The 63,703-nt window shown below is 47.3% G+C and overlaps 1 protein-coding gene across 1 annotated transcript; it reads right to left on the bottom strand.

The window, feature by feature from the left end:
• Positions 1-6,209: 6,209 nt before the first annotated feature.
• CASQ2 (calsequestrin 2) lies at positions 6,210-41,610 on the bottom strand. The gene is made up of 11 exons (XM_082076000.1): positions 41,169-41,610; positions 27,338-27,422; positions 25,889-25,989; positions 23,611-23,722; positions 21,540-21,613; positions 20,942-21,072; positions 15,747-15,792; positions 13,232-13,286; positions 12,439-12,539; positions 12,043-12,117; positions 6,210-8,264 (listed from the first exon to the last, which is right to left on the bottom strand). Exons 1-11 carry the CDS (start codon positions 41,400-41,402, stop codon positions 8,055-8,057), a joined length of 1,224 nt encoding a protein of 407 aa, XP_081932126.1. The 5' UTR covers positions 41,403-41,610; the 3' UTR covers positions 6,210-8,054.
• Between the last annotated feature and the right edge of the window lie 22,093 nt (positions 41,611-63,703).

The raw sequence follows: 63,703 nt of genomic DNA, 5'->3' as shown, positions 1-63,703 counted from the left end.
TGTAGAGTTGGGCAGGGCTTTAAACACCGAAACAGCTTCTCCTGGTACTAAGTGCTGGTATTCTACTGGCCCAGCCCCAGATCTGAACTCCTGGGAGGTACAGGGAGGGATTCATCTTGAAGGCCAGGGGTCCAGGAGCTTGGGGGCAGGTGGGGTGGGTGAGAGAGGAAGGGGATCTCTCAGCAGGACATGGTGTCTCACAACAGCATGCAGGAAAGGAAGGTGCGCTGGGAGTTGGCCGAGCAGAGCGCTTTGATTTGTCTTTCAACACCACTCCTGAGTTTATGTTGGACTGGGAAGGTGATGGGTTTAGGTTACAGTCCTTTCCGGTACTGACAGATAATCCACTGGGGCAGGGGTGTCCGTTCCCTTTTCATCTATGCATTCATGCGCTGCTGGGTCAGGAGGTCCTGAGAGAAGAGAGAGCACTGGGCAGGACATGTCGGCAGATGTAAGTAGGGATGTTGTAGTGGGGTGATTGCATGTGCATAAATCACTGCATATGAACAAGGTTACCCAAAGTTGCTTTGAAATGCTGTGGCAAGTTTTACAGCCCTGCTGTGAGCATGTGTGTTGGTTTATGCTGACAGGTTGCTGGTAAAATAGAGAGTACCTCAAGCGGGAAGCAAGCTCTTTTCCTGTTGCTCCTCATCTCCCTGTCCCTCTCCATGATGAACCTGGAAAATGTTTGTTTTGTTTTGTTTTTTGTTTTCTTTCCTGGCTACTGCTTATACAGTAGTCTGTGTTCAGATTTGGGCCCGCTGCAAGGCTGCCAGCCTACTCCAAACCCTGAGCTGATCTTCCTTTCCCCATAACTTGGGGAGCAGAGTGGGGCGAAGACAGCCGCTTCTGTGCATGACTTGGGGCTTGCTCTGGTTCCACCTCAACTAATGCAAACAACTTGGGGACACCAAGAGCCCTCACGCAGTGGCACTGCTGCCTGCCAGCCTCCCAAAGGCCGTGGGGCCTGCCTGCAGGAGGTGGTTTGCTAGTGAGGCCGTGGCCAAGATTAAAGGAACAAGTAGCATTTGGGGTCTGTGTGGGCAGCACTAAATACAATTTAGAAGAGGAAGAAGGAAGGTATCTTCTGCCTTGTGCATGTGCATTTGGGATAGCTCAGTGCGTCCACCTTGCTTACATATCAAAATACGGAGGAAGCAACAGAACCTCGAGAGATGCAGTAAGATGAGGAGGAGTCAATGCGAAGTCAGTGGGAAAAACCTTGGAGAACAGGGTGTGGTTTTGCCTCTGGCATCCTTAGAAACATGAAGGTACAAAGATTTTAAAAACAGAGACACTACAGATTGCTCGAGGCACGAAGCTACTCTGTAAATTGAAACGTTTAAAGTCTTTTCCAAAGACAAAAATCAGGCTTCCAAATGGTTGTCTTTTTTTCTTTCTTTTTCTTCTTTTTTTTTTCCTTTTTTGTTCTTTTTTTTTTTTTTTTTTTTTTTAATATTTCTTATTACTACTTGAGAAGATAGCATGAATGAGAAGTGGATGCATGGAGAGAAGGGAGTTATTGATAACATGCATTGATTCGGCTTCTCAGAGACACTCAGAACTTTTTAGCTCTTTGGACCTCTGTTCAGCACAAGTCAGATGCTATGGGCATGCTTTAAAAGCATGAACGAGAAGGAGCTGATTAAATCTGGGCCACAGATGTGAAACAGATCTCCAAACCTTTTAGCTTCTATTTTGTAAAAGCTCCTTCTCGAGTACTCATAATACCAGATCCTACAGTTGATTATAATTTTGCCTTGTAAGTGGCTGGGAGAAACTGGTTTAGTAATTCAGTAACTAGACTGTGGGAAGCTGTGCAAATTCCTGCAGTGATTTCATTTTGCAGGGACTAAAACGTTCTTCAAACATTTGGTTGCTTTTGTCATTCAATAGCCTCTCTCTTTGTCCCTAGCAGGAGCAGGGCTTTGACATGTTGGATTGAATTTTAAAGCAAAAAATCTAACACCAGGTGAATTTCAGGGCTGATTTCTTGTTGAATATCATTTTATTTTTACCTGCGTTACTGAGGGACCGGATTCAAGCCAGGCTTTCTCCAATCCACAAGCGGAGGATGAGGTCACCCAGGGCTATTAAAGTCATTTTCCACCCACAACCAAGGGATGGCTCAGTCAGGACAGCTGCTGATCGTCTTGGGCAGGTAGCTGGCTTTCTGGCTGCTCTTGATGTGTGGGATAAACCCTCCAGCAAACTTTGTTCATTTAACCCTCAAGGCTTATTTCTTATGCAAGAAGTCACATCATTTGTCTTCTGCTCAGGCAGTGTACTGGTGTGATTACTGGTGGCACTGGGGGTTACTGATCTCTTCCTGCAGCAGCAGCAGCAGTCAGGGCTTGGTCAAATGGTGATGGTCCCTGGATTTTGGGACAATGGGAAAAGATGCCCACCCCAAAAACATCCTGGTATTTCCTCAGTGCCCAGGCTGGTGAAACAGCTTCACCTTGAACGTGTCCCACATGTGCCCTCACAAAAGGAAAGCCAGCGTCAGCCTTATCAGGTCAGCTTTATCCTTGGGGAGAAAACATTGCCCCTCCCCAGGTTCACAGCCACAGTTTATGGCATGGGGTGCCACCACGGCTAGTTCCTGGCAGTGGTATGAGGGAGGCTGCTGTCTGCCTGGGCTGGGGATGAGCTCAAGCAGCAGGGGATGGCCTTGTCCTTAAGCAACCCAGAACACCATATGCTGTGGGTGTGGGCTGTGGAGAAGAGGAAGACAGGCAAGATAGAAACAGCAAAAAAATTAGGGGATCCAGTGAAGACCAGAAGAGTAGTAAGTCAAGAGGAAGGAAAAGAAGGTTAAAAAGCTGTATTTTCTTCTCATCCATATAATTAGGGACAATACCAGAAGTCGTTTGAGTGCTTTGCTGGTGTCCTTCATCTCAGGGGTTTGGCAAGAGAAGGCACAAGGGGAAGCAGAGGTGGGGAGTGAGGCACTGGAAGGATCTCTGCTTCCATCCCGAAAGCTGATTGTAATACGGCTCCAGAAATGGGTCTTCAAGCTGTGAGGGAGCTCTGTAACTCTTTTTCGGTCCCTTTAATTAGTTTAGCACCTTTTAAAGCTGGCAGAGAAACTTCTGGGAGTGGGGCTGAGAGAGCTGACTTTGCCCTGGACCCTGCCCTGTGGTCCATGTTGTCATTAGATGTCTTCTTCTGCCAAGCAGGTGTGAGAGCCACCACTGGCCCCAAGAGCTACTGACTGCTGGGGGGCGGCTAGGCCCAGATGTTAGTGATGCAAGGGAACAGGCAAAGCCAGGGGATGCTGTCTGGTTTTCACACAGACTCTTAGGTCTCGGGCAGGACACTGTCCTGCTAGCACAGCCTCGTTACTGAGGTGAATCACCCTTCCTGCTGTGTTCTGCTGCTTCCAGTTTCTAGTGGATGGAATCACATTGCAGGCATACCTGGGGTGTACCATTAGCCAGCTGCTGTGCTGGGCAGTGGTTTGCTTTGCCCTGGCGGGCCTTGTCACCTGTTGAGCTGTTCTCCCTCTTCAGCCCCCCAAGTACAGGCATTGATGTACAACTGGCCGTATGTGAGGCTTCCCCAAAATACAAAGCTTTTCTGGGACAGAGAAGAATACAGGTGAAGTCCTGGCCTGTTTCCACAGCACTGCAAGTCAGTGACAGCTGGGAAGTGACATGTTCCTGTCTAATTATTCCTCTGAGAATAAAAGCCAATGATTTTGTTTGGTCTTGGTAATGAATCAATCATTTTTTGGGTATGATGTTTGGACAGACACAGAGAAGCAGCCGGTGTGCTTGGCTGTACGTGCATGTTGGCATCTGGCTGAGCAGCCCTGCAGTGGGATGGGAAGCAGCCGAGGTCTCTGGTGTCACTATGGGGCTGCTCTTCTCCCAAGAGCAGATCAGGATTCTCTCAGCACTCCTCAGAAACATCACAAAAACTGCTGACCCTGAAAATATGGAGTAAACTGTGACTTCCAATGTGCCTCCCTTGTCCTCTCCTTCTGTTTCCCAAAGGGTTGATATTAGAGCAGTTTCTGGATCACAAAGCCTCTCCATCAGTCTCCTTGGGTGCGCTGTAAATGCAGAAGCTTTCTCCTCTGTGTATGACAGCTGTAGTATATGGCTCTCGATGGGTTTCCCTCTCCCTTGATCAAGGGATAGGTTGACCTGCTATACAGCACACCAAACTCTTCTTCTGTGGCCCCTACCCCCATGTCTGGGGCCTGGGAGGAGCTGGTGCATGAACTTGTGTTCTTGCCACATATTGCTTACAATAATATTGGGGGCTAGTAAGGCTAGGTTTTTGGGGTACTTTGAAGTGACTGATCAGCTTGAAGCACTTGCAGTTGGATGAGGGCAAACTATAACTCCTTGTCTCTCTTTAGGTATATTAAGACATGTTTCATATGAATGTTTAATCAACACTTCGGAGAAAAAGACCTGTTTTCTAAGAGAGGGACAGCCTTAATAGACTTGCCTGCAGAAACAGTGCTGCCCATATGCATGCTTTTTTTTTTTTAATAAGTGAATAAGGTTTTTTTGCTGATTCCTTGTCCAAATGTACTGACCTTTTCCTTTTGAGTGCGTAGTGGCAGGTTTAGGCTGACTTTGCTCCTTAGGGTCACCAGTGCCTTTCACCTGCTGGTTGTGCCGGCTTCTGACAGAGGAGCCCAGGAGCACCTGTGCCTGGGGTGCTGTGTGTGATACCTCCCCACAGTGGAATCTTACCTGTCCCTGCAAGGAAGACAGTCAAATTCAAGCTGCCATCTTCTTCACAAGGGGCATTACCCTGTTCAATGGTTCAGTCGCTACAAACTCAGGGCAGACAAGGCATCACAGGTGAATGTGAGAGGCTTTGCTGCCTGCTCATCTTCATTGCTGCAATCCTTCCTTTGCCGCAATGTTTTCTTAACTTTTTATGTCTTTATCCCATAAGCTGAAGATAAAAAGTTCGCATTTGTGGGCAAAGAGAACCATGAAAACCATAATGGGGGCATGAGGGTAGAGGGAAAGGGCAGCTCCATCGAGGACTACACTGGCACCCTGAACGAGTAGCAGCTGTAGGATTGGACCTAACTCTTGTAACTCAAGAGAAACTTTCCATAAACCACTGGCACCAGCCCCAGCGTGAACTCAGCCTCACTGGCCTTAAGTATATTAGCCTAAGCACCACTATGTTGGTTTTTCCCCGGCACTCTGTCTTTTGATGTGTTGAAATGTGTACGTGCCTGTGAAACACCTCTGCATTTGAACATGTCTGTAGTGCCATCTGCAGCATCTGTCTGCTTTGCCTGTGTAAGCTTAACCTCTTGGAGCACCTAGAGAGGGGCAAACCAGAACAGAGGGGCATCCACAGCAGGAGGGGAGGTAATCAGGATATGGTGTTTGGGAAAGGCAGTGGAGCAACTTTTTGTTCATTCTCCACGTTTGTAGAAATCCATAGCACTTTGTGGTGACTGATCTGGAGCCGCAGGGCCTGTGCAGGCTGTTACCTTGTGCAGGGCAAAACTGTGCATGTTTTACTCCTGGGAATAGCCCCAAGGTAAAGATAAACATGTGCTTTGCTCAAGTGAGTAACATAAGTAGCATTTGTCCCTTAATCACAGATTAGGAGACTACTGAACTGCTACTTTTACCTCCTGTTCTTGCTCTTTATCAGTGTACCTAAATGAGACCTTGAGTTCCATCTGCTCCCTCTCTCTCTGAGCCAGGGGTCCTTCAGCAAACCTCTTGATGAAAGGGCTGAAAGGGGAGAGCAGCAGAAGTGTGCTGGGCACCCCACCAGCCAGGAGAGAGGTGTGTGTGTGAGTGAAAGAGAGGAGGGGACCTCCAGGCTGACAGCACCGAGCATTTAAAGGCTTTTGAAGGTCTCCACCAGGTCCTCTGGGATGGGGCTGTTGTTCATAACCCCAGTGGGACCAGGTGGATGGTCTCTCCAAACACGCTTGGTTCAAGTCTTCTAGGCAATGCTTATGCATCATAAAGAAGCAAGAAACGGCAAACAGGTGACCTGGGGGCTTTGCTGTCCTGTCTACTTTTCTAATAACCTGTGCTTTAAAAGCACGGCTTGAGTGATGTTGAATGAAAAGCTAGTATGGCCTACAGTCATACACCATATAACCACAGTATCTATACGTATACATAGAAATATATGGATACCCAGCTGCATGTTGTTTATGCTGGCACTTTCCACCAAGGGAACATGGCACACGAAGAAGTATATCAGTACTTCAGCCTCTTTATACCAGTAGTTTCAAATTTCTATTTCAGCTAATGTAGAGAGAGAGAGAGTCAAAGAGACTGATCAACAGGCAGGAAAAAAGAATAATCTATAAAATCTTGCTTTGCAGTTCAACTGATTAAGGAAATATATAGTGCGTAAACCTTGTTTCTCATCAAGCCGATTCGCATTCATATAACAAACTTCGATTCTCCTGCCCCTCACACTGTTATTTCCAGTAACATCACTTACCTCTGACGTAAACCACTATAAGAAAGGTCAGAACAATATTTTTTTTGTCTGTAGCAAGAGAGGACATGTGTACTCTACCTATGCTAACGAGTCTGAACAACTGGAGAACATATTTATACATGTATTTATGAAGATAGAACTATCTCCAAACTCTCCATTCATTGCACTATTATCAAACCTAATAAGCTAAGACAATTGAAACCTGCCGGCATGGGAAAGCAGGGAGACCTAACACTGTCACAGTGACCTGCACATGGATGGTGCTGTACTCGCCAGGACTGAGTTGCTGACCCTTTGCTTTGTGAGTGACCCCTTTTACTGCAAACTGGAGCTCCTTCTCAGTCTGCAGTCAAAAGAGGCTTCTCACGGGCTATCATGGGACATCTGAGTCTCTAAGCAGGGAGTAACTGTGCAACTGAATACTTAAAAAGCCAAACAACTTGAATCATTTCACTGTTCATTGCCCAATGCAGGTTATCCAGCATCTAATACAGTTGGATGGATGTGTTCCCTCCCAGCATCTTGGTCATGGGAAAACATGCTCTGTAGGCTTCGGGTTAGAAGTCAGCTAAAGCTGGAAGGTCATGGGGAATAGGAAAGCTTCAGGGTAGGCCCCTATGAATACTGGCAGGAGTATGCTAGCTCGTGTGCACGGTTTTCAATCCAGATGAGGTTCACCTGAAAAGGATGGTAGGCCCAGCCCAGACCTGGCTGCAGATGTTTGGAACTGGCCTGGATTCTGCTCTGGTGTTTCTTTGGAGTTAAGACCAGCAATTTGGATCTGTGCCATGATCTTCAGCCTCAGGAATTTGGGCTCAGACCTGGATAAGCCCTTCCAGCAGTTCAGGATGTCCCCTATCAGACCACCTGCACTTCCCCTGTTTTTTGCCTGAGTTTCCAAGAAGAAAGAGGTTCAGACAGGGACCACAGTGTTTGATTTTGCATTGCTTTGCTAGACAAGAATATCCTGTCATTATACAGAATCACTGTAAATTTGAATAGCATCTCTAAAACCTTCCTCCCCTCCCAAGCTTTTTGCTGATCGTAGCATGTTAATGAGTAGCTACAGACTCCTGCAGCAGAACTTGCAGCGTTGAGTGGTCTTGGCAGGGTAGCTGCAGACGGTATTGTGTTTAATAAAGGGACCAAACTTTACAGTGGCCTTCCCTATGTCTTGGAGTGAGATTTGGTCTTTGGATGCAAGTGCTGGGCCGATGACCATGGAAAATCCGAACTGGCTCCCTATGTCCCTCTGGCAGGGTGCAGGGGCCACTTTCCTCCTGCCCTGGGGCACTTGGGGCAGATTCCCTGCAGATTCCTATTGTCCTTACTAAGGAGGCATGATTCGCAGCGGTGCTGGGCGCCTGTGCTGGGCGCCTGCAGGCACTGGCCGCTGCAGGGGCAGTCCCAGTGGCTCAGCACTGCTGAGAATCAGGCCAGGGGGTCCAGGCAAGGGCAGGGGCAGGGGGAATGGGGCAGGGGGGTAAAAGGAGCAGCGGTGCTTGCTGACGCTCAAACACAGGTTTTCCGATGGAGGGACCTGCCACGGGGGGAGGCCTCTCGGCCCCCACAAGTCAGACTGCACAGAATCACAGTTAGTCGTCATCATCATCATCATCGTCATCATCATCATCGTCGTCGTCGTCGTCATCATCGTCGTCATCATCGTCATCATCATCATCGTCGTCGTCATCATCATCTTCAGTATTTATCTTTCCAGAAAGCACATCCTCTATCCAGTCCTCCAGCTCCTCGGCAGTGGGCAGGTCATCGTCATCTCTGATGTCCATCCACACACTGTCAGCCTGTGGGGACAGGTGATGGGGGATTAGCCACCCTCAGAGACACAGGGAAGAGATCAGGTTTGCTGCTGTTGTGGGGGTAAGGGCTGGACCACAGGTGGGATGTGGGCGTGGTGGTGGCATTAGCTCCCTCCCTACCACAGTATCTCTTTGCTCACACATTGGGATTACCACTTCCCCCCGAATTTCTGGTGTTTCTGTCTAGGGGCAGTGGGACTGGTTGGCAGGTTTGTATATATGTGTTGCACTGTTTGCCCTGGCTTAGATGTGTGCTTGCTGCCTGCTCCTCTCCTGCACTGTTTATACCTGTGAGCAAGAGCATTGTCCACCTGATGCATTCATTGTCCTGACCCCATGTGGCCAGTTCTGTAAACTCCAAGGCTGCATAAAGAGACTTATATCAGCTCACCCTGCATTGTCACAATTCACAGGACATCACAGTGTTTCCTTCCTTCCTCCCAGAGCTCCTCTGGGAACTATTCCTTTGAGCCACCACACCCTCCTGTCAGCAACCCTTCTCCCCAGCCTCTTTTACTATCATCTTTGCCCCAGGACATTGCCCCGGACTCTCCACATGTGATAGTGGTTCTTTCTCTGGAAAGAGCCTCTCCATAGATTATCTCAACTGTGCTCCAGCTGAAAAGTGGTGAAAACCGCCGATGCCCTGAACTACAGGTGCCTCTTTCCCTCCAGCTGTCTGCATTAATTCCATAAACTGGAGGGGATGGGGGGATTTAGTAAGAAGATGCTGTCTAAAATTAGGTAAGAAGATCATATCTAAATTGTGGCTGTTACCCAGTGGCAGGGAGAAGAGCTGAGGTGGTCTCTGAGACCTGGAAATGAAAGGTTTTCTCCCTGCTTTGCCATAGGTTCCTTGGGTAAATGGCTGAGTAAGCCCCTTTCCCTTCACTGCCTCCCCTCCATAAAATAGGATGAGCCTCCTATTTCTCAGAGGTTCTATGAGGTTATCTCATTCAGCTTTTGTTGTTGCAGGAGCAAGCGCTTTTCATTTGTCAGAAGATAACTAATGACTTTTGCAAATGCACCGCATTTCTTTCCCTTTTGGTGGTGCCTAATTCTCTTTGCTAAACGGCTTGCTAAAAAGCCAGATCAATTTCTGGTCAAGGAAAGCTGTTTCTCCCTTACAATATTTTCCTTCTAAAACACCAAAACTGTACTAAAAAAAAGAGCCACAGAGTGGCACGCAGCTCTTGTTTCATGGAAACAATCTTGTTCCCTACCGCAGGACTTTTGGTGCAGTAAAAATGACACCTTTAAATAAGGGGAACAGGAGTGGGCTCACTGCGCCTAAGGAAGGTGCTGTGCAAATAAAATATTATAGCAATATTTTGCAGTGCATCGCAGCCCTGGTCCTGAGCCACCACAATGTGACAGGCCAGTGGGAGCTCTGGTGTTTGTATTGGCAGGTTTTTAGAGAAGCAATGGGGTCACAGGGGTTATGTCCACCAAAGCCAACAGCAGTGTTTATTTTTACTCCATTGTGTAAGCCCTACTTTGTACCTGTGTAACTTGGCTGAATGCAGTGATGTAACACTGAAATAACGAAGTGAGCTCAGTGTTTGTTTTAGATATCACTCGCCAACCTAGAACTTTCTTAAATCTCTCTCTTGAGGAATAGAAAACAGACTTAAGAGAAATTAAATAAAAACTACAACTACTACAGTCAACAACCTGAAACATTTACTACATCAAAGCTAGACAGTGCATGAGTTTTTACAGGTCTCTGAGTGTTTGCCGGATACTAAAGCATATGTTCCTGTCTAATACTGCTTTCTATATGATTCCCTTGCCACTGACCATCCTACTTCCATGAATTTCCATTGATAGGTGTTTAATGTAACTTTGATATGACTTAAACATGGCCAGTTGTGGTAAAGATAATGAAGAGAGATAGTGTAGGTAAGTAAGAAGGGCAAAAGACTGGAAAACTTGGGCTCTATCTTGTCGATTTCTCTCACGATTTTAGGTGACAGATGCTGTCTTGGTCCTTTTCCTGTTTGACTCTCTTAACAACTCTGCTAATAAGCTTTAACCCACTAGGTCCCCACTGTCCAGGTGTCTGTCCCATAGTCTGATGGATGCTGCTCTGTTACAGGTAAATCACTGCTTACATCCAGCCAGCGCTTCATCTACTCTGCAACTCCCAAGCCAGCCTCTGTGTTTCTCTCTCATTCCCCTCAATGGGATGGAGAAGGTCCAGGGTTTCCACTTTATTCATAGCATTATCTCCTTGCCTTCCTTATCAGATTTCCCATCTTATGGTCTTGCAAGCATTTGTCGTAACAGAAGGCATAGTCATCTAGCACACCCTTGCTGTCCTCCTTTTTCTGGGGAGGTAAAGGAGAGACGACATGGGGGCCAGGAGCAAGGTTGGTGCTGGGGCCAGAACCGGTATCCAGTCCTGGCCAATTGTCCCAACTTCCAATTCTCTCTCTGCTCTCTTCTAATGAAACACCATGTTCCCGTGGGGCTGAAATTTCGAACATGAAGTCAAGCATCAAATATAAACACCTCTGCAGTGGAGAGATTTCTGCTTCCAGATGCACTTACATACCCACGCAGGTTCATTTCAAAGAGATTAAAACATCCAGGATTTAACCATCAAAAATAAACCAAGGCAACAAGCAAGCCAGGCTGGAGTGCAGTGTTACCTGCTCTTTGATCATCTTGGCTGTTATTGCCAGAAAGAGGAAAAATGGTTTCTCCCTCAAGATGTGTCAGGGCCGTGATGCATGTTACATTGCACTCAGCAGCTCTCCCCAGATCTCTGCTGGTGGGGGTCAGACGAGGTCCCTCTCTTGACTGCCTTCACAGCTCACAGTGTGTGGGCAACCTGAATGAGTCCCATGGCTTGCTGGCTTGAAGGTAACCATGGTGAAAACAGTAGGTGCTAGAAAGCTGTCCCTGTAGCACAGCTGTGGATGCTGTGGGTACCAGCATCGCCGCAGCCGTGCCAAAGCATCACCTGCCTGTGCAGCTCTCCCTCTGCAGTGCTGCCGGCTGTGGGACGGTGAGGAAACCCTCAATACTGCCAGCTGCAGGGCAGACACATCTCCTCTTCCCACCCAAATCCCTCCAGCATCACCTGTGTGGTAGTGGCTGAGGAGGATGGGAGCCTGGATGAACCCTACTATAACCTCTTTGCCTCAGCAGGATCCCTCTGCTATCAGTTTATGTCACATACTTATCAAGACTGTATATTTACTGTTTTTTTTTTTCAAGCTGTGCAGTTGCTCCCTATCATCTGTTGGGGACCATCTTCCCCTCCTACTCTCCAGCTGGGCTGTTGTGATCCTGCTGCCAAAACACACTGCTTTTTCTCCCCCTCTCCTAAGCACGGCTGGCTTTCCCCCCTACACACACACTTTTTCCCCACAAGCCCACCCAGGTTCAGTCAGAGCAGGACACAATGATGCATGCTGTAGGTTGGGATGGAAATGTGAGACCTTGAAAACAAAACTGGGCAAAGCCCTGAAGCTCAGACTGCAAGGGCTGGTCCTGTCCCCAGCAGACTTGGTTTGCATGTGACTCAGCAGCAGAAACATGCTCAGACCAAAGCCCCAAAGCTCAGCATCAGAGGTGTTATGCACCCAGCTGCATGTGTGAATGGTGAGGTCTCTACAATTTTTCTCAAGGGAAAAGGCCTGATCTACCTGCATTTAACATCAGAAATCCCACAGATTCCAGCAGACCTCAGATCCCATCCTTTCTCACACCCTACTCTTGGGACCACGGGAATTTCTGGGTATGTGCTACTCACATCTGTGACGTTCACTATCCCAATCTGTGGTCTGAACAGGTCAATCTTGAAGGTCTTCTCCCAGTAAGTGATCAGCTGCAGGAGCAAGAAACAAAGCTCAGACAAGGATGTTTGTAATGCCTTGTTATGTTAATTGAGCTGGCTTGGCTATGATGTGGGAGCATGCACCTATGAGCACACAGGAGAGAAGAGATGCTGAACGCAAGGCTGTTCTCAAGATACCACCTTCATGAGAAACAAACCAGAGCAAAGAGCTCTTAGGAATTGCCCCTTCTCTTGTTCCCAGTCCTTTATATCGTGTGTACAGGCTGGGGCAATTCCTGTGCTCACACACAACCCCTCCCACACCACATCCATTAATTAAACCAAGAAAGGGAAGGAGCCCCTGCCACTCACCAGAGGAAAGTCATCAGGGTCAATCCACACAATGCTCAGGTCAGGATTATCGGTGTTGTCCCTGGCAACCTGCTTCAGGATTTCCAGGAACTCAAAACCATCTGAAACGATACATGAATCACTGCAGCCCTCTCCGGCAAACATACAGGCACTTTTCGCTTGTGGGGTTTTCAACTTCCCTCCCCTCCACTACACACACAGAAGTTGTTTATAGTTCTCATTAAAATGCTGTCTCCCAGCTCTTTCTTCTGATAATAAGGCTTTTAATTTCAAGCATCCTCCCCGGGTACTGAAATTAGTTACACATGAATTAAATCTCATAATCCTTCCATGGAGTGAAACAATGTCACTATTTTCTTGTGGTGAGGGAGGAACTGAGTCCCCAAGAGGCCAAAGCTTTTCGGCACACCAATGGTGCTGAGTAGCACCAATTCCATGGCTTTTCAGGAACTGATGTCCACGGGTTTCCTGCACGCCCATCACACACCCAGCTCTCAGCACTTTCCCAAAGCCACACAACAAGATGGATGCAGAGTTAAGGAGCAAATCCTGGCACTAGGTTGGAGGTGATGAATTTTTCTTCCCAGCCGGTCATCTGTTTATATCCAGAATTTGAACCCCAGCTAGCACACACGCTAGCGTGAACACCCAGGAGCATCCCAGCTCCCCGTCCTGGCAGACTGGAGCTCCCTGTCCTGGCCAGGGCACGCAGCTCCACTGTGCAAACAAAGCACGTGAAACTACACCGTCTTGAGTGATGCAGAGTCACGCAAGGAGGAAAACAGCCTCCTACCTGGGTCGTCTTCTTCGGCAAAGGCTACGATGTGGATTCCCTCCATGTCATCCTCCTGGAAACAACAAAACTGTTACCAGTGGGCCAGGGAGGGAGGACAGAGTCTGTGTGGTTGCTGGAGATGAGGAGCAATAGGATGCCTTCAAATGAACAGGATTATTGCAAAGAGAGGCTTGACTGGAACCCCACTGAGACACCAGAAATGGGACCTGAGGTGAAGTTTAGTCGTGGAGGTAGGTAGGAAGGTAGGAAGTGGGTAGTTTGGATAGTGTTGCTGAAACCTTTCAGCTAAAAATGAGGTGGGCACCACTATGGCAAAGGTAAGTGATGGTTTGGGGTAAAACCTGCCTGCAGAGAAGGCCAAGGGTTCTCTAACATGGGAATATGGGCTCGCCTTCCACACCCAAGGCCACCTACCCTCAAAATCTGCAGTTTCCAGGGGATAGTTTCTAGGCAAACAAGTAATCGCGACCAAGCTCAGACCCCAAACATGCTCCTGTGGGCCCACCAAAGGAGGTTTTCTCAGAACATAAGAGGCAAGGTGGCTCACTTGGACAGCTTTTGAGAGGTCAAGGGTCTCTGCTCTAGATGAGGGTCTCTGTGAACAATGAGCGGAATTGAGTGGGAGGCTCATTTCGGGGCTCCAATGACAGAAATAACAGCCTGGTGGACTGCTTCTTTCCATGAGACATATGAGTAATGGGTAATGATATTGGCAAAGGCCAATGGTTCTGCGTGCCGGTTCATCATCCGCCTGCTATGAATGTCATCTCTGAATTATCTCACGGATCGGCTTCGCCTTCCTCACCCACTGCCAGTCCTGGTTTCCATTTCAATTGGTTTTAATGCGAGAAAAAATTCCCATCTAAATGCTAATTTCTTTTCCCTTCTGAGCCCAAAGGTGACAAAGCCACCATCAGAAACTGAAAGGAAAAAAGAAACCCTGAAAGATTAAGTGGAAAACATTATCTTTAAAAACAATAGCGGACAGTAGGCCTTTGCTGGTGTCTTCTGGGAATATGTTTTCACTGGGGCATTCTAGGCAGATTTACTTGGGATTCAGACCACTTACAACTGGCAAAATCTACACTATTGCTTTTTCTCCATATTTGCCAGCAGCATTATCAGACAGTAAAATAATAATAATAAATATATATATGCAAGATATTATTATATATATAGCTATATAATATAGCTTTATTCAGACCTTCAAGGCATCAAACAAAACTAGAGTAACCCTGTGAAGGCGTTGGGGATGTTCTGAACACACAGTGAGATCAGAATCAAGGCTGTCCTCTCCTGTATTTAGGCAAGGTCTGTATTCCCAGGCTGCTAGTAAGGCAAACATCCTACCTTTGACAATTCACACTTTTCCTGAGGTTATTTTTGAACATATTCAGTATGAAAACAAAACCACTGCATGTGAAATTTGAGTCACACTGAAGCCCCATGAAAAAAAAAAAACAAAACCTGGAGGTACTTCAGTGGATCTAGGAAGCTATCTTCTATAAAGAATCTATATTTCAAAACAAAATGAAAAGCTACCATGCATAAGTGACTCATAACTCCTGGCTCAGTTTTATTACCTCTCACCTTGTTGTATTAAAGACTCCCAAGGTTTTTGGTGCTTCAGAGTCCTGCAGCATTTCATGTTACACAGACAAGCAAAGAGACAACCAAATGCTGTTATAAATGTGATGAACTTTTTTTGGGGAATGACTGCATCTTCCTTAGCACCTGTGAAGCACCTGTTCAGCTTTGTTTTTCAGCATCCGGCAGGCACTTGAAGGTCCTTGATGGGCTATTAACATTGTACTCCCTCACAGTAAAGTGATAATTTGTTTTACATGATTTTTCTTTAATTTTCACCCTTCCCCTTTTCCTCAGCACCTGCAGACCAGGAGAGTCCTCTGCATGTGATTGGTGCCAAACTGCTGGTTAGTTCTTCACAATCGCTGACTTTCAGCATGCTCACACCATGAGAAATGCAAGCAATGCACAATTTGCTCTGTAATCGATATAATTAAGTGAACTGCCTGCCCTCACTCACAGTTTGATTTGTACAACTGCTCTGGTACAATTTCCATGAGTCACCTGTTCGGTAAAACCTCCATCACTCACCCAGCGAGCAGGCCACTAAAGTGACACCAGCGCTGATGCCCCTCAGATAAGATAGAGCACCCTTGGGAAGGATGCTCTCCACAGCTCTATTGCAGCCGGTACAGAGGCTCAACACCTGCCTGGCACGCTTGGTTAGCTTTCCCTGTTCTCTCTGTGGAGCAAACAGGACCCAGCTCAGCTCTCCACCACTGCTGAGTGAAGCATTTGAGCACACCATTTGAACTCAGGCACTGGTCCTCATAGCCAAGGCTTTCCCTTCTTCCTAGAGGAAGGAGAGCAGCTTTGCAAGGAAGGAAAGATTATGTTTTGCCCAGTCAGAGGCTGAAGCTCGTGAGCAGTGGTTTCTTGTTGGGACCTAGCAGGGGATGCGAGGCTTCCTGCCGTGTGTGCTTACCCACGTCTCAAACATGTCCTCAGGACGCAGCTTCCGCAAAGTGGCCCTGGAAGGAAGACAGAAACGCTCTTTGAGGACGCATCCAGCACTGTCACACATGGTGCTGCTGGTGTCATGGAAAAGGTCAACGGGGCACGTTTGGCTGGTGGCTGGAGTCAGCGCCGTTGGCCAACACGTTTTGAATGCAAAAGCACAGGGGCACAGTAGGTCAACTCATGCTTTTATTTATGGTCACAAACCCTGCCCTTGTCCCCGCTGGAGTCACTGCAGATGCTATTTGTGCTTGGGAAGATGAAACGCCTTTGTGCTGGGGTACACTGGTGAATTAGTCCCACACATGGCAGATTGTTCTGACCGTGCTGAGAGCACAAGGTGAGGCATTCACTTGTGTGTGGCAGTTGCTGGGCTGGTCATGTTCTTTTTTCCTACTGGGCTTTGTTCCCATTCCCTCCTGGTTTTATCCCAGCATAATTACACCACAAAAATCCTTCCATACTCTGCTGAAGCAAAGAAAATAGAATAACCTCTGGCAAGAGAATTTAAACCATAAGACTGGTCAAAGCAAATTTTTTGAGTAGTTCAAACAGGACAAAAAATAAAATGAATATTAAATGTTTTCAGACACATCCATAGCAGGAAGCCTGTCAGAGTGCCTGGCAGGCTAAGAGGTGACTGGGGTATTAAAGCAACACCCAAGGAACACAAGACCATAGCAGACAAGCACAAGTAATCCTTTGCACCTCTACTTACTCCAGCATCAAGTGTTGAGGGAGACTCCCCCAGCAGAACAGGTCTCCCTGGCTGACAAGCCCCAGGAGCTGTTGCAAAGAGAAGTGTTGGTTGATGAAGTCCTAAAACAGATTGGTAAAGGGAGTAGCAACACATTTCCAGGACCAGGTGTCATCAGTGAGATGCATGACCTGTTGCTTTGGTTTGCCTCACTACCAGAGTGATGGAAAAAAAGGAACATTTTTTAGAGATTCCTAAAGAACCTGAGGAGGCATATATCTGAAAGGGTGACTTCCTTGTGAGCATGGTGCTACCAGAAAGAGTTAACAGACATTTGAAGGAATATGATGCAATAGACAAGAGACACATGGCCTTTAGGAGGAAAACCATGGCCATGGATCTGCTGGAGTTCCCAGAGCAAGTCAGCAAGTGGGCAAAGTTGTGCTGTTCAATGCAGTGAACTGCCTTCAGAGGACCATTGGACAAGATGCATTACCAAAGGGTCTCAAAGAAACTAAGCCACAGTTAGATCAGAGGAGGAGTCCTCCTGTGGATTAATGACATTTGAAGATAAAGGGGAGAGATGAATGATCAGTTTTCACAACAGAAGGAATTAACCAATTAAGATTCCTAGCATATGCTTTGGCATGATCATATGCATAACATATTCTCACATAGAGAGTATGGCAGCATTTGCTTATCATATCCAGTTCTTCAGATGGCCAATACCAGACCTGACTATGAGGAGATACAGAGGGATCTCCTGAGACTGGAGTGTCTGCATGATAGATAGACATATATGAAATAACTCACTTGCAGAAAAACAGCCCTGATTATACAGGTGCGACAATGGATTCTAAATTATTTATAATTAATTATTGGCTCTCAGGAAAGGGGACCAGGTGTCACAAATTAAGAAAGCATCAGCTCCAAAGGCAAAAGGCAAAAAGTAAGTTACAAACAGTTAGGAGATAACTAAAGAGTAAAACATTGTTATGACAATGGACACCTACCTACACTAAGCACCTCCACAGTGAATGGATTTGTGGTTCGGGTCATCCCATCACAGAAATTATATGGGAGAACTGAAAAAGGGACATGGAAACACGGCGGTGGTGAATGAAAGTATGGAATGACCTCTCTTCAGTGGAGGCTAAATAGATGAGAACTCTTTATCTTGTAAAAGAGGTGAATGAAGAGGATATTGGCAGGGTCTCTAAAAAAGTGGGAGTGGTAAAAAAAAAAAAAATCGAAACAGAATGGCTAGTCATTGTTCCTCTTAACACAAGAGCTAGCAGGCACACAGGGAAATTATTAGGTAACGGGTATAAACTGAACAAATAGAAATGCTCTTTTGATGTAATGCATAATTCAGCCACAGAACTCAGTACAATTGGATACTTTCAGTATCAAAATAGAAATAAGGTAAAAAATTACTATAGAAATGGAAGAAATAGTCACTAAGCACAAGATCAGGGATACAGTTTTTCATGCAGTGAGTCTACTTGTTGGTAATTGTCAGAAACCGGAGATTATATCAGGTGAATGTGCACTATGAACTTGTACCTGGCTTTCAAGATGTTTTTCCTAGCCATTCTCTGGGGGCATTTCTTAGATAAAGAAAATTCAGTGAGAAAGATTTTATCACACCCACGTGTACTGATGGCTGCAGAGTGAATCAAGATTTACTCTGGTTACTCCCTGATGCTGGAAGGAACAGAGTAAGACGGAACAGAATTCAGCTTCATGTTGCTACACAATTACAGAGAATGGGATAGGGATTCCACCCCCACGATTTTGCATGTGAAATGGGCATAAACCCAGATACACTCTGCTGCAGGCAGAGGAACTACTGCATAATTTGTATTTGTTCAGCCGAGAGCAAAATCTGGGCTGAGAGCTTGGAGTCACGGCACCTGGCCACCATCCCCAGCTGGACACTGATTTGCTGGTTGACCTTGGAGGAGTCAGCCCACTGTGTTGAACACCAGGTTCCTGACCTGCTTGGGAGAGGCTGGACTTTTCCACCACTGCCGGCAGCTGCGCAGGGAAGCATCAGCCAGAAGGCTGCCTACGGGCTCCTCCTGGGCACCCACTGCAGCTCCCATCTCATGGCTACACTGAAAGCTCAGCAAATCCCAATTCCTGTGCAGGGCTGGAGGAAGAGGTGGTGAAACCTGCCTGGGCACAGCAGCGGGGTGCCCTTCTTGGAAGGGCTGCTTCAAGCATGCCGAAGAGCCTGGGTGTTTCTAAGCACTGGGAACTTCGTATGAGAATCATAGAATAGTTTAGGTTGGAAGGGACCTTCAAAGGTCATCTAGTCCAACTGCCCTGCAATGAGTAAGGACATCTTCAACTAGATCAGGTTAGGGTACCCATAGCTTCTCTGGGCAACCTAGTCCAGTGTTTTATCACCCTCATTGTAAAAAATTTCTTCCTCATGCCTAGCCTGAATCTCCCCTCTTTTAATTTAAAACCATTACCCCTTGTCCTATCATAACAGGCCCGGCTAAAAAGTCTGTCCCCATCTTTCTTACAGGCCCCTTTTAAGTACTGAAAGGGTGCAATGAGGTCTCCCGAGAGCCTTCTCCAGGCTGAACAACCCAACTCTCTCAGCCTGTCTTTATAGCAGAGGTGCTCCAGCCCTCTGTTCATCTTTGTGGCCTCCTCTGGACCCTTTCCAACAGTTCCACATCTTTCCTGTGCTGTACTTTCCCCAGTGATGTGACAGAGCTCCTTCTCGGCAATGGAGAGGTGCCAGTGGGGCTTTGCACCTTAGCAGAGGGACAGCCCATGCCTGCTGGCTGGGGTGAAGTGATAAAGCCTGCTGTGTGAGGAGGAGAAGATGAGTGGTCCTCTACACCTTCCTGCAGAGAAGAAGATCCTGCCAAGTTGTCTACAGGGATGGAGCACACGGCAGGTGCTGAGATCTCTTCATTTGCCGCTACAGGCCTGATCATCTCCTTGTCTGACTAATTCCACTTTCAGCCTTTGGCTCTAGGTCCTTTACTGGCAACAAGGCAGGAAGAAACATTTCTTCTCCAAGAGACTCAGAATTAACCGCTGGGAACATATCACTGTTGCTCCAAGGTTTTTTCCCTGCCATGGCAGAACCTTGACAGGTTTGGGATTTCAGGCATCTGACTTCATGAGATTCCTTTCAGTTCCCTTCTGAGCCTTGGCACTTTGGCAAAATAAATGGTCCAGCCCTTCCCTCCTACCAAGCACCATATAGCATCTTGAAATATGTAAGGTTTAGGGGGCTTCTACTGCAATTTTGTGCTGTTGGAGAGCTTGCCTTGTTAGGCTAGCATTTAGCTGACTGTTTAATCGGCCTTCTGATGCTGGTGCATTACAGAAAGAGCTTGGGGGAAAAAGATGGAAAAAACTGAGATCAGGAAGTCCAGGAGGCCAGCAAAGTGACCTGTGAGTACATGGAGATAGAGGACCCCTTCATATTTCAGAAAAAGCAGAGATCTGTTTCTAAGACTGCTGACCCTGCTGGTTCTGGAGGTGATCTCCTGCCTCTAAACCATCTTTGTGTGAACAGAAACCTCCAGCTCAGCCTGATTTGTGGTCCCCTAACAGTATCAATGGCTCTGCTTTTCTTAAACTCTTTTCTGGTCCTTTGAATGCCTGCTGGGATATGCAGCTGCAGGAGCAGTAGATAGCCTGTGTGACAATCCTGTGCTGTATTTTTAAGGGTGTAAAAATACAGCACTTCATAGGTAGGTGTGCCCTTACATTTACCCCTATGCTTTTACAGGGGATCAGCCTTTCCAGATGCTTCTAGACTGTTGGTGGCCAAGTCGCTGAACAACTGGGCAATAAACCTGATTGCAAAAAGCACAGAGCATACATAGCTCCTGCTGAGTTGATCAAACACTGCAGGTGCTCAGCACCATTGCCACATGAGGCCCAAAACAGCCATAGCAGCAGTGGATTCCCCTCTGTGCTCCTGGTCAGCAGGATCTTCTTAGCCCATCACAGTTCCTCCATGCTTGGTCTGAGCTCAGAGGCTGCGTACAGATGTATCTGACATCAGGAGAGAGACATACCCATTAAGTGAGGCTGTTTTGGGGAAGGAGGGAACTGGACAGAACTTAGATTTGGCTTTAGAGGCCTTGGAGAGGATCATCTCCTGTACAGATCTAAAATAAAAGCATGGGCAAGTAGGGTAAGGCTTCTGCTTTCCGGTGCCTGCAAGCCTCCCTGCTCTTTGAGGGAGAACTAACCAGGGAAAAGGAGAGGGGAAGCTGGTGGTTGGCTCTGATTGTTGCACAGATACTTCCACCTCTGGAAGGAGGAAAGGACCAGTCAAAATCTCAAACCTGGATCAGGAAATTGCCAAAAAAGTGGTCATCATACTGATTTTTACTGACAGGGATGCCCTAGAGGGACATTCTTGCAATGAAAGACACCTTTACCTACTTCCTATGGCCAGGACCATCCTGTACATCACGTACCTTTTGTGCTCCATCACAAATTCAACTAGCTCCTCTTCTGTGTAAGGCTTGTCAGGGATGTGAACAGGTTCATCCATAAATGGTTCATAGAAGTCCACTTCATTCATTTTCAGACCTAGCTTCTTGGCAACCTGTTGCAGTGCAGATGGTCAGAGGTGAGTGAGCCTGACGTGCTTTTTTGCCCACCCAGAGTCTCTCCCGGTGGCAGAGCTGAGATCAAGTTGCTTGCTCTCTTTCAGAGTGTGCACTCTTAGGAGTGACCAGCAAAATATGAACGCATCTTTCCTTGGTTAGAAAACCACTGATGCTCTCTAGACTACTGGTCTCAAGTGCTGGGGCAGAGCAAGGCCAGAGTCAAGGTCCCACAAGCCTAATGGGACTGGTTTCCAAACACGGATCAGAACCTGCCTCCATGCTGCATAAATGGCTTCTTATCTTGTGACAGGCCAAATCCAAATGTGAACATCAATATCACAAATTACAGGAACAATGAAAATGAGAAGCTGGAGCCAGATATTAAATCTGGAAACATCCTGAGCTTCTGGAAAATTAGTGGTGAAATATGTGAGCTCCCACAGTGAGATCTGTGCATGCTTACCCCTTTGTCAAAGGTAGCAAAGAACTTAATGTATGGCTGGAAGTGTTCAGCAGCTTCTTCAAATGCCTTGTAGTCTGGAAGGAGAAAAAGGGAATGAAAAAGAGATTTCACAGACAGCTGCTCCTGTCTGATCAGCACAGAAGGCACCAGGGAAGAACAAATATAAATTATTGCAAAATACCTCAGATGACAGCACTGTGTTTCTTCCACCCTTCCAGGGTTTAAAAACATGGACCATTTCATATTACAGAATCATAGTATAGTTTGGGTTGGAAGGGACCTTCAAAGCTCATCTAGTCCAACCGCCCCGCCATGAGCAGGGACATCTTCAACTAGATCAGGTTGCTCAGAGCCCTGTCCAGCTTCTTGAATGTCTCTAGGGATGGGGCATCTACTGCATCTCTGGGCAATGTGTTCTAGTGTTTCACCGCCCACATTGTAAAAAATTTCTTCCTCATGTTGAGCATGAATATACCCTCCTTTAGTTTAAAACCATTACCCCTTGTCCTGTCATAACATGCCCTTCTGAAAAGTCTCTCCCCATCTTTCCTACAGGCTGCTTTTATTAATAAGTATTGAAAAACTGCAATAAGGTCTCCCTGGAGCTTTCTCTTCTCCAGGCTGAACAACCCCAACTCTCTTAGCCTGTCCTCACAGCAGAGCTGTTCCAGCCCTCTGATCATTTTTGTGTCCTCCTCTTGCACCTCTCTAACAGGTCCATGTCTTTCCCATACTGAGGGCTTCAGAGCTGGATGCAGAACTCCAGGTGGGGTCTCACCGGAGTGGAGTAGAGGAGTGAGCAGGACACACGTTGTGCAGCCCCACAGCACTCAGAAAAATTACAGATCCCGGCATACCATGCTTAACTGGGGCTGAAATCAGCAGCATTGCAAAGCAGGTCTGGGGGTTACAACTCCAGCCTGTTGATAAGGCTGTTTGCAGTTGCCCTCTGGCAAAAGCAGTAATTCAGCCTGCAAAATACATAGAGTTGCTCCAATATTAATTATTGCTGCCATTCTCTAAATATTCACCAAGCATGATTAGGCACACTCCTGCTGCAGGAGGAGGGGGCAGGAGCGAGGGACATTTTTACCATTACTGCTATCAGGTCCTCAGCTGCATTCAGTAAGGATGCTCTCAGCCTGGAGGAAGCTGTTTGCAACAGGTATTTCCCACCTTTCTTCCAAACACTTGTTACTGAACAGCGTAAGAGGCACAACCCTGCCCGAGCTGCCCTGCAACCTGTTTTGAGCTGATGAGAAAACTGAAGGGATAGATGGATGGCTGTTGTGGTGCAGCAGACCTGGTGATACGTTGCTTGTTCAGGTAGGAATACCTGTCTTTTTGCTAAAGCCAAGCTTTGCAAGCATGGAGTGCACACGGCCAGCACTGCCCAGTGAGCAGGGGGAATGCTTGGGGCTGGCAGATGAGCCCGCTGGTGCTGCTGAGGAGGGACTCGCATGAGGGTTTCTCAAGGTTCATGGAAGCTGATGGTTTTGCTCGCAGTGATCCCCAAGCTGCACATCCCTCAGGGCACAGGACCAGCCTCTTTTCAGTCTCAGGGTCCAGAGAGGAGAAGTAGGTCAGTGCCTGTGCTGGGCTGCCCTAAGGCATCCTGCTTACTGCTGCTTCATGTTTGCCAAGAAAGTATTTAATGTGTTTCCCTCTCTTTCTCTTTATTCCCCTCTCCCTTTTTGTTTAACCATTTGGGCTCACTGCTCATAAGAGGTGGAGCTTTGCTCCCTTTACGTGCTTACCCAGTATAACTGTAACCTCAGCTGGTTTTGGTGAGGTAGACTTACTTCACTTCAGGAGATATTGGATTATCACCCCCTTCTGCCAGCAGGCACCTTGCAGAAGGGTCACTGCTGTTGGTGTAGGAACAGGCTCATGCATAGCAACAACAGAAACTTTCCTGCAACCCCACCTCATGCTCCAGCAACTTTGGCACTGTTACAGTTTGCCATATACCCCTACCACCCTTAATGTTCATCTAGAAGAACATGTGGAACACCTGACCCCAGCACCCCCAGCCAGGCTCCAAGCCCCATGAGGAACATATTCATCTTACGTTCAGAGTCTTCTCCTTTGAAGTAGCCGATGAGTTTGATTTCCTCGTCAATTTGATCGAAGGCCTGAAGCTCTAGCTTGTTGTTTATGATCTCCACAGGGTCTTCTAGCAGCTGCCATGACAAACGCATTTGATAATGCAACAGTTTGCAGCACCAACCTGTGCCTGGCAGTGTGTGTCACTAGCAATCTAAGTTAGGAGAAAGAGGTCACCCAGTTTCTCTGCTGCTGGAAACTCTACTTAGTGCTCTCTGCCTTAATGTGAGGCACCAAGAGACGCAGGTCACCTTCAGAAGGAGCTGTTAGTAGTATCACTGCAGAGTTTGAAGCATCAAGAGGGGAGCTGCAAGAAGCCTGGGTAACCCAGATGGATGCTGAAGAACCTGCTGTGTCAAGTGACAAGGGGTAACAATTGCAGCTGGATTTAGTGAGGCTGAGAAAAAGGGAGAGCATTTGAAAGCAACTAGTATGGGGACTGAACTTCTGTGAATGATGGATGTATTTGTTTCCAAATGTCATTTGCTGGAAGAGGTCATTGTGAAGAACTTGCTTTTGGATAACATTTAAACCGGCACACTAGAGTGTGGCCAAACAGTGTTTTGGAGCAGTGGAAAGTCTGGATGTGAATTTTCCTGGCTGATTCTCCCATGCAGAGTTCTTTGGCCCTTCCTCTTCAGTCTGTCATTAAGCCCAAACTTAATCTCTGTTTTCTTAACGAGCCACTGCTGGTGATAAGATTTGGTCTGAGTATTTTGCCCAGTAAGACTGGTGTAAATCAAGTATGGTTTCACTAGAAAAAAAATGCAGGCAGACCACTCTACAGCCTAGAGAGGAGTAGGGGATCTCTGGATTTGTTTTCCTTTGAGATGAGGCTGCTGAGGCACCACAGGTGTGTTTGTTTTTATTTCCCTGTTTTGCTGGGTATTTTCCCTCTTGAGTGGAAAACACACAAATAGAAATCCTTGCTCTTTTCCTTTGTTCACAGAACATGATATTTTCAGTGGCACACCACAAAACACAGCAAACAAAGCCTCACAAAATGCCTTTTGCTGCACCCCTTGCGAGTGACGCTCCAGCGTGTGGTTATGCCTCTGCTGCCTCCAGAGCAGCTTGTGCAGGTCCCTGCTGCCACAGTGCCCTGAGCCATGGCAACCAGGATTCCCAACACTGCAGGGCTGCAGCAAAGCCCTGCCCTGCCTGTGGCCTCCTGTGGTTGGGTAGATGCCCGTTTCTGTCCCTGAAGCCACTCACATGTGTTTTGGCCGCAAAACCTGATGCACACAGCCACAGACATTGCCATAGGAGAGATAAGATCCTACGGAGCTGTTTCTGTTCCCCGGTCGTGCCTCTCCCCACCAGCACTCCTGCACCTCAGGTGACCATTTAGGCAACCTGCCACCCTGGGGAACAAACCCTGCCGGCTCTGCTGCTTGCCTCACCTCTCTTATCTGCTTTTTTGCATGGCTGCTCATAAAGCGAGCCTCATTTCAAAGGAAAACCATGCTGCTGCAAAAAGTTTTCCCTACAAATCAAAGACCATGTTTTTGGACTGTTGCCTCTCCTAGGACTAAAATGTAAAGAAAGAGTAGTGCAAAATGTTGATGAGGGAGTCGGCATCTCTTTTGCATTTTTAGGCAGGAAGCTGAGTATATAGTTGTACCTATGCACAAAATTACCTGAGAGCACAAAGTCCTAGGGCCTTGATCTTCTCTAACTCATTGCAGTGCAATTCGGTAAGTTCACTAAAGAACCAGTAGTAGTCTAGGTTTTTTTGTGTGCTTGTGTCTAGAAATGGGCAAATCGTTTGCAGCATATGAACTGAGCTCTTTTTAGTTGCTCTATGAGAATGAGAATGCTACTTCTTGGAATCTATTTGAAAATAATCCTTCCTTTTGACAAACAAAACAAAACAAAACAAAAACAAAAAACAGTGAAATGTTTTGCAAATAGCAGTGTTAGCATGCCAGCTTGCTGAGGTGGGTGACTAGCGGTTAATTATGTGGGATTATTGCTTCCTTCCAATCAAATACTCCATAAACAGGAAAGAGAGCAAAACATCTTTAAGATAAAAGTAGTTGGGGACATATAAAGGTATGTGTGTTCCTGGGAACTCATGGTCAGACAAGTATTTGGAAAGCTGTAAAATATCATCTCTACCAATGTGCAGCAAACAGGGATGGAATTTCAAATAAAGATAAAGCCACGTTTTTTAGCAAAGTGAGTATTTACAAGGTCTTCCCTGAGAGGCTTTATCTAGCTCTCAGCTTATCTGTGCTTACATCCAACAGGAATTCCACCAAGACATCTGTGGCCAGTTCCCCGTCAAATTCAATCAACCGCTCGTCCTTAAAGACGTAAAGACTTCCCTCTTCAACCAAGCCTGAAAGAAAGAGACAGGAAACAAAATGTGTCCAACATGTCACTAAAAGCATTTTTACTAGAGAGTATCTTGCTTGTTACTCTAGCAACGCCTCCTGGGAAAACACAATTTTCAGTTCACTGTGTTGGTCCCGTTAGAAACAAACTGATCAATCTCCTGACTGATGTTTCACGGCACAAAGGACAAACCTCAGCCAGAATTTGTGTTAGCTCCTTTCCAAATGCTGAACTTTTTCATTTAGGTCACAGTTTGGCCTCAAGTGGAATAATTCTGTACCAGGAGTTTGTTTTAGCTCTGACCGATAATCCCAAATTTGAACAACCTAACACTAAAAGGAAAATGGACTTTGATGTGGGCTGTGCTCTCTGCCTGGAGAAGGCTGAACTATGTGAACATAAACAGTAAGCTGGAAGCCAAAGGGAGCTTCAAACTCTGCAGCTTAGCTAAGCTTGGCAAAAGGAGTTAGAAACCTATGGTAGAGATGCCACAGGTGACAGGCTGGCAGTTCGGAATGGTATGTCACTGGACTGACAACTGGTTGCCACAGTGTCTTGATGGAGGGTCCAATATCAGAAGCAATAAGCTGCAATGCATGATGGCAGGGTACCATGGGTGAAGGTGGTTGGTAGTTTGTCCTTCTTGGAGAGGAAGAAGCTCTCAGTTTTAGTTTAGCTTTCACCAGCACACTTAGTCTCTAATTTAGGAAAAAAAATTACAGTCCTGCATACAGTCCAGTATGCTTAAACAGTCTCTGACCTTAAGTCTACTGGTACATTCATGTGCTGTTGTATTTACATGCCATAGTATTTCCATATGTCTTTGTGGGCTAAAATATAAAAGAATCATCAGTTGCCGGAAGGCAGCTCTTTCCAGGGGTGGGCAGCAGCCTTTCAGAGTGTTTGCTCTTCTGCTCTCGGGAGCAAGTCAGGGAGGGCTGGCACCTGGCTGTCAGACCATTGCAAGGCTGTGGCTTCCTGATTAGTGACTGGGGTCACTCTGCCATGGGACCAGTGACATCTGGGGGCCTATGTGATGTCCCTGTAGGTTTTGGTTCTGTGCCGCTGAGTCAGACCTGTCTCTGTGCAGGAAGAGCATGGAGTTACTCTATGGCACCTATCTACAGTTTCTACTCAGCAAGCTGTGAGCTTCCACCCTGTCTCCCATCCTTGCCACCCAGCTTCCACTTGATCTTGCCCATGTTAGTGGGCAGGTGGTTAGTGTGCAATTGCCACCATCACCCTCCCCATCCTGGTGACAAGGATTTGGCTGTTCTCTATGAGGCTGGCTGTTGGACATCACTCTAACACCCTCTCTGAGCTATTCCAGAGGTATCAGACATGGGACTCACCTAACTTTTTAGCAAGTTTGGCATCCTTCTTGGAGTCCACCATCCCGAAGCCGATGCTTCTGGGCTCCAATACCTGAGCTGCCAGCTGTGGGACGAACCAGAGAACCCAGTGTTAGCAGTATTAACACTACAGGGTAGCTCGCATGGCACAACAGACACAAGTGACCCATTTTCTGCTTTCGGAGAGCACCAATAGGTGGGATTTGTCACATGCTGCCTCCCAGCTGACATAATGCTGCCTGGAAGTCACAAGGGTTGGGTTTCTTCCCACTGTGTCGCAGCACCAAGTTTGCTGGTGATAACATGTGCTGTTATCTGCTGTTTGACACATAGGCATTGGGAGAGGGCTCTCAACCAAATCGGGGACACCAAAACAGTGAGCATGGCTGGGAGAAAGACCCGTGCCACTGACACAAAGCAAAAACTGTCTCCTCTGTTGTGCCTCAGTGGCCTCCTGTGGGAGAGCATGACATGTGGGCACCATGGACATTTTAATTCTGGAAGTGCTTGGTGCCAGGAGGCAGTGGCTGCAAACTGAAGGGGATGCAGGGCACTACAGTATCATGTTTCCTTCATACATGCAATGGGCTGGCCAAAGCAGGCTCCCAGCAAAAAAAAAAAAAAAACAGAGGGACTCCAGGCTCTGTAAAAGCAGCCACTTCTCCTATAAAATGCTTTAATTCATGTCTCCAGTCCAGGCTTCAGTCACCTCTCCTGTTTCTTGTCCCCTATTTTCCCTAAAGAAATGGGTCTAATCCCAGCCGTGCTCACATTTGTCTCCTCGCAGCTTCACAAAATCACTGCCTCCCATTCCCACCATTTTTGACGAAGGGGCCTCTTGAAGATATCAAGTTCCTGCCTGTTTTGTGAAAATAGATATGTGAGGAAAGGAGAGACACTCTGCAAGTTCCCCATGGTGCAAGCAGCCCTGGGTGAGACCCTGTGAATTCCAGATGGGCTCCGTAGAGATGCAGTGACCCTGGAAAATGAGCCCACTTACTGACCAGATGACTGACTTAGCCCCACCACAAACACGCCAGAGACCCTACAAGGTGGTAATGATGCTCCGAGACCACCAAGCAGCTGTAAGAGCCCCCTCCTCCTCCTTCTTCCTCTCTGCTCCCCAAATGCTTCTCATGCTGATGGTCTTCTCACTGTCCCCTCTCCCAACTCTGCCAGATGAAGTGGGGGCAGCGCAATGCAGACAAGGAGTTTGGGGCCTCCAAGACAAGAATGTCCCTATTAGGGCACAGCTGCCTGTGCTTGATGGTGAGAGGCTGGAGAAGGGCAGAAGAAAAGCCGTGGCCGGAGAGATGGCGGGCTGATTTATGAGGAACGCCCTCCCCCAGGTCCTGTTTTGGCACCCTCCCCCAGCCTCAAAGCTGGTTTGAATGTCACCCAGCAGCACTGCCCCCACGGCCATGCAGCCCCTTCGCTCCCCTGCTATAAATAGCCTCCTCCTGTGCCTGGCTCCTGCAAGAGCCAGCAGCAATTAAAGGCATCAGAGAGCACAAGCCATGGGGCAGCCCCCTTACCTGCACCCTGGGGTGTCATGGGGCAGGCCAGCTTCCCGTACTGGCAGTGTCCAGCCCTTCCCCAAAATCCTGGAGGAGATAGCAATCACCCTGGTGAGGTCTCAGGGGCCTTGTTTGGGTGAAGGGAAATGATGGAGACCAAGGGTCTTCTCCCTTCCACCAAATATGTGTCCCCAGGCCTGTCTGGAAGCCCTCCAGAGGGACATATACTCCACCAGCCATTGTGGCATCACTGCAGCCTTAATCCTTCTGCAGCTACTTGGCTTATTGTCTTTGGGGAGAAATGCCATTGTGTGAGGCAAAAAGGGTGCTCTGTGTTGTGCAAGAAATACGTGGTCTCTCTGCTCTTTCCTTGCCCCCTGCCAGTGCTTTGAAATGAAGGTGAAGTCACACGTTCAGGGCTTGTGGTTACAGGGCACATTGCCTGAACAGGGCAGAGCACTTGTCTGTGATTGCACATCCATTGATAAAGCATCTGAGCTTTTGTCTGACTGGTCTGGCATCCCATCTCCTGGTCAGGCCATGGCCATCCATGTTAGAGCACCTGAGAGCAGCTGGTACCTGATAACACAAAGAGAGATGGACAACTCTTGTGAGCTCCCTAGACATCTGCAAGCAGGTGGTAGTGGGAGATGTTGTTTTCTCTTCCCAGTTATGGAGATCTGCCTTTATGGGACAAAGGGACAGAGCCTGCGGGATCATCATCTTTAGGGAACATTGTCAGCAATTCCCTGCCCTGAGGAAATTCTATAGAGCAGCAAGAGGTTTATCAGAGTCAACACTGAGACTCTGGTTCTGGTAAGATACAGAAAGCCCAAGGGAAAAAGACTGTCCAGGCTTGTCCGGTCCAGTCCATACTTGATCTAACTACTTCCTTACAGCTATGTTAGCCATGTGCCAGACAAAGTCAAGGCAGTTTAAGCCCAATAGTTCTTGACTCCTACTCACAGGAGGTGGTTAGAGTTTCTTGGGGGTGTTTGAAGAAGCTCAGAAATGTGCCTTCATCATGTGAGGTTGCAACACCTGCTGCAGACAAGTAGTTGGGCATGAGCAGAGATGTTTGCAAGAGAGGAAATGTTAATCAGGAGTAATATGTGTCAAGGTAGCTCTTTGTGGGGGCTGTGGGTGCAGCCAGGTAGCTGTGAGCACAGGAGCTTGCTGGGAAATAGCAAACATGTCTAGAAAATGTGGGTGAAGGGATGAAAGCCTATTTGTATGAAACTGTGGGAGTGTGCACTTCATTAGGGCTCAGGAGAGAGAAAAAGTCACAGTAATGCTGGAGGTGTGCCTGCTGGTGTGTCAGGGCTTGTGTGACTGTGCCTAGTGAGACTCTCTAGGAAGTGTAGTACCATGGGTACAACTGTTTGGAGATGTTCCTTTGAAGAAGCCCATCCCAAGAGAAGACATGTGACAGTACGTGACTTTCAAGCTAATGAGATAATGAGGTGAGTGGTGCAGCCTATGCCCATCTGCAGAGCACTGGAGTCCTGCACCAGGGGAATCTTAATGCAACATGAAACTTTCAGGAGTTCTTTCCACTGTGTCAGCATCCGGAGGCAGGAGACCATTCCAGGGTGTCAGTACCTATAATGGCTTTTTCTAGTGGAGCTGTGCAGGAGCTAGACATTGCTCCTGCATGTGCTTTCCCTGCTTTCCACTGTAGCAGGCCAGTCTGATCAGTGCTTAGATGAGGATGTATTCCCACACCTATATTTGAACCCTATAAGGCAGCAAAATACAGAGTATGCCAGAGGCACAGCAGCTTGGCTAGTTGCCCCCTGCTCATTACAGTATCAAGCATTTATATATCCCCTTACAGTATTTTCTGATTCCATAATACTAGTGGGATTTGAATGCAGATAATGTTTCTAATCTTGACAATCCTCTTGGCTCAGGACATTGGGACAGAGGCAGCTGTAATGTAAGAACACAGCCCCTCCTCCTCCCTCTCCTCCTCCTCCCTTCAAATTTGTGTCGCTTGAAGTCTTGGCCGGCCAGAGCCCTTGCCTTTGTGTCAGCCTCTATAGCGAGTAATTTAGCTTCAACAGCTGCATGGAGGGGTGAAACTTCCCTGGAAGAACTGGACCTAACTGGTCATGCAGTCCCTGAGGTATAGCAGGATCTTTGGGCAGGCGGAGCTGGCTGAGAGCATGAGCAAAGATCCCGGTAGCTTGTAACCTCATATCCCCTGCATGGTTTGCAGCCCTCCTCTTGTGTGCATGAAGACTTTGCAGTGCACGCTTACTAGCCACAAGATCACAAGCTGTGTCTCGTGCAGCCTTGGGAAAAGGAGGTGTGAGTCTGGGAGCACTTCTTTTTTCTTCTGCTTCCCTCAAGTAATAGCCATACTTGAATTTGGGTGAGCGTGAGGGCATGCATGGCCCTCTGGGATGTGTGAGAGGTGCCAGCCCAAAGTCAAGCTTAAGTACCACCATGTAAACAAGAACCACCTCATCTTGGCTGGTGTCAACAATTACAGGCAATCTGAATAATGGGGATGGAAAGAAACAACTCCCTGCCAGAACATCTCACATTCACACCCACCACACCTATCTGAACCTGGGTGTGATGTTGGGAAACTTTGAGACATTTGAGAAGACTCACAGGGTCATTCTGAAATCCTAGGTTATAGAGCAGCATAAGTGTCACCACTCCTATTCCAGCTGCTCAGATTCGGCTCAGGGTGCTGGGGACTTTTGATTCTCTGTAAGAGCCATAATGAGTAACCTTCTCTTGAGCATGGGGAACTTTCTGTTTTCCTAGCTGGCAGTGGTGGAAGAACAGAGCTCAAGTAATGCAAGGAGAAGAGCAACAGGAGATTATGAGGAAATGTCCCTCAAGAAATGCCACCTTCTTTACGCTTCTTCACTGTTTCTCTCCTACTCTCTTTAAAGCCGCAGTTTATGTTGCAGGTCAGAACTTGGTTGATGCAATGACAATGATTATATATCCCAAAACATTATGTTTTTATTTTCAGAAGCAATAGAAGGAGATGGTAAAAGTCTAGAGTATTTCCCCAAAAGCTTTGAATCCTTATGCAGGACTCATGCGTTCCTGCTATGGTTGACTTTGCTGTTGTTCAAGCTGGTGGGCAGTTTGTTGGAGAGCAGAGGGGTATCTGTCCTTCCTAATACTGTGCTGCCTCCTCTAGCATCCCCTTGCATACCCCACCAACAACATTTTGGGTTCTTGAATAATTCATGCTGGTGGATTAGGAGTTCTGAAGCGTTATGGTGGTCAAAGGGAAGGGGCAGAAGCCTACTGAGCAGCTACCACTAGAAAAGCCACCCTCCTGTCAGTGGGACCAGGGGAGAGTGTATCGATCCCACCTTCATGCCCTTTTCCACCACCTGAGCTGCCCAGAGAGGCTGTTTACAGCTGAACCTGCCATCTCAGGGGGTCACTGCTCCTTGGACTAAAAGGCAAGTCCCCAAATATGGAACATGTAAAGGTCACTCCCACAGAGGTGGCTTTTGCAGGTAACGCTTCCAAGAACACCGCTCCAGGGCTTTAACTGCCACACAGCCACTCAGCTCAGTCAAACAAATGCTGTGCTCTTTGGCTGCCTCCCTAAAGGTTTCACATAGTTTGTATTTTTATCCGCATCGGGCATCCCTAATTTTAGCGAGCTGTAAGCTAAAGCTCAGCCTCCCCAGCAGTGAGCTAACCGGGGCCGGTGCCTGTGCCACTGAGCACCCAGGGGTGCAGGGGCCACCTGCTGCTGTTCCTGGCCAGTCCCTGCTGGCCCTGCATCACAGATGTTTTGCCGACTCAGCTGGGCAGCTTGCATGGCAAGGACAGCCCAGGGCAGGCGTGCGTGCATGTGTGCATGTGCTGACCCAGGCTGTGGGGTCTGGGATGGTGCCTGGGGGCTACCCTGATAAGCTCCTCTTTGACAAAACAGAGACCAGAGGCACAATCTGGGGGCTGTCCTCAACAAAAGTGAGGCCACTGCAACCTTGTTGTCTTTCTGGACTCAGAGAGGCTGCTTTGAAAGCAAAGGCTGGGTGTTGCTATGAAGACCATGCAGGATGCAAGCTGGCTCCTTTCAGTTGGTGCTGGAGGAGGGAAGCATGCATGATATTCAGCTTGTTCACCTCCGCAAACCATTGCCCATGTCATTCCTACACCTCCGGCTCCCAGAAACAAGCCAGATTTCTCAAGTTTCTGACCAAGTGGGTGTGATGCAGCATCACAGGGTCCAGCGTAGGGCAACAAAGATGATTAAGGGAGTGGAGCACCTCCCTTATGAAGAAAGGCTGAGGGAGCTGGGTCTCTTTAGTTTGGAGGAGACTGAGGGGTGACCTTATTAATGTTTATAAATATATAAAGGGTGAGTGCCACGAGGATGGAGCCAGGCTCTTCTCGGTGGCAACCAATGATAGGACAAGGGGTAATGGGATCAAGCTGGAACACAAGAGGTTCCACTTAAATTTGAGAAAAAACTTCTTCTCAGTGAGGGTGACAGAGCACTGGAACAGGCTGCCCAGGGAGGTTGTGGAGTCTCCTTCGCTGGAGACATTCAAAACCCGCCTGGACATGTTCCTGTGTGACCTCACCTAGGCGTTCCTGCTCGAGCAGGGGGATTGGACTAGATGATCTTTTGAGGTCCCTTCCAATCCCTAACATTCTGTGATTCTGTGATCTCTGAAACCCTGTAGAGCCCAAAATGCTGATAGCAGGAGATGGGAGCTCCCACCCTACATCCATGGGAAGGATCAGTGAGGGGCCGACCCTGGGAGAATGGAGGAGTCTTTGAGACAAGAAAGGCCTTTTAGCCAAGGAGTGAGCAGAGAGAAATAAGAACTGAGGAAGACTTTAAAATCGTGCAGCCCTCATTACTCAGGTTTTGAGGTGTCAGAGGTCTGCTAAGCTGGCAGCAGTTTGTCTCCTGCCAGGACTAGACAGGGTTCCCAGAAAAAGGATGTATCATATGCAACAACTGGCCCTCGCCAAAGCTGTACCAGCGAGTGCAGAGGAATGAGCACCATCAGCACTGCTTAGGAGGGAGCACTCGCTGTCCCGAGGTGCCAGGGAGGGGAGGAGCAAACTCCTGCTCTGCGGTCCCCCCGGGAACTGAGTTCTTTACTGTGTGCTCTATTTCCTCCGGCAAGGTTTTGTCTCATGTATGTAGGTAAATCCCAGTGTGCAAAGGAGAGGGAAAAAAAGAAAAGGATCTCTTGGACCTTGCCAAGTCACCTCTTTCCTAGGCCATGGATGTTATTCAGGGACAGAGGCTGCAAAAGGACATCTTTAGTCATCAAACCAGGACTATGTCATTTAATCTCTATCACAACCTGGTCGGTGTCCATTTAAAACTCATTGGGCTGTTCTTCCCTTGACATCTTTCCCCTCTGATGATTAGGGACTTCCCAGTTTCCAAACTTGGTTTATTCATAGCCCATTTGTCCTTAGGCTTTGTGCTTAAATAGCTCTTCTCTCTCTTGGGTGTTTAAAATGAATTATTGTATCCCCTTTCTACTCTCTCCACAAAATGAAGCTCAGGCATGAAGGAAGGGCAGTCACAGGCTTTGATTAGTTTGGTTTTAGATTAAGGGCACTGGCACACCAAGCTCTGGGTTAAGGTCACGATGGGCGAACACCGCAAGGCCCGCCATACCTGTTCTGCCTGGCAGAGCAACAGCTGCCCCAGCCTGTAGGCAGGGTCCTGAGAAATGTCAAGGTCTAGGGCAGAGAACATGAAATGAAAACTATAAACAGCACACATATCCACTGAGTAGGAGAGCATGAGCTCAAGCTAAGCCTTTTGAAGCCTCCCACTGAGGACAGGGCAAAAGCACCTTGTCATATAGGAGTGAGACCCTGACTCCTGGGAACCAGACCAGCATGAAGGCATGGGAAACCCTTGCTGGCACTTTTTTGGGGGAACTGACTAGTGTGGCAGGGTAGCTGATACCATGCAGCTTAAGGTCTTGTGTGGCACCTACGGAGTTTCTTTGCTCTGCTGCTGGACAGTGAGAAGAGCTCCTCACTTCAGCGCTGAGAAAGCCTGCAAAGCCTAAGCAGGCTTAGCCTTGCACTGTGTCTGCAAGCAAACCCAAGCTCACAAGGACCTGCCATGTCTCCAAGTGACATTTGCACAAATTTTGATCTCTGGATAAAACCGGTTTGATTTCCACTAGATCCTGAGATCTTGTCTCTGCTCTAGTCTCTGCTCAGAGAACTGCCATCAGTACACCCCTCTCTGACCATACTTTAGCAGCTGCGAAAGGTGCCTTTCAAAGAGCAGTATGACACTGAAAGTGGGGTCTTATGCTAGATATGGCTCATGCAGCCAGTACCAATTCACTAATGGGAACTGTCAGGAAGGACTTCCATGAACCTGGGCAAAACCAGCAAAAGCAGCACTGGAAATTGTTCCTGCCATTGTTATATAGAAAGACTAAAATCACATACTTGTCCCTGGATGTCAGTGTGCCCATCTGTGAAACAGGTACCTGCCTCTCTGTAACTTGTTTTTGTGACTGGCATGTCAGTGAGTTAAATCCTCCTAAGTGCTACTGCTAAAAATCAGTGCTCTTTCTCTGCTGACTGTTTATGAATTGAGACCTACTTACATGGCCTCAAAAGACAAAGTAATCAGTGCACGCTTTTTCCTTTTCTTTCCCTTCCTTCCTTATTTTTGCGTTAACTATCTGTAGTGGAAGGCACTGCTTTAGTAGCAATGAAAACAAAAATGCCTCTTTTATTACACATATGTACAAGGCACTTGCACTGTAGACTTCTACACATACCTATCCATCCAAGTGTGCCTTGTCTCTACCCTTAGGACTTGCTCTGTAGGAACCGAGAGACCTGACAGTTTCTGTGAACATGTCTTGTATAACATGTCTACCCAGACGAGGAAATGAGGCACTGTCTCATTAACATGCCCATTTTCAAAGAAAAAGACTGAAATATGAGTCTGTGAAAAAAAACAGCAGGGTGTTTCAAGAAAAGGTTTGGGTTTATGTTTGTACTCTACCTAGAGATAGGGATAAACTAGAATCACATCTCCTGGTTCCTATGAATTTCTGGGATAAACTGCACAGACCTAAACTTGTAAACTTTTTTCTGTGTTGCATTAGAAGCAGAGAAGGCTTTCTTGCTATATATTACATGGCTCTGAACTCTCATGGGCTTCAGCTGCTCTCAACAGTTTTCAAGACCGTGTGGGTAGAACTATTCGAAAACCATCTGACCCTGTACCAGTTTTTCCATCCTGAGCTGCGAGCTTCAGTAATTTCAAGACTTGAATATACATACTTGCTCTCAGGTGAGCTGTGAGGTAGGCCTTATCCATTTTAACCCATGCCTTTTACTGGATTCAAAATCTATCATCTTTTCCTCTCACACCACAGGTAGCTACTGGCTATGGCTGGGCACTGGGAGGATCCCATGCAATGTAAGCTCATGGATTTATATTCCCAGGTTTGTAGGATAAAATTTCCTTTGTGTTACAGAACTGGCCAAGTATTTTAAGGTGCTTCACCTTGTTCCGCCATTTATTGCTAGAGGCTGGGCTGACCCTAGACCTCAACTGGAAAGGGAAAACCACGTCCCTCTTCTCTTACTTCTAATCAGACTGGTTTGTGCTTGGGCACCTTTCCATGAATTTTCAGCCCAAGGGTGCTGTTGCATTGAAGAGCCTAAAATATTTGGGCTTGACTAACCTCTTTTTTTCTTTAAGGATATTACACATGCACACAGACGACAAGGGAAGAACGACAGGGGAGCCAGGACTGAGCAAGTTTCAGCGAAGGAGCGGGTAAAGGAAGGAGTGCATTGCAGGAAGCCTGCTGTGACAGTGAGACAACCTCAACTGCTGGAGAGAGCTTCTCAAATGCAGGACAGCCCCTAATCCTACGGCTCATTATTCTTGCTACAGGATTTCTAGAAACAGGGTCTGGCCTACTGGAAGATGCAATATTTGGGAGATTCAGAGATGAGAGGGAGAAAGGGCACAGACTGAAGCACAGGAAGTTCCATCTGAATATTAGGAGAAACTTATTTACTTTGAGGGTGCCAGAGCACTGGAACAGGCTGCCCAGAGAGGTTGTGGAGTCTCCTTCTCTGGAGACATTAAAAACCTGCCTGGACACTTTCCTGTGTGACCTGCTTTGGGTGAACCTGCTTTAGCAAGTGGGTTGGACTAGATGATCTCCGGAGGTTCCTTCCAACCCTAACCATGCTTTGGTTCTGTTATTCTGTGAAGGGAGAATGTATGAGAAGTGGTGGTGTGAAACAGGATGGCAAGGGAGCTACGGAGGAGAAGAAAAGCAGAACTCATATCTCTCAGCTCCACTACTTTGGTCTTTTCCTCTTTTGCCTCTTCTTCATTAAAGCTGAGACCTTTCAGGACAAGTAGCATTTTTTCTTACTGGTCTATTAAATACTTATTGTGAAACCTTGTCTTTGGCTGTTTCATCTGCCTCAGTGTGCTCACCTCATGGCGCGCACAGGGCTCTTGTAAACATCACCACAGAGTACGAATAGCTTCTGTTAGCTCTGGAACTGCCTGGTTCAGCCTCTGGCATTGCCCTGTATAGAGGCTTTTCCCCAGTCAAGCTGCAGGTGTTTTTCAGTAGTCAGTGGTGCAGTGTGGAGTCATAAGAGAAAGGCAAGCAACTGGGAAGAGCCCTTGAACTTCAGCTGTGAACCAACCTGTGCTAATGCTATCTCTGCCCCGAGTTGTCTTATTACAATCCTTCCTCAACCCTTTTCCATCTTAGCCAGAAAGCAGCAGGCAGCTGCATCTCTAAACATTGCTTTTACTGTTTTCCTGACAGACTAGCCTGACAGCCCCCAGCTTTCCCACCCTGACCTGAGGGGCTGGCACTACCACCTTTGGGGCTGTTGTCATGTACAAAGGAAGGTCCAAAGAAGCTCTTTCTGCAACCAGAGGGGCTTGGTTGTCCCTGTGCCCTGTCCTCACCAGTTAGCATCCAGCAATATAGGTGGCAGGAGCTGTCAGAACTGCTTCATGATGGTCTTCACCTTCATTCCCTTTCTAATCTGGAAAGGGACCCTGGGCTTCCTGGGAATCCAGTAACAGTTCCCACTACACTTGGATATGCGGAACCAAAGACCCCATGTGCTGTCCCACAGAAATATCAGCCTAATGATGGCATCCCTTTTCTGGTGATAGCTGGTGTGCACCTTGAACTTTTGACAGTGTCAGTCAGTCCTGCATGCTGGAGTTTTGCCCTGGGAAGGAAATTTTTCTAGCTATTGGCCCCTTTCAGCCAAATTTTCTGGAGGAAGGGATCTCAAGCAGAATAAAGCTGCTACAAGTTTCATGAAGAGCAAGGACTTGGAAGTGAAGAGACTGAAGTGCCCTGAAAGAAAGGTTGCCACCTCAGCTCAACCTCTGTTAGACACCAAAGGACCCAACTGAGAAGCCTCACATGCTCCTCACTCATGGGAGAAGACCCAGTCAGAGCTTGTTACTACCATGAGCTGCATACTTCAAGGAAACCATGCTGGATCTCTCCTGTTCTTTTCTTGGTGTCTAAGATATTTCTTCTTCTTTGGAATTATATACATTTTTTCTAAGGTGTGTGGGCAAGAAACAGAAAGGTGGATTCTTTGTGGGTTTTCCGGACTTAACATCCACTAAGCCCATTCCCTCCCATGTGCACACACACTCATGTTCGTCAGACAATAGGACGTAACAACACTTAACTACCCAGCTCAGGTCTTTGCTTAGCTCCACATTTGTGTGTGTTTCGGATGAGGGCTCTCTATTATTCCTAATGATGGAGATCTGTGCTGTTGTATGGAAAAGGGGCTAAGGACATGATGTTTTCCAGGCTGTGGAAGCAGCACATTTCATTGTGAATCAGCAAGTAAACTGTCAGTACAGTAAGATGGACAAATGTGAGCTGCTCTAGGAAGGAACATCTTACTACAGGCAGCACCCTACTCTGGGAACCTCACAAGCTGGTCAGCAGGCAATAGTGAAGGCTGGAGCATTTGCCTCTTAGATACCTAATTTCAGGCATAAAGGACCTTCAGCACTCAGAGCCCTGAACCCTCTACTGAAATTAGATACATAAAGCCTTCCTGAGTGAACTTTTCCCAGGTTTGGTTGGAAGGAGAAGCCCTGTCACTGCTCCTGCACCTGCCCAGCAGCTTGCTACTCTGAGTACTTGCTCAAATTACCAGAGAGCTGGGCTCAGCTGCTAGCTGCTTCCAGTGAGAGTGACCCCAGGCAGTTCATCTCACAGGTGAATGTCTCCATACCTCTGTCATGGAGCCCCTTCAGCCATTTCTTTCCCTCTCTCTGTCCCAGTGAACATGTGGTGGAATCCCACAGCTGGATAAGCTCTGGCAGGGGACATCGAGAGTGACCCCCACAGCACAACATCTTATGGTTTGAGGTCAGGGAGGTGAACGTTGTTACAAGAGGGGGTAGATTACAACCTGGCTTGCCCACTCCTTTCAGAAATGTTCTCACAGTTGAGTTAGTACAGAAATTGGGAGCACTAGCACCTTGCTGGGCTGTGTCCTGGGCAGGATAGGACTCATCCTCATCTTCTCTGTTGCCCTCTGAGACCCTCTCCCTGTTTGATTCCCCTCAAGTGGCAGAGGCAAAGGAGTGCTCATTCTGCAGATTGCTCTTGTGCTTGGGCTGTCTGATTGCTGCTACTGCAGCTCCCAGTCCAGGGATGGTACTGTGAAATTTCGAGACGTGCACTGAATCAGCATTGCAAGTGCTTGGAAAATTTTGTGGTCAAAGTCAAAAGCGACAGCTGATGTGTGGCACAGTTAGCTAGTAGCTGAGTATTAGTGGTGGACTGGAGCACTATAATTGTGTAAAGTCTGCTGTGGATCTAATCCTCAATCTCTTGCCCAAGGTCACATAAGAAATCCAGGGCAGAGAGGCAGCTGAAAACCAAATCACCAGCGAACTAAGCTAATGTACTCAATGCTGAATCAAATCCTGCAAAACAAAAGCTTTAAGACAGCTTGTATTGTAGCCATCAGACTCTTTATATGGCTTATTGTTAACATGGGTATAGCTGTTGTGGGGACTAAAACCGGTAGTACAAAACAAATACCTGCTTCTGCCAGGTTTCTATAAATACATATCTAGTAACTGCTTGCCATCTACACAGCACGAAATAGCTATCCTATTAAATAACAATGCAATTATACTACCAACCATAAACATTTCAACTGGAGTTTCAATGTTGCTTTTTCTTTTCTTTGCCAAATGTTATTTGATCACTCACCTGGAGCAAGTGTTTCCTGATAGGTGAGCAAAATTTCATTAGTTTTTGAATCTGTCTTGTTGTCAGGCTTGCTGAGGAGGTCCATAGACTTCAAACTTGACACTGAATTTTTCAGGTCCCAGCCTTCAGCAAGCATATTTTCTACTTCAGTTTTTGCTGTACTCCTAGAGTTGCAATGCATTTTCTCTCTGGATCTGATAAATAAAGCTTATGTGTTTCTTCTGTAATTCTCACTTTCTTTCCAACTGTGTCTTTTAGTTAAGAGGGAATATGTGTAAGCCCCTGGTAGGAATTAAGCACCTAACAATCTAGGGTGGATGCTGTATGATTCCCTAGATTACAGCTACATTACAAGAAAGAATGCTACAGATCTACTTTGTAATTTTTACCACGATTTATTTTACTGAGGATTAATTAATCATTCTTTCACTGAAGAATTAGCAACACTCTTTTTTTTCAGCACAGAAATGAATGGTTACATTAATAAGCAGCTACAGACTGATTCCAAGCAGGCAACCAAGTGTCAGAAAAACAAAAAAGGATTTAATGCTGCATCAACACAGTGCTTTTGAGATGGGGAGCTAGGACGCCCATTTGCAGCACAGTTTGGTAAAGCTTCTTGGCTGATTGCTCCCAGTGGGACAGAAAATGGGACTGAATCCAGAATACAAGGGGGTTACTGGCTTGCACAGAATGAGAAAGGACCTAAAAATTTCAAGCTATGGGCCCAGGTCTGTGTGAAGATTAGGGAAAGCTCAACAGAGCTGAGTTCACATTGCTGAGGTTTGCAAGGTTACTCTCTATTGCCTGTGTTTCTCACACACAACCCAGAAAGACTATGTCCCAGCAAACAATCCAGAAGAGCACAGAAGAGGTTTTTTTCCTGGGTTTCACAGAACCCAGTGGTTAACTCAAATCCAAGTAAACAAAGCCAAAATTTTGAGCACTCAGTCCCCACCATGCACAAGACCCTTTGACTGTCCTGTCCCGTGACTCCTCTCCACAGCTCCAAACAATGCTGTGATGTTGACCCCAGCCAGGACATGCAACAACACTTACCTCCAGGACCATCTCTGTCATCTGGAACTGCTTCTGGGAGACCTTGTCAGAGCTCACAGGCTCATGGAAGAGCAGGCATAGCATGTCGTACTTCTTCAGGGCCTGCTTGTAGTTCTTCTCATTCAGGTCGATCACTCGGTCTTTTCCATCGTAAGTTGGGAAGTTCAGTCCCTCTTCTGCCTTGCAGCAGAAAAGCAGGTAAAAACCTGCCAGGATCCAGAAAGTTGCCTTCATAGGGGAGTCCTTGGAGTGCAGCAGAGGGCAGGTAAATGTCCCTGTCCTCCTTAATTTGGGGAGGGGGGGAGACCAAAGGCTCCGGGTAAAGTTTAAACTGAGTTTCTCTTTCTGCTGCCTTCCTAGTGACCAGTCCAAATGCTGCAAGGCTGGTGGGGAGCAGTAAACTTTGCTGTCCTGGGCTCACAACAAAGAGACAGACAGGAGAAGCTGTCAGGCCAAGCCCTGGATACCTTACATAGCTGTGTCCAGCTCCCGTGTCATTAGGAACTCCATTTTTAGGAAGCAGTTGTTTCAAGCTAAAAATAAACCCTGCAATGAATAAAAAGGACAGATATGACACCATTGAGGGACTTGCTGGCACTCTGCATCATCTGAGAGAGAGGGAGTGAGCAAGAGGGAGGGAGTGGAAGATGTCGATGCTGGGAATATGCAGGCAGGATTTGTGAAGGGACAGACTTCACTTGTACAGGGAACCAAGGCACAGCCTGTCCTACTAAGGCTTAACAAAAATAGAAGGTATTTACTGCAATTTTTAATAAGGGTATCTCTCTTTGTATCCCCTTGAGCATCACAGTGATTAGGCTTTGGATAACAGATCTCAGGTTAAACAGTTTCGGAGCCTCATCTGCACTGCTAGAGGAGAAGTCTCATTTCATCAGCAGCAAAGGAGGTGAGCACTCCTGGGACTCCCTTCTCCTCCTCCTGCCCGGGGCATTGGCCAGACATTCAGGTTCTTTTCTGAAGCACCTTCTCTGCTTGCGGGCTACCAGGATAATTTCTGGCCCTGGGACGTGTAATCCCAAAGCAGAGGGAAGCTTATGTTGCAAACTTCCACGCCCACAGCAGTTACCAAGTCCCATACATTTCTGGCGAGTGGTTAAAACCTTATCGTACTAAGAGGGATGAAGGGCACGAGGCACATACCCAGGCCAGCGTCTTGGGGCAGGAGGCAGGGCTCTCCTCAAGATGTTGAACATTGCTGCTCACCTGCCTTCCTGGGACCTGCCTGTTGGCCGAAAGGGCCACATTCCCTCATATTGCTTCCTCTTCATTTCCTGGGACTGGTGACCAGTTGCCCCTTTCCCTGGAGCTCAGCTCTGGCAGCCACTTCCTTGCATCTCCTGCGTTGGGCTGCTGGGGGGGAACAAGTTCGGTGGCACAGGCTCTCACCTCCTCCCCTCCTCTGACTGGGCTGTCACGGCTGCCCCATGACTGGCAGCGACAGGCAGGTGGAGGCAGGCCAGCTGGCTGCAGGCCAGCATCAGGGCTGACGCAGATCTGCTGGAGAAGGCACACCAAGGGGCTGGCAGAAAAGAGCTTGACAGGGGGCACAGGTCTCCTCCTACCACCAAATTGATGTGCAGACACATGGCCTCCTCCTCGCATGTTGCTCCATCACAGCCCTGCTCCATCCACACCAGGGGGGAGATGATGTCTCTTCATGGCGCATGCAACTCTTGCCCCAAGCAGCTGTTCCCATTTAATTGTATGGCTGGGATTATTTCAATATTTGGGGTCAAAGGCGAGCATTATTTAGCAATTAGAGAATCATAGAATCATTTAGGTTGGAAAAGAATTCAACTGTAAACCTAACACTGTCAAGTCCACCTAAACCACATCCCAAGCACCACATCTACATCTCTTTTAAATACCTCCAAGACTGGTGACTCACTCACTTCCCTGGGCAAATTATACCCACCTCCTGGGTGACTTAGGAGCACATATCCCCTCAGCTTTCACTTCCAACCTAAACAACCCACAACATATCAACTGAAAATCTGTGGGCAACAAGTCTGTTGTATTTCCAAAGCCTCCTCTTAATTTCTGCTCATGCCTTTTCAGAAGTTCAACATTCACCTGCCACTTGAAGTCCTAATGATGAAGCCTGAGGGGTGTGGGTAGAAGCCAGAGCAAGACAGCCTCAGAAATACACTCACTACAGAGGCACCCTTCAGGGGCAGTCAGTTTTAGAGAGAGATGTGACAAACCTGGATACGTCTGATTGCTGTTAGTGAGAGACACAAGACTTGTGCCACAACGGGTGGCAATTGCTGGCTAGGCTTCTGCTGAGTGTTTAGGCTGTATAATGCACAATTGAGCTTGTGGGATGATGAAGTATACACCAGGCTGGTTGGTTGCCTTTGAAGGACCCCATGGATCTGGGGTGCAGGAGCAGGCTTCTGCTGGCATCAGAGTGTGTTTTAAAGCAGGCACACATCAGACAGGGCTGCAAAAATGAAGCATTCACAGCTACTTCAGAATTGGTTTCCCAGGCTTCTGCTCTCCTTTTGTTCTTGTAGATCTTCAACAATTGCTCCACTTTCATATCACTTAAGCTATTTTTGAGGCATTTTCTCTCTAGTCTGGATAACTTTTAAATCTGCCTAAAATTAGACACAATCCGATTTTCATTTTATCCTCTTTTTGCTATAAAAAATCAAGGAACAAAAAGGCTTTTCATTCACAAAAAGTGTTCCCTTGTTAGCCCCAGGCACATCTATTTTATCTGCCCTTGGTATGACTAACAGAGATCTGTGACTGTTAGGCTTCACCTCTGCTCTGAAGGGAATTCCTCCATCAGAATGACACTGGCTGTTACAGTCCCCGGAGAGTCCATCTCTTCATCTCTCCACTCAAAATCTCAACGAGATTGTTCGTGTTAAATCCAGTGGGCATGTGGGGGCAGGTTCACGGCCAAGAAAAGGACAGTGTGTAGACTTCATGGATTTCACAGAATCACAGAATGTTAGGGATTTGAAGGGACCTCGAAAGATCATCTAGTCCAATCCCCCTGCCGGAGCAGGAACAACAAGATGAGGTTACACAGGAAGGCGTCCAGGCAGGTTTTGAATGTCTTCAGAGAAGGAGACTTCCCTGGGCAGCCTGTTCCAGTGTTCTGTCACCCACATTGAGAAGAAGTTTCTTTTCAAATCTAAGTGGAACCTCTTGTGTTCCACTTTGAACCCATTACTCCTTGTCCTATAATTGGTTGTCACCGAGAAGAGCCTGGCTCCATCCTCGTGATTTGGGGAACCTGAGTTTTGTTGAAAGCCCATTTCTATGGAACACTGACAAAAGGTTTCTCTGTGTGTCAGATCCTTCTCTGCAGGGTAGGAGCAATAGCAGTTCCTCATAGGAGGGGAAGATGAGGTGGACAAAGAGCTTTTCTGTGAAATCTTGGATTTTGCATTCACAGATTCTCTACAAATACTTTGTGCTATCTTTTGGCATAATCCAAGGTCTTCCTGATTGCATTTATCTGCCCATAGTTGCAAAACATCTGTTTCTGTGGCCAGCGTCATATGAAAGAATGATATAGTTAGCCCTGTGTCCTGGGACATTTGTCCTTAAATTCATTCCATGGCAACGCTGGCATCTGTTAGTCTCTGATACAAGCTGACTGCAAGGCTCAACCTCCCAGCCATGATTCCTTAGCTGTCTTTTAGCCATGCCTCTAGAAATCATTATGATGCTCTTCCCTGGTGAGCCATCCCACCATTCACCTGAAAGCTCTCTGAGAAATGAGCTGATAGGGCTGAATGCCCATCCACATGGGCAGGTGTCCACATCATTCAAATAACCTTCAGAATTGGCCCCAAACTTCAGGTGAAGAAAGAAAGAATTAAAGGAAAAGCTTGCTGGTGGTTTATCCAATGTTTTAGGCTCTTTGGCGTATATTCATTGAACAAAAACCTGATTCCAGGGAAGTAGGTTTGCAAAGCCACTCAAGTAGGATTTTACTTTGTTTCTTTGAATTTTGTGAGGATAGGTAGCCATTTACAGAAATACAACAGAAGTGCTTGAAACAGTACAATCTCAGCCGTTCACTTCAAGCCTGCAGAAATGCAGGATGGGAAAGTAGAATAAATAAAAATCTCCTTCTTGTTGATTTTTTTTCCTATTTGTATTAGAAATTTGGGATATCCACTTGCTGCTCCTCCCTCTTGGCCACAGCAACCACACTCTTTGCTGCCATTCTCACCTTCATTGTCCTTTCTAGCTCATCCAGTAAAAGAGATCCCCAGCCACTGCTGATCCAAACGCTTCAGTGAGCCTTTTTTTCTAAGGCTTCAGGATTTAAGGTTCTGCTTTAGCTAATCTCTTTTCAAGCTTCTAAGACCTTGTATGTTTTGCAAGATAGGAGTATTCAGAAAATATGCCTTTTGCCACCAGCTAGCCAAGCAAGGTCACAGCTTGTAATAACTTTGAGTGTACTTCTGTCCTTAGAGATGTACTGAACCTTTCTAAGGAGACTGGGGGAATCACTGTTATCTCCAGGAAATCCCTGCAGTGTGAGCAAACCTAGTTCTCTCTCCCTTCCCTTCAGCCCTGAAAGGTGACAAGTCCTTCATGGTGCTTTGCACTGCCTGTATTCTAATGTAGTCATGTCAGGGATGGCAAGTACAAGGCAGAGAGATGAGATTGTATCATTTGCACTCCCTCCCTTTTCTTCCTGTTTTAAACTGCTGGAGAACTTCGTATATTTTGTCTGAGGTGTCCCAAGACCTGCCATGTGATAAAAGATGCTATAAACCCTCCTTTTTTTTTTCTGACACACAGACACTGTTTTTGATGAGGAAAATAAAACACAGGATGGACAAAAGCACTTATGTGAAATTACATAAAAGTCATAAAGGGGAGGTCAATGAGGTGACTCAGAAGTCCTGACTCACTCTGAGCCACATAGGGTCTTTGTTCATTGACATTTCAAAAAAATATTTTCTCTTTTAGACATTGTGTCCCCCAGAGAAAAGTTGCTCTCTGCCATCTTACGGGGATCATTGCACCACTCTGTCTTCAGGAGTTGGTGTGACACCTATGCTTTATGCAGGTCAGAAAGTAGTTCAGAAAGTCGGGCCTGGGTCTGTCCCAGAAGGATTGGGATAATTGCCTCCCAATGGATTTATAATCCCTACACAGCAAGAAGGGATTTCACGCAGATATCATGCAGGGCCAAATGGAAATGGGCCCATTGGCATGGATGGAAATGACTGGGAAGGAAAGCAATAAAGTGCAAATGAAAAGCATAAGGAGAAACACTGGAAGCAGACAAGCCTCCTTTTTCATGTAAAGATCTGACAAGGGATGTCTGAAGGGAACCTGCTGCCATGGCAGGTGGACTGGAAAAGGCTGCAAATAGCCTGCAGCAGGACACAGAGACAGTGACCTGCCTACCTGTCCCAGCTGGGCTGCGAGCTCTGCCAGCCTGTGGGAGCAGGGTATGACTTATCCACACACAACCGACCCTGGAAAGGGTGGAGGGGCTCCCTGGGGGTTTCCTGCAGGTAGCACTGGGATGGGAGGATTTTCTTCATTGTTTCTGTTGCTCATACAGGAGCCAGCAAACAGATGCTACCTCTAATACACCCAGATAGTTTCAAAGAAAGAAGAGCTTAAATCTGGCATTATATATTTGGATGAGGGGCTTGAGTGTACCCTCAGTAACCTTGCAGATGGCACCTAATTGAGTGGGAGTGTTGATCTGCTGGAGAGTAGGAAGGCCATACAGAGGGATCTGGGCTGGCTGGATCATTGATCTGAGGACAACTGTATGAGGTTCAACAAGGCCAAGTGCCGGGTCCTGCACTTGGGTCACAACAACCCCAGGCAATGCTACAGACTCCAGGAAGAGTGGCTGGAAAGCTGCCTGGTGGAAAAGGCCCTGGGGTGTGATGATCAGCAGTCGGCTGAATATGAGCCAGCAGTCTGCTCAGGTGGCCAAGAAGGCCAACAGCATCCCGGCTTGTATCAGAAATAGTGTGGCCAGCAGAACTAGAGAAGTGATTGTTCCCCTGTACTCAGCGTTGGAGAAGCCCCACCTTGAAACTTGTGTTCAGTTTTGGCCTCCTCACTACAAGAAAGAAACTGAGGTGCTGGAGAGAGTGAAGAGGAGGTCAATGAAACTGGTGAGGGGTCTGGAGCACAAGTCTGATAAGGAGCGGCTGAGGGAGCTGGGGCTGTTCAGCCTGGAGAAAAGGAGGCTGAGGGGAGACCTTAGCGCTGCCTACAACTACCTGACAGGAGGTTGTAGCATGGAGAGTGTTGGCCTCTCCTCAGCAGCAAGCAATAGGACAAGAGTACTGGCCTCAAGTTGCACCAGTAGAGGTTCAGATTGGATATCAGGAAAAAATTTTTCACAGACAGGGTTGTCAAGCATTGGAACAGGCTGCCCAGGGAAATGGTGGGGTCATCATTCCTGGAGGCATTTAAAAGATGTGTAGATGAGGCTCTTAGGGACACGGTTTAGTACCAATGTTAGGTTAATGGCTGGACTCAATGATCTTGAGGGTGTCTTCTGATTAAAATTCTATATGAATCCTAGCTGGGATGACAGCTTTGCACCTAGCTATACCTGCATTGGGTTTGACATGTTAGAAGCCTGAATCCTAGTCAGTGAGCAGAGATGGTAAAAAATACCCTGAGCTCAGAATGTTCCAAGAAAGACCATATCATAAACTGCAGGCCTCAGTCATAGTTGGTAAGTGGGCAGGGTTACGCTTAGGTGCCCCATAACTCCCTGTGCTTTTGTCTGCAAAACTTCTGCTCTCTGAGGATGGAGTAACTGGCACACTGCCTAAAGAAGCCAGACACAGATTTAGTCACTGAGCTTCTGTCAGGAGTCCATGCTCATGGTTTGCAGGATGTTGCCTCTGAGGGGCTGGGCACAGGGGAGCTCTGTTTGTGGCTGTTTAGGTCTTATAGGCACTGACTTTCCAGAGCCACAGGAAGGCAGCCTTGTTTGGGCAAATAATTAGCTTTTGGAAGAGGCTTTTGAGCAAGTATCTAGCCTTCTCACTCTGTCTAACCTGAAAATGGATAGAGGTGACTTAGCCATAGCCTGGTTAGTAAAATCTTTGCCTTGCCAGTAATCACCACGAGCTGAGGTCCTGCAGATGCCACAGAGCTCTGTCGATCACAAGCTCAAAGCAGCCTGAGTGGAGACCTGGCCATGCTGCTGCCTGCAATGACCTCCTGCCCACCTTCTCTTCTGCAGGACCTGGGAGAAAAGAGAGGTCTGACATGCATTTGGTGCTGGGGCTTTCAAACTTTTTTCTTTGTACAAACTCCTAAAATCATTCTAGTGTCAGTGCAGATCCCTGCATAACAATTTTAACTGACTGATGAGAGATCTTTTTTTTGACAGTTACCTCTAACACCCAACTTCAGAAAAACTCCAGTGCCACATTCTGAAAAACTCTCCCCTGAGACAAATCCCATGGCGTGTCTCAGCCACTCTGTCCCATTCTACGTCACCTTTCTATGCTCACATCTCACAACTAATTAGTTAAAGCAGTTGCCCCTGAGACACTAAGACAGGGGCATAACTTCCCACCTGGGGGAAAGGTGTGGATGGGTGCTTCAGAAGGGACAGGATGTAGCTGTGGGTAAGAGATGGATGTTTGAGATTTCCACTGACACAGGCTTCTCACAAGGCTTTGGAAAAATCCATCCGTGTTTCAGTTGTCCATCCAGACCATGTGGTGGGGTCCAGGGAAGGTATGGTGTTGCAAGGTACTTGGACACTAGACTGACAGGGATTAGTGCTTTAGGCAGGCAGGGAGCCTGATACAGGTCTAGGCTCCTGAAGATTTTGGTATACTGGAGGGCCAGTGAAGGGGACACAACTGCTGCTGGCCACATTTTCAGGAGAGCTGGTTCAGAGACCTGGCCAGGCATATTCCCTGAGAGATGCAAAGAGCTGAGGTCTGGATGATTTCTGTGAAAACCCAAGTGATTCGCAGCCAAGCCTCAAGCTGATGTGAAGGAGTGGTGCAGTGCTGGTCCCCTGAGAGCTAGGGTGTGAATGGGTCCAGGCACCCCAACAATTACTAATAATATAGTAATAATATAATTACTAATAATAAAATATAAGACATAAACGACATAATCTGACATGGTGCATTCCCTTCTGGAATCTCTTAGGGCACATACAGTCCTATCTGACCATTTCTGTCCATCAGCCCCACTTTTTCTTGGAGGAGGTGGGACACTGGACTGCTGCCTAGCTTTGGCCATGATTGGTGTGTCCAAGCAACTGTCCGTGTCTCTGCCTGCACACACTCGTGCTCGCATTAACCACCCAGCCCTTCAGGGCCAGGGTCTAAACTGAGGATCCTGCACCAGGCAGGGTTGGGGTGGCCAGGTCTGTGGTGCCACTTGCACCTCAGGTTTCTCCTAGCCATGAGAGCACCAGCGTATTTAATAACAACTTGATGACTGGAGGGGTGTTTAATTTAACAGCGTGACGCTGGCTGCTGCTGACAGAGCTGTGCCCAGCAGATTTACACCTGTTGCACTGGAGTGGCAGCTCAGCTCTCCTTTGCTGTGCTGCCCCTCAAAAGCTTCCCCCTCCCCTGCCCGGGCCGTGATGCCTGCTGGGGTGCAGCTGGCAGTGGGGAAGTGCTGGGGTGAGCTCACTGTGCCACCAGGAACCTGATTCCTTTTGGATGATGAGCTGGACAAGCTTAGCAAGCTCCTTAATTTTGTAAGGGGACAGAATGGACTTGCTGCTCTTGAATTTCTGCTCTGTTTTGACCTCCCTCTTCTGTAACCAGACTTCATACAGTCTGAATTGACTCTGAATCTCTCTAAAAAGTCTGTTGGCACCTGTCAGGCACATGCATTCCTAGGGTGAATAGCTTTCTAGGCAGTATTGATGTCTTACAGTCAGTCCTTTATACATGTTCTGGGCATGGTTTTTGTTTGTTTGTTTGTTTGTTTGTTGTTGTTGTTGTTTTTGTTTGTTTGCTTGCTTGTTGGTTTTTTTTTTTTTTACACATTTCAGGCAATTTTAAAATTCAAATTATTCTGTGTGAATAAGCCCTACTGGCAGAGAACCCATCACGGATATTGGTATGTAGCTGGAGTACAGTTACACAGCTTTCCCAAGCATTCAGAAGTAATGAGTCAGGTATCCCCTTCCCTCAGATTATTACGTTGCCTAAAACTGAGGAGATCTAAGAAGTGTCTTGTTTACAATGTTTTTCCCCAGCATGGTAACTTCTGGTTACCTGTGCTCAAGCTTTTACCTGCAACCACAAAAGAGAGAAAAGCTTATCCATTAAAGCTTTCCTGTTTGAAAATGGAAGCTGAAATGCTTGAGTAATAGTGTGAATCCTGCTGTCCAGAGCTACAGAATGACCAGAAAATCACAAAAATATGTGATGATATGGTGTAAGCAGAAGGACAGACAACCCGCCCCACTCCTTAGGAATGACTGAAAACTGCTGTTGCAGCTGACGGTGGGAAGCAGCGTGTCTTTGCCTTTCTGAAAGTGGGCTGCTACCAGCAATTCAGGGTGGCTAGCAGCTTTTTAGCCAGAGGAAGGATTTCACAGCTCCTTTTGAATCCTTTTGCACCTCTCCTTAAGAATTATCACCCAGGCTTGAAAGGACACTGGCGTGTGTGGCTGAAGAGTCTCCTCACCCTGGGACAGACCACTTCTGAGTCTCACAGGGCAGGAGACCAGCTCCTGCACGGGCCCATTGGCCTCATCTGCTGTGGGAGGCTGGGAAGTGGAGACTGAGGCTCCACCTGGCCAAGGCTGGATGCTCAGAGAAGTGCTGCTAGAAGGAAGAGACCCCAGTAGCAGCCTCCTGCACCAGCCCTGCTCTGGGACACACAAATAAAACCTCAGCACCCAAAAGCATGTGATAAGGCAGCCAGGGCTTGCTTTCCTGGAGAAGAGGTGGTAGCTGTGCCTCTCCAAACCCTGGGCCAGCAGGTTGTTGCACATGGAGCATGGTCTTGCTTTTCTTTCTAATGTGGGGCTTCTAGCAAAGCACCTCCATGCTGCAGCCTGAGCTGTGGTTTCCATAAAGGGCTGCTGGGTTTACTTGTATTTATAACGCTTGCTTCTGCTGCAGCATGCCAGCTTGCAGAGGTCAGCACGAGGAGTCATTCCATGGGGTGTGATCCTGTTTCCATCCCTGTGTGCCAAGGGGCCTCCCACCTCCTGGCATATGGGACCTGGAGGTGGCTGGGGTGGGGGAGACAGCAGAACAGTCCAGAGGGGAAAGGGGACCAGGCAAAGGGATGGCACAGGAGATACGGTACCTGGTTTCTACTATAAGCTCTGGGAGGTGTGTAGCTTTCTCTACTGGTGCAAGGCAAGTGTGAGCCACTACATCCCCATGTCAGACAGGTTGTCTCCAAGCCAGTGAAGAGTTTTCTTATTCAGGTGCATTTTAGTAGGCACCACTGGTAAGGAGAATCTCAAAAACCAGGGCATAGCTCCTGCACTAGGTATGGCTTGGACAATACTCCTCTAAGTTCATAAAAGATTACTTTGGACTTACTTGTACATCTACCAGCTGTACAACATGGTACACCCCAAGTGGAGTTGTACCTAAGAGAAGATTAGATCACCAGGTGTCAGCCTGTGGCCAGTGTTCAGATATTCCTCATGGTTTGACAGGGAGATCACACTATGACTTCACTTTCCAGAGGAGAGCCACAAAGTTCAGCCTGGAGAAGAGGCTGAGGGGAAACCTCACCATGGTCTACAGCTTCCTCACAAGGGGAGGAGGAGGGGCAGGTGCTGATCTCTTCTCTCTGGTGACAGATGATAGGACCTGAGGGAATGGCAGGAAGATGTGCCAGGGGAGGTTTAGGTTCGACATTAGGAAAAGGTTCTTCACCCAGAGGGTGGTGGAGCACTGGAACAGGCTCCCCAGGGAGGTGTCACGGCCCCAAGCCTGACAGTGTCCAAGAAAAGATTGGACAATGCCCTCAGACACATGGTGTGAATTTGGAGGCTGTCCTATGCAGGAAGAGGAGTTGGACTCGATGATCCTTGTGGGTCCCTTCCAACTCAGGACATTGTATGATTCTATGATGTAGCTCTCAATACGTCACTTACTGTGTGCTGTGGCCTTAGTGAAGGCTGGAGACCCCAGAATGAGGAATATTTTCGTGGACAGGAGACAGAAGTCAGCTCATAGGATGTGACAGCTTTTAGGTAAGAAGTGAGGCTGTATGTTGTTGGTGTTCTTCATCCTGTTCTGTCTCATGGCACATGCACAGCGTCAGGAACTGGCACTGCAAACTCACCTCTTCTGCCTCTCGGGAGCCGCACGTCACGGCTGTGTGCAGCATCCTCACACCAAGGGCTGCAGCTAAGCTCCTACAAAGCTCCCCAGATTAGCAGGTGTGGATATGCCAGGCAGGGACAGAGTAATGTGAGCTGGAGTTGCCGTTAGTTAGTGCAGTTAAGCAAATGTCATATGTGAAAAGAGGATCTAAAATGATCTAGCACAGTAGTTTGTGCTCGGTTCTTACCAGTCAGTAGTAGGAAACAAAGGTAGCTTTGAATAACTGTTCTTCCTCGGTTAAGACCCTTTTCTTTGTGTGGTGTTTTCTTGGTTGATAATGTTGTTGTTTGGTTGGTTTTTATTTTTTTTTCCCCACCTTTCCATTTCAATCTAGTACAGTGGGAAAGATTCCCAGGAGGATTATGGAGCTTTCCTTACGCTATCTGGGACATTTTGGCAAAGACACAAATGCCTACCTTGTCATAATGTGACATTTTCTGGGCTACTTATAGCACTATTTTGTCTGAGTTAAAATCTGCAGATTTATGAATACAATGCCCTTCTAAAGACCAGTTACAGGCTGCAGTCATTTCTGGATCACTATTTCATTTGTAAGTAGCAGATTTTCATGTTTTAGTCAGGCAATTAGATACTTAAGGCTAGTCTTGTGAAGATGAGAAACTTTTATATTTTTGTTGCTTGTACAGTTCATTCTGATTAATGTTTGTCCAGATTAGACCCACAAAGCAGAGGTTCAGGCAGGTGAATCACTCAAGACAGGGACTGATTCAACAATTCATTTAACATTTTTCATATCTACTGAAGACCCTAAGTACGTAAGGTTTAAGTAAGTCCTCTTGACTTCCATGTGTTGTGAACAAACACGGAAGCATGGGGCTGAACAATGTCATTTATGCTGACAGCCTGAACCCAAGTAACTGCACATGCCAAAAAGAGGAAAACTATCTAAGAATCATCCCAGGTAGACCCTCAATGACATTAATGGAAGTGCTAATTGAAAAATATCCTGCTAAAACTCTCCAAAAGCAGAAAACATCCTATAACAAAAATAACTTTATGATTATGTTTTAATTAGGCATAACTGTTCAGATAAAACAGTGAAAACATTTATTTTGACATTTTTAATTGCATTATTTTTATTTTTATCCAAAGTTGCCTTTCTGTATTAACCTGTGTCTCAGATGAGAGCTGGAACACCACTGTTTGGGTATCAGAGCCTAAGCTCCCCCATACACTGGGAACATTGTGAAGGAAACCTGGTGAGCCTGGTACCCAGGGAGAGGGTGCAGGAGTGTACAAACCTGACCACAGTCTTCAGGCCCTGAGAGACTTAACTTATTGAACTCTAGTGAACCAAACAAGATGATGAGCTGCTATCTATAGCTACCCAGTGACAGTAGCTTGGCTTTTTTTTTCCCTGTAAATTACTGGACACAGGTGGGGAATTTATTAGCATAAGTAAAATTAGGAAGCAACATCTCCCCGCTGATGCTGACATGCTGCAAGATGTTGACCTTCTCTGAAGTGTTAGCCTGTATAGCCCTGAACCCAGTGAAAACACCTAGGCTTGTGCTTAATTTTGCATCCCATTAGGTCTGTCCTGCCTTTGCGCTAGAAGTTAAACGTGTGGGTCACTGTTTTTCTGGATTAGAGCCAAGCTCTGCAGGGTCCTTCAAGATTTAGCTAGATAGAGCTTGTCAAAAGATACAGTACAATTTATATAATAGGATTCTGCTCTCTTTTCTCTTAATGGCTGATTTGTGATGGGTAGGCTGGGCTGGCCAGAAGTATACATTCAGCCACCAACGGTTTTTTGCAAACTATCAGCTATATACACATTGGGGATTTCTAATTAATTCAGTCTCTTCTGGGGTGCCTTTTTGTATCTGATCAAGGTTGTACCTTCTTGCAGATGCACTGTCCACTTCCAGAGGTCTAAATTAGGACCCAGACTCTGAAGCTCAAAAGTGAGTCTGGTTCAGTTGTCAGAAGCTGGTGGCTCTTCAGTCTTCTAGGTGTTATGACTGGCTGGACAGATGAGGGAAGAGCAGTGGACATTGTCTACCTTGACTTCAGCAAGGCTTTTGACACTGTCTCTCACAGCCTCCTCACAGGCAAGCTCAGGAAGTGTGGGTTGGATGAACGCACAGTGAGATGGATTGTGAACTGGCTGGATGATAAAGCTCAGAGTGTTGTGATCAATGGTGCAAAATCTGTTTGGAGACCTGTAGTTAGTGGGGTTCCCCAGTGGTCAGTATCAAGTCCAGTCCTGTTCAACCTGTTCATCAATGATCTGGATGAAGAGACTGAGTGCACCCTCAACAAGTTTGCTGATAATATCAAGCTGGGAGGAAGGGCTGACACACACGAAAGCTGTGCTGCTATCCAGCGAGACCTGGACAGGCTGGAGGAGTGGGCCGAGAAGAACCTGATGAAGTTTAACAAGAGCAAGTGTAGGGTCCTGCACCTGGGGAGGAATAACCTCAGGTACCAGTACAGGTTAGGGGCAGACCTGCTGGAAAGCAGCACTGCAGAGAAGGACTTGGGAGTTTGGGTCGAGCGCAGGTTGATCATGAGTTAACAATGTGTACTTGCGGCCAAGAAGGCCAATGGTATCCTGGGGTGCATTAAGAAGAATGTGACCAGCAGGTCACAGGAGGTTTTTCTCCCCCTCTACTCTGCCCTGGTGAGGCCGCACCTGGAGTACTGCTTCCAGTTCTGGGCTCCTCAGTTTAAGAAGGACAAGGAACTACTGGAGGGAGTCCAGCAGTGAACTGCAAAGATGATGAGGGGCCAAGAGCATCTTTCTTATGAGGAGAGACTGAGAGAGCTGGGTCTGTTCAGCATGGAGAAGAGAAGGCTGAGAGGGGATCTCATCAATGCTTACAAATATCTCAAGGGTGGGTGTCAAGAGGATGTGACCAGACTCCTCTCAGTGGTGCCCAACGATAGGATGAGGGTCAATGGAATCAGATGGAAACACAGGAGATTCCATCTGAATATGAGGAAAAAGTTCTTTACTTAGAGGGTGCCAGAGCACTGGAACAGGCTGCCCAGAGAGGTTGTGGAGTCTTCTTCTCTGCAGACCTTCAAAACCCACCCAGACACATTCCTGTGCAATCTGCTCTAGGTGAACCTGCTTTAGCAGGTGGGTTGGACTAGGTGATCTCCAGAGGTTGCTTCCTACCCCATCCATTCTGTGTGAGGATGTAGAAGTGGTGCTCCTGCTCAGCATACACCTAGACACTGATTTCTCCTGGGGAAATGTAGACAAACCCCTGCTTTGTGAAGATGTTTGTCTAGTTTCACATTTCAGAGCTGACTACATCACCTAAAATAAGGTCTGAGCTCACAGAGCAGCTCAGTAACACAGGCAATAACACAGCGTCTGCCCGGCCAGCTTTCCTCACAAAGCCTGTAGACATTATCTCACATTTTTGAGACCTTCACTTTCTCATCAGGTTTAGGTAATTGTCCAACCAGTACAAAAGTTATTGGGACATCCAGACAGGGAGCTGTTACCCACGCAGCAATACTAATAAGTGTTATCTTAGGAACTAGCTGCTAAAAAGAAAAAAAAAAAAAAGACACCATCGATTTGTTCTCTCCCTCCTTTCCGGCACTATAGGGGCCTTGACCCGCCCCTCCTGTGCTCCCGCAAACCCTGTTCCTGCGGAGCATCCTCCGCCCGCGGCTGCGAGATCCCGATTCGGGGCACCGGGGGCGCCCCCGCCCACGGAAGCGCCGCGACATCCCGCGGTGCCGCCGCAGACCGCCAGGTGGCGCCGCCGCCCCGCGCGTGGCGCTGCCCGCCCTGCCCGCGCCCATCCGGGCAGCCCGGCCGGGTGCAGAAGAGGAGCTTAAAAGTGCTTAAAAGCGGCCTATGAGAAAGGTGGGGACAGACTTTTTAGCGGGGCCTGTTGCGATAGGACAAGGGGTAATGGTTTTAAACTAAAGGAGGGGAGATTCAGGCTGGGCACGAGAAAGGAATTTTTTACAATGAGGGTGGTTAAACACTGGCACAGGTTGCCCAGAGAGCTGGTAGATGCCCCATCCCTGGAGACATTCAAGGCCAGGCTGGACGGGGCTCTGAGCAACCTGATCTAGTTGCACATGTCCCTGCTCATTGCAGGGAGTTGGACTAGATGAGCTTTGAAGGTCCCTTCCAACCCAAACTATTCTATGATTTTATGATTCTGTGATTCTATGCCATCTACTTCCTCACCTGCCTTGCTTGCTCGGAGCTTCCTTACCCTTAACGCTGTTTTCTGATGGCTGCTCCCTCAGCTGTGCTGGCAACCTTCCATGGGGCTAAACCACAGTCCGGATCAGAGAGCAGGTCAAGTTCAAGAAAGACCTTTTCTTTGTTTCGTTGAGTGCTGTTTTAACCAGGGCCTTTTCAGAGGTCTGGGCCACAGTGGGGTCCCTACAAGCAGTGCTTTGCACAGCCATCAGAGTGTCTGCAATGTGCGAAGGCGCGGCTGAGAGTCAGAGGACCTTGGAGGTGATGACTAGTGTGAAATTTGGGTCTTGGCTTTCAATTTTTAAAACATAAGGTTCTCCCCTAGCCCCAGCAGCTGCAGAGGGCAGTGTGAAGTAATGATCCATGGCAGGGTTTTAAAGGTTCAGAAACCATGGTGTAAAAAATTTGTGCACTCCCAAACAAAAACACGTACACAAATCTGTTGTTTTGTTTGTTTGTTTTAATTTAAATCTTGTAATTTAAAGATGATCATGTAACTTGGAGGGCTATGATTTTTTTAACAGGCAGGGACGGGCTTTACAGGTGTGATAAAGCCTTCACCCAATGTTGAATCCAGCAGTGGGGCAGACCTTTTTCTTTCCTGTGGTGGGATACTGCGCACTCTTTCCCGTGCTGATGGAAACAAGGTTACTTGGCCATTTGGACCCAGGTATTGCCCAGCCTGATGGGCCCACAATTCATGCTGACTCAGACATCACTCCTTTTTGTAGACAGGGAACCAGAGGAAGGAGAAAGTCAGGGTCTTCAGGCAGTGCTGGCAAGCACAGATGGCATTATTTCCCCCCAAGGGCCGCAGGGTGCCCGCAGCTATGCTGGTGTGTGGCTGAGCAGGGCGCTCTGGGATTTGCGTGTGCCCTTTGCACACCAGGCGCCGGCTATTTAAATAACAATAGGACGAAAGGCAGGTTAGGTGGAAAGATGTTTCTCTGTCTGCATGGGCTGCTGCTGGCAGCTGCAGTCCAGCAGCCAACCTCGCCTCCCCTATCAATATCCTTTCCCCTGAGCTGGAAGGACTGAGGGATAATTTAGTCTTTATGCTAGTTTGGACTTCGCCTGATTACCAGCTGAGCCTAATTACACAGGCCTTGCCGTCCCTTCTGGGAAATAGTCCAGACAGAATGGAGGGGCTGCTGCTCTTCCTGCCAGTGTTGCCACTGCTGAGCCCTCTTATTTCATTTTGGATTACAAGATGGACTGCTCGTTCTCACTTCTGTCCTCCCTGTGCACCCACCATCTGGGACCAAAGGACCAAATTTTTCTTAAGGATCCTAAATCACATTCGCACACAAGACCTGAATGCAAGTTTATACAGGCAGCTGCTGGGGAGCTGAGCCCTTGTGACTACTGATGACACAGAGTTGGGCCCTGGAGCAAGGAGTGAGGTGGAGCCCAACTTCATCTGTCCTTCCTTATCCATCACTTTCCCTTTTCATTCACATCTTGGTAACTAAGCCCCAGTCTGTGCCAGTCCATGACATAGCTACACTGAGTGCCTGGGTTTTCCATGTAACTGGGAGCAAGAACAAGCTGACATGTAGAAACTGGTTCAAGCAGCAAAGCTGAATGTCCACATGAGCTGAATGTCCCAGTTTCAGCTATTTCAGTGACAACAGAATGAGTGGTAGGCTGGGCAGAGCTAAAGTACTGGGAACTGGCAGCAGCTAGCCATTGCAGTCCAGCAGCCAGCACATTCTCCCCCATCAATAGGGGATTTCCACTTAGGAGCACTGGAATCAGTCAAACACAAGATTCAGATCTCCATCCATATCAGCAGTTCTGCAGAGTTCAGATGAAGGGAAGTTTTGGCTTTGGACTTGTGCAATTTTCAAAGCTAATTAACATATGGTGTTTTATTTGCTGTCTCCAGCCCCTTTGTATTAGGTGTGATCCAAGTTTAAACAGTGTAGATGGATTAGGATGGTCATGGTACCACATTCATTTGAAGGGAAATTATGCAGGGAGACAGAGGGAAATAATGTAAAACCAGAGCCAGGACTGGTTTAAAAGCATCCCTGCACAGCTGAGATATTCTTGGAGCCACTTCAGTTGCACAGAGGAGTTTTTTCAACTTTTGAAGCTCAATGAAAACACTTGACCCTTGACTTGAACTGAGACCTCTGGCTATTGATCCCAGGGAAACTTAGGGGAGAGGGCAGGCGCCTTCTGCCTGCAGTGGCTCTGGCTCCTGAATGGTTTCACCTGTTTTTAGGAGCTGTCACACTGAACTCTCCCTCCAGCTTCTCCACATTGTCTTCCAAGCCTGTGGGTGACAGGGCTGTATGAGAGTTTGACTTTATCATCTTTGGAGAGTTTGTCTTGATCATCTAATGTAGTCCAGAATGGTGGTGGCATTGTTTGCAACGAGGACACTCTTCTTGTCTTCCACTTGTAACCCCTTGGTTCTTTTCAGCTGGGTCTAAACAAGTGCATCTGCATGGATGAATCATACAGGTACCACCAGGAGTGATCCTGGTGATGTTGGTGGGCCCTACACAAACTATATAGATATCTCAGACCAGATATAAGGAAGAAATTTTTTACAGTGAGGGTGGTGAAACACTGACACAGGTTGCCCAGAGAGGTGGTAGATGCCCCACCCCTGGAAACATTTAAGGCCAAGATGGGTGGGGCTCTGAGCAACCTGATCTAGTAGATGTCCCTGCTCATTGCAGGGGGTTGGACTAAATTACCTTTGAAGGTCCCTTCCAACCCAACTATTCTATGATTCTATGCTAGCTGGCATTTGGGATTTGACCTCCTAAGCCCCACTGGTGGCAGTACCCTGAGTGTTTGCCCATTTTCTGTTCCACCTATCTGAAATTATGTGAGAGCTGGGGTACAGCAGGGCACATCCAGCTGCTGACAGCTGCCAAACAAAGCAAGTATCAAAGGATGGATCTCAAGCAGTGGTTGTTTGGTGGCACCAAGACACAGCCTGACCCAGGATGATCTCCTGCATGGCACTGCAGGCTCAGGTACCACAGTGCTACCCTGTGCTCTGAGGCACAGATGGTCTGAAAGATATGAAATATCATATGCAATTTTGTGACAACTTCATTGGACAAAAGAGCTGTCCTTCAGTATCCCTTCTCCAAGCTTGGCTAGTAACAGCTGCATAGGTAAAAGATACAGATACTAGGAGTAGAACAGCTTTGTACTTTTCAGGCTTAATTTTATAGCTTTGGGACATCTTGGAAATACCCACAGAGAGGAGTTTGATCAATCTTCCTATGACACAGCATAACTGAGGCTGTACCACTCACAGCCCAAGCTCTTTGCTGTCTTTGCAGCTGCACTGTGAGCTTCTTTCAACTATACACAGGCACTTTCTCGCCCATAGGTAATTTGAAGGTGGAATATCTCCAAGTTATTGAAATGCTTTGTTTCAATATTTCATTTTCAAGCAGCCTGTCACTTAGGCTTTTTCTTTTTTTTTTTTTTTTTAAGGTGAAGCAAAATATATTCATTGATCTGAAACTCGTTTCTTTGCAAAGATTTTTTGTTAGATGCGAAACTTCAAATTCCAGGCTGCTTTTCTGGTATGGGGTGAAAGCAAATGTCAAATGGGTAGATCTGCCTCTGCCAAGAAGACAGAGGAAAACTAAGGAACCTCAATATCTCTAGACTTCAAAAACTTAAGTTTTTAATTTCTGGGTTGTTCAGGTTTTAAAATGTTCTTCCCTTGTAAACAGGTTGTAATGGTCTGGCTGGAAGCACTGCCTTTTCTTGCTGGAAAGAGTGAAAGTTACTGAGCCATATCATGTTTGCCAAACCCAAACTTCAAGTGTTTTGCTTTGAAAAGCTTGAAGGCCTGTGTTCCTTGGTTGGCTGACTGAGTTTTTAAGAGCAGGATCTATTTTCTCTTTCTGATGCCATGCAGGTGTGCTAATGGGCAAAGCATCAGCCTAGAGATAAGAATGTTGTTCTTACAGACTACTGAAAATGGTGGTTGGTGGTTTGCTCTCTTCTGCTAACCCTTGCTTGTCTAAGGTGCTGTGCAATTAAAGCTGATGTTCATCACTTGTGAGCTATGGGCAGACCTTAATGAGAATGTTGCTAACTGCAGGTGCTGGTGAGGCATGCTGACCTCTCCTTCATCTGAGGCATGGGGTAAGGGTCATGGGAACCCCTCAGAGTATATCTCCTGTACAGGGACCCTGTAAGGCCCTATATGGAGCTCAAGACTGAGCCAGCTCTACCTCTTGGCTACCTGTGTGAACCTGGATTGGGTAGCCCTCCCCTGGGCTTTTGCACTGCAGTCTGAGCTGCTGCAGGTCTTGGTATGGCCACCACTCAGCCCCCAGTACTGGGATGCTGCAGCCCCAGTCCTGGGCTGGAAGCGCTGGGAAATGTGCTATAGAGACAGGATTTCTCCTGAACATCATTTTGTACTAAGTCATGTGTCCTGGCCCTGGCTCCTTTCGCCATGCAACTTGCGTTGCCTTCACTAATGCCGATCCCAGGAGGGCCGGGCTGCACCTGCTTACTGCTGGTTTGGGCCCATCAAGGTTTATTAGCTGTGCTCTGCTCCATGCTGAAGTGACTGTGCTGCTTCAGGACACAAGCTGTGCTTCAGCTAATCAGAGCAGTTGAGCCTGAGGTGGCTTGCCATGGAGCTAGCATGGTGGCCTCCACATTCATGGTATAGCTCATGTGCAACCTGGACCTGCTACCAGCAGAGCCACCTGTGAACCTTTCGCTCACTCTGTGCCAGTCCATGGATGGGTAGCAGGGGGGAGGCATTTGGTCTCTGCCACTGCTGCTCTTATTTGTGGAAACTGGACAACAGTGCATGGAAAAATGTTGACACAGGTTGTCTTGCCAGCCTCTCATCTGCTGGTAATAGCCTGAAACGCATGTGTTGGTGCAATGGTGTTCAAAGGAGATGTGTGGCTATGGAAACCTACCTCCGCATGCCCAAAGAGCCCATGAAAGCTTGCGAGCAGAGCCACTAAAGCTTCTCCACCTTGGCCCCCTGTGATCTTTCTGCAAACAGCTCTGTGGGGAGAACCACTTCATTTTCTGGTGTGTGTTCCCTACACTTGCAATACCTGAGAAAAAAAATGACAGCTCGCTTTTCTTGAGACTACATGTCAAATGCCTGAGGCTGTAATGAAATATAGATCTGTCTGATGCTGGACGTAATACCCGAGTATTTCCTTCTACACTTCATGAAAGACCCTGCCACATCTCCAGCTCACAGCATCCTACTGCGGCTGGAGGAGAGCCACTCTCGTGCTTCACTCACCTTGACACCCATCAGCTAAATAAAGATATGATGTTAGTTAGGGTATAGGGAAGCTCCTGGGAAAATATGATCAAATACAAAGATCAGTTGGGGGGTTTAACCAAGGAACCTATTTGAGGAATTTATTCCTGACTCTACTCGTCTTCACTGGTGCTTGTTTCAGAGCCATCAAGTACCTGTTGTGCTTCTGAACTGGGGGCTCCTTGTTAGGCAGCTGCAGATGTCTGCCATGTCTTCTCTTCAGGCCTGACCCTGTCAGAGCTGTGGCGGGCAGGTGAGCACAAACAGAGCCAGAGCTGGCCTGGAGAGGAAGGAAGAAGTGGCAAGATCCGAGTTGCCCAAAAACCCCTTTCTGTGCTGTGGTGAAGGTCACCATCCAGGAAGGGGAGCAGGAGGAGCTCTGTATCTGGAGCAGCTTGACGTGCTCCAACAGAAATCCACTCCGCTATGGCTCCAAGCATGGTCTGAACCCAATGTACAGCTGCAGTACGGTGGCTTAATGAGCTGCCATGTGCCAGCCATGCCATGGTAGCCATCTGTGTGTGCCATGCACCCATGATGGATGTGTGGTGTGCTGTGAGGTGCTGAGTGACCCACCTCACTTTCCTGCCTTTGCAAGCCAAGCTGGTTCAGGTGGCTTTGGGTTTCTCACAGGCTGCAGGCAGTCACCTCTGCTCAGCTGCTGTGAGGTGGTGAGCCACCAGGCTGCGGAGCTTGCAGTTGTTTGTTGTTCTTCACCAAAGTGAGGAATCAAGCTTTGCTGGAAGGAGATGTCCCCAGTCTGGTAAGTTCAGCCTGAAGCCTCTTCAGATAGGTCATGTCAGACCAAGACACAACAAATGCTCCCAGCTCAGGTTTTAGGCTGATCTGATGACAATCTTTCTTTTGAAACAGCCTCAATACCACATCGGTTGAAGGTTATTTTTTAAATTGCGCAGCTGAATAAAAAGGAAATGACCTATGAGGGCTTTTGAAAAAAATTTTTTTTTTAATTAGTTGGTGAGGAGTCATCCTTGGTAAATGCCTAGTAGCTGGCTTGATGTGAGTCTTCTGTCTGCCTTTGTGTGCGGGTACATACGGTCTCAGTGGATGTGTACGGAGTGGAAGCAGTCCTGTTCTGTAGGTCCCCTGTGCTCAGGTTTGTGTTTGTGTACTGGGAGACTTAATGAGAACAGACTGCCTTTCTTTCCCTTCATTCCCCAATCCCATCTGTTCAAACAAAAGGCTGAAAGGGAGAGAAAGCCGAGACCCTGCTGGTCAAGAGGGGATGGATAATAACACATATCCTTGGGCTACATTTCAGCACATGCAACCCTTTCAAGCTGTGCTAAAGCTTTTATTCAGGCAAGAGAAAGAACAACCAATATAAAATAATTTTTTTCTTCTTTTTAAAAAAGCTGCATCAGACCTGAAGGACGCTACATTCCGTTCTATCCCTCTAACATTTTATAAAGCTGGATTGTCAAAAAAGAGTCTAAATCAGCACTGATTATATATTTGCGTGTGTACAGACAGGGCATGGTATTGGGCTAGAGCGAGCAACACATGCAGAGGGGCCAGGGATGGCTTAGAAAGTCAATTTTCACTGTGTTTGCACATGGTAACAGTTCCAGATTCGTGTAATTAACTATACATCAAAAGGGTGTGAAGGAAGATATATTCCTCTCCACCTTGGGGATTTGATAGGTACTTTGCAATTCATAGTTAACCCCCCGTTCACATATTTGTCATT

This window comes from Streptopelia decaocto (genome assembly GCF_964273445.1).
Source record: "Streptopelia decaocto genome assembly, chromosome: 1".
NCBI lineage: Eukaryota > Metazoa > Chordata > Aves > Columbiformes > Columbidae > Streptopelia > Streptopelia decaocto.
Note: the sequence above shows the minus strand (reverse complement) of the source record. Positions and strands in the feature narration are given on the sequence as shown.

Bases quoted from the DNA above. Each gene is read 5' to 3' on its own strand.
- CASQ2 (XM_082076000.1), bottom strand. From the start codon at position 41,402: ATGAAGGCAACTTTCTGGATCCTGGCAGGTTTTTACCTGCTTTTCTGC. The intron at 23,723-25,888 runs GTAAGCACAGAT...TTGTCATGGCAG, and splicing joins TGGTGGAATTCCTGTTGGAT to CTGCTAGAAGACCCTGTGGA. The intron at 12,540-13,231 runs GTAGGAGGCTGT...GTATCGTTTCAG, and splicing joins TGCCGAAGAAGACGACCCAG to ATGGTTTTGAGTTCCTGGAA.